This window comes from Ochotona princeps, chromosome 31 (assembly GCF_030435755.1).
Source record: "Ochotona princeps isolate mOchPri1 chromosome 31, mOchPri1.hap1, whole genome shotgun sequence".
Taxonomy (NCBI): Eukaryota; Metazoa; Chordata; class Mammalia; order Lagomorpha; family Ochotonidae; genus Ochotona; species Ochotona princeps.
Window position 1 is genome coordinate 11,216,050 of NC_080862.1, and position 71,580 is coordinate 11,287,629.

At 45.6% G+C, this 71,580-nt stretch overlaps 1 protein-coding gene across 4 annotated transcripts; it reads right to left on the bottom strand.

Annotated features, from left to right (window-relative positions):
• Positions 1–16,798: 16,798 nt before the first annotated feature.
• Positions 16,799–51,981, bottom strand: VLDLR (very low density lipoprotein receptor). Of its 4 annotated transcripts, none has more exons than XM_004591829.4 (19): positions 51,364–51,981; positions 36,104–36,223; positions 31,145–31,267; positions 29,693–29,815; positions 27,558–27,929; positions 27,348–27,470; positions 27,148–27,270; positions 26,633–26,752; positions 26,401–26,526; positions 25,792–25,963; positions 24,996–25,214; positions 23,945–24,063; positions 22,947–23,086; positions 22,475–22,616; positions 21,250–21,396; positions 20,280–20,363; positions 19,828–19,908; positions 18,847–19,016; positions 16,799–17,461 (listed from the first exon to the last, which is right to left on the bottom strand). In XM_004591829.4, exons 1-19 carry the CDS (start codon positions 51,443–51,445, stop codon positions 17,426–17,428), a joined length of 2,622 nt encoding a protein of 873 aa, XP_004591886.2. In that variant the 5' UTR covers positions 51,446–51,981; the 3' UTR covers positions 16,799–17,425. The 4 variants fall into 4 exon arrangements, with proteins under 4 accessions (XP_004591886.2, XP_058513345.1, XP_004591887.2 ...); XM_058657362.1 differs by lacking the exon at positions 51,364–51,981 and adding an exon at positions 36,305–36,434; XM_004591830.4 differs by lacking the exon at positions 20,280–20,363 and having other exon boundaries at positions 51,364–51,561.
• Between the last annotated feature and the right edge of the window lie 19,599 nt (positions 51,982–71,580).

Genomic DNA, 71,580 nt, shown 5'->3' on the forward strand with positions numbered 1-71,580 from the left:
GCGGGCTCCAGCACCTTCCTCCCACACGGGAGACCTGGGTGGGGTTCTAGGTTCCTGGCTTTAAACTGGGTCAGTCCTGGCTGTGGTAGGTGTTTGGCAGAGTTCTGTCTGCTAGTTCGTCTTGATCTAGGCCTTTCAAATGAATAAAAATAAGATCAAGAATTTTAAATTTTCTTCCGTTACCCTGCTCACTATTCCATTTTCTTGTGTACTTGTATTTCAGAATTATATTAATAATGAGTATTTATTTTTTTATCATAATTTAAACCTTATTCCCAAGTGGGTCTCATGCATTCCTATTATTTTTCTAGTACCAATGCTCTTTATTTCTTTGGAAACAATAATCAATTTTGCGTTTGCTTAGAAAATTCTTCTAAGACTTTGCAAATGTGAACATATGTGTATTTTGCATCTGGTTAGTAGCTTGAGTAAAATATTGCAGATTTAACTAGTCTTCATAATATGATGCCATTACTGCATCTTTTTTTTCCCCTAACATCTGGTGCTGCTAAGAAGCTTAGTGATATTTTGTGATCCAGTGTGTTAATTGTGTTCAGTGTGTCTTTGTGGAAAATGGATGATCACTATCTTGGGTTTTCTGTTGTGCTGCGGTGATGTGCCTTGGGGTGTGTGTACGTATTGTTTTTGGATAGCTAGTGAGCCCTTTCAGGCAAAAAAAAAAAAGGACAAAAACAAAAAAACTCCTCTTTCTCTTCTGGTAAATTCTCATTTCTTTGAGGAGCTTTGTTTCCTGTTCTCTGAACTCTTGCTGAAACTCTGTAAACGTTGGCCATTTGGATTACTCTTCTAGTTGTCACACACTTGGTTTCCTTTGTCTTTTGTTCTATTTTCAGAAAAATGTTTTTTCACTTTTATCTTTCAATTCTTTTATTAGGCTTTTATTTTTTTTGTTATAGTACTTTTCACTTCCAAGAATTTTGCTTGTTCTCTGTTGCTTTTTAATAGTCTCCTGTTCTCGTGTTATATAGGCAATACCTTATATCTTAAAACTATGAATTATGCACACCTCCTTCTGTCACCTCTGTCGACATGACTTCTTCTGAAATTCCTTTTCTGCTTGTTTACTTTGCTTTTCATGTTGGAAGACTTTTTAAAAACAGTTATTTATTTTATTGGAAAGTGAGATTTATAGAGAGAAGGAGAGACAGAGAGAAAGATCTTCCATCTGCTGGTTCACTCCCCAAGTAGCCACAATGGCTGAAGCTGAGCCAGTACGAAGCAAGGAGCCAGGAGCTTCTTTCAGGTCTCCCCATGTGGGTTCAGGGTTCCAACGCTCTGGGTCGTCCTCTGCTGCTTCCCTAGGACACAAGCAGGGAGCTTGATGTGAAGTGAAACAGCTAGGATCCACACCAGTGCCCCCATGGGATCTTGGCACATGCAAGGAGCGGACTTGAGCCACTAGACTACTACACAGGCTCACATATTGAAAGACTTTTTAAAATGTTGCCTAAATTTTTGACTGTTCATGCTTCAAGGGAATGGTCTAAAATGCTGATGCAAACTCCATGCTTGAGCAGGCTTGTTGACTGCTGTACATGATTTTAGTTTAGCGTTTGACCCTTACTGGAATTCCAAGCATGGTAGCTATAGATTCTTTCCCTTGGTCTTATGGAACTCTTTCACGTCCTGGAGTATGGATGTGTATTTGTCAATGGAGTGGAAGCATTCTACAGGTAACAGGAGTGGAGCCATGGACCTGGACAATATTGGCCCCCGGTTTGTTTCTCCAGTTTTTGTCCAAAGACCTTCTGATTCATTTAGCATATATATTGAAAGATTTATATCAGGACTAGGAAGAGAGTAATCTGGGATTTAGGAAAATTTTCAGATTTTTTTGGTGTGTTGTGTGAATGGGAGGAAGAAGAAATATTCCTCAAAGTGGCGAGTTGGGGAAGATTGGAGCCAGAATCAATGCTTATTGTAGGGCAAGGTTAAGGAGATAATGATACAAGTATATTATGATATATTATATAGCCTATAAAATAATAATTTAGATAGTACGTATTTGATAAGAAAATCACAAGGCTATGTGACAATTAAAGGCTATAAAATATGTGTAATGCTATCATATTACACCTTTTATTAAAACCAATCTAACAACTTTCTAACTGTAAAATTTGCATTGCGCATTTCTTTCCGGTTGTATGACAGGTATGTTAATAAGATAAATTAGGAACAGAATTCTTTGAACACAAGACTAAACATTTATCTTTTCAAAAAAAGTTTTCCCAACTATGCAGTTAAATGGAAATAATTTTCCAGATGTTTTGGCTTTGTTATTTTCTGCTTTGAAAATTGGAGGCTTTTGCCATGACTTTGGCCAAATTTGCAAGTGACATATAGGAAGTTATCCAGGACCCTGCAGCAGCTGTCTCTGGGATGAACTGGGGAAACACAAGAGCTGTGGGGCTGGAAGGCAGAGCAGGAGCAGTGGATGGGAACAAACTGCAGACGTCTTTGAAAGGAGCACATGTTTTATTGAGATTCTCAAGAGGAGAATTTCTAGAGTATTTTATCATTAAATGTGAAAGTGACTATTGATTAAAGAGTGTGACATATGTTTCTATAAAGGAGTATCCTGGTAAGATTGGGTCTCAATTAAAGCTGCCTATTAAATTTTACACGATGCCTTTTGGATTTTTTTTTAAATCTGAGATTACTCTTAACTTGATGCATAGATACGCCATATTAGATTCTTTAATACTGTATCTTTGTAGTGTAGCAATGTTGATAATTATGCCTTGGTTATGGTGGATTATTCTTTTTGCTTTATCTTTGAATTTTATATGCTAGGATTTGAAGGGGGGGATATTTTCATTTGCAGCTATAAGTGACCATGATTGGTAGCAATGTGTATATGTGTGATCATGTATCAAAGCACACAAGTTATCATTGTCAGGTGTGGAACGTGAGATCTTAGCTAAAGGCAGAAGATAAAAATTCCTAGGTGTATAAAAAGTAATAGACAATGCACAGTTATAATCAGATATTTAAGTAACTCCCTCAATAACTGATAGAACAAAAAAGACCCAAAATCTGGAAGAATATAGAAAATTCTTAGAGTATATTCAACCACTTTCACCTAATTGGTAGTTTGGAACACTTCATTCAGCAACATATGCTTTTCAAGTTGCAGATGGGGCACTGTTCAAGATGGACTGCATTCTTATGTCTGCGTCTTCAGATCTTTTCTCGATTTATCTCTAAAATTTTTTCAATGAGATGGAGGGATTGCTCAATTGAAAAATTTCTACATTTTGCTATAGTTTATAGAAAGACCGTTGATATTTATATAAATACTGCCAAATATACTTGTTACTCATAGGATTTTTTTTTTTTTTCGGATAATGTTTTCATAGAAAGGTTTACTTCTTTCTTTCCAGTCTAGATATTTTAGATTTCCTCTTTCTTGTCTCACTATACTGGTCAGAATCCCGACATAGAAATGACTTCAGGAAGTATTCTTACCTGATTCTTGCTGATCTTAATGGAAAAGCATATCATCGAGTACTGTGAAGGGTGCTGTTAGCTATAAATGTTGTCAGTGTGGTCCTGGTGTCACATCCATGTCCGTCATTTGGAATGAGTTGAGAAAGATTCTATCCTCTTCAATTTTCTGGAAGAGATTGGGTAGAAATGTATTTCTTCCCCTCCTGAATGTTTGGGTTTGTCAGCCAAGCGTTTTTGGAGGGCCCCTAATTCCAGGCCCAAGGCCTTCGACTTTGCTCAGAAGCTGCCACAGTCAAAAAGTTCGCTTTGCAGCGTGTGTCTGGAAGATGAAGGTGGTGGCTGTGGAGGACGTATGAGGGCAGCAGGGACCGACACGGCACCACTGAGGAGCACATTGAGAAGTCAGTTCCCATGTTCCAGCAGATACTAACTTGAGTTAAGCATTTCACAGGCTTGGGGCGTTCCTTACCCAGAAGATAAAGTGACCCCTTTGATGGAAACTGAGTAGTCTGGGAGCATTATTTCCCTGTACAGAGAGGCCTCTGAGGGAGCTGTGAGTTTATCCTTAAGAAAGTTAGCACCTGTTATCTGGGGTTTCTTAGCCTAATGACTCTATTCTGGCCTGACACTTATTTTATCAAGTGGCACAGTTGCTCTGCAGCGTTTTTATGTGACTGGATTTTGTCTGTCTCTCTTCTTTTTAATTTTTATTTTTCACAGTACAGCTCCATAGGCTCAGGGATTTCCCCTGTCTTGCCTCCCCATTCTCTTTCATGCCCTCCCAGCACCCCCGTTTCCCCTATGTTATTACAATAGTGTAGTCCTTCACCAACAGTCACATGTTCTTCATAGATTTAGAGTAGTAACAGAAGCACTAACCTGAGGGCAGTGTTCCTAACACAACTCTCTGAAGTTGCCGCCACCCCACAACATGGGAGATCTGTCATTTTGAACAAGCACAACCTCTTGTTCTGGGCAGGAGAGCCAACATAGTCCATTCGCTACTGTTTATTATTGCTGAAGAATAATAGTGCAATTTGATCCATTTGATTGCAATGGCTGTTAACAGTGAGTTTCACTTTGTTGCATCAGCTCTGGGGACATGGTAGGTCAATGCCAACCCCAAAGTTTAACAACCCAAACTGTGAAAGTAATGAGATATGTATTTGTTTCAAGACTTACAACCCTTTCCCAGATCATGAAGCTATTGCCCAAAACATCTCTTTATATATCCTTGTGTACTGTGACTCAATGCTAATGTCTTCGTGAAACATGCATATCTTGCCCATGTAATGAGGTGTTGTTGGGAGGGAAGCCCGGTCAACATCAGCAGTAGATTTAACAGATTAGGGAATGGCTGGCACTTGGATTTGGTGTGAATGACTTGACATCATCAGTGTGGGTGGTGTTATTTTAAACACAGAACATCCTGTGCAGCAATTTTTCATTGTAAACCGAAAAGTCTGTGATGTCAGACTTGAATAAAATTTCTTTCTGGGAAATGAATCTTCAAAATGTACACGTGGCAAATGTCTTCCATTCAAAGAACCCTGAGCAACAACAAAAAAAGCTCATATCGGGCTAGCACACATCTGTTATCCCATCTGGCCTTCTTAACAGCTCTGTGAAGCGACAAAGTTGAATTTTATCACTGGCTTATTATATAGATGACGAGGGGGAGGCTGGGAGGAGGGCGAGAATTTACTAGGATGATAACTGTGGCTCCAAGGCTTTGGCCACTACGGCACACTGCCTCTTCAGAGGAAAAGTCCAGATGGGAGTGATGAAGTCATCACTGGTTTGCAGACCAAAAATACACAAACCTGGGGTTTGACATGAGGCAAACTGGTACTATTAACCCTGTTGTACTTCCCAATGTTACAGCTCCACAGGAAAGGACTGTTGTATTTTGCTTTTGAGTAAAATATTAATTCCTTAAATGGCATTGCCGAGAACTTAACAGAAGGATCTTAGCCAAAAAGAAACAGTAAAAAAATGTGAACTTATTTAAATGAATAAATCAGATTTTTTTTTTTTACCTGAGATAAAACATCTTTAGACGTTGTGTGTGACGCTGGTAGACACAGGGTTCCAAGTCCAGGCACTTCTTAGTACCTGTGATGGCTTGGTTCCAGGGCTCCCTGTAGATACCCAAATCTGCCTGGGCACAAGTTGCTTATGTAAAGTGGCATAGTATTTGCACATGACCAACCTCTGAACACTGCTTGTATAATTTAAGTCATCTCTAGGTTGCATGGTGAGCATACCCAACCGAACAATCCAAGACAGGAAATGTTCCAGAACTGCGGACTTTGTTAGCACTAACATATACTGCAGATGGAAAATTTTATACCATGCAACTGTTACATGCACAAAATTACCAAAAAAAATATTGGGTAAAGTGAACTTCAGATTATGTGCTTTAGGCTTCAGGTTTATGAAACATAAATAAGTTTCGTGTTTGGAGTTGGGCTCAACCCCAGAGATAGCTCATTGTGTACAAGTAAATATTCAAAACAATAAATTCTGAAATCTGAAAAACTGATTCCATGTCACTCTAAGGGATACTCGAGCTATATTAATGATATCTAACATGATATAAACCTATGTAAGTAAATAGCTGTTATGTGGTATTGTTCAGGGAATCATTGCAAGGGAAAAACAAAGTCTGTGTGTATTCCAAGCTGCTGCACGCAACAAAGTAATTAATGAGCCATTGGTGGAGGCCTTAGATGCAGACTCTCTGGATGTGGAGGGCTAACTATGATTTTCTTGGAAGGTTCTTTGGTCTCATCCCACTTGTCAGAGGGGCGCATTTCTTAAGGAATTATTGCTCCGATGAATGCAAAAACAATCCCTCCTGTATTTCTCAGGGTAGCCCATTTCAGTGTCACTGTCACCAAGACTCTCAGAGATCCACCTGTCTGCCACGTTCCTTGGGGGGAACTTCTATGAGTTGGATGCTGCTTGTCCTAAGAAGTTCAGGAGCTGGAGGCTTGGTTCCCGGTGCGGTGGCTTGGGAGTGTGAACCTGAACACGAATGAATGAGCTCATGGCTGCTGTCTTAGGGTGAGTTTTCTCAAGAGTGAATTCTTAATTCTCTAGGATGGTGTTCATGTGTGGCTGGGGCTTTCCTGCAGTGCAGCCTCTGATGAAACAGGGTTGTCCCCAACTCCTGGTAATGGGATTATTTCCTTTTACGCTGACAGGTGAGGGGAGGCTCCAGAAGCTGCCTGTAGCATGTGCCCGGGCCAACTCTGAGGGGTCCGGAAATTCTGAAGTGAAAGCAGTATCTGAGGTTGTTCCATGTGTGCTCGCTGCGTCCACGGCCAGTTTTGCTACTCCAGAAGCACAAGTGTGTCCCCACAGATGTAGGACTTGCTGCAGTGCTCTGTATGCCATATCTGCACGGGGCTCCCCGCACTGAAATCCACAGCAGGACCTCTGTCTTGTGTGAGAAGCAAGAACATCATTAGGATAGGCAAATAACATCTCAGGGCGGACTGTCTAGAGATATCACTCAACTTAAAGGCTTCATTGCTGGCATACTCACCTGGGATATGGTTAGCTTAAGCATCAGTATCCGAACATTTCAGAAATGTCTAGCCTTGTGCTCTGCATTAGAAGAACAAAGACACTGCTGGTTTGTATTTGACTCAGCCTGGAAGTTAAACACATAACAAGGATAATATCAGTATACCAAATACTGTGTTAGAAAATGATACGCTAGGTAGAAGCAGGACATAAGAGAACAGAGAAGGCTTCTAGAAGGAGGTGATGCTTGAGCCTAGGCTTAGGAGAGAACTGAGAAGCAGGTGAAGGGAGACAACAGTGGGACTTGGAGTAAAACGAAGAGCGTAAGGTACAGCACAGCACCGTGCAACAAACAGTGGTATGAGGAAGAAGGCTCAGTCAACTCTCGCTTATAACCAAAGCAGCTGTCTGGGCTTCAGGACTACTGGACAGAGGAGGACTAATGATCAGGGTGGTGTTGAGCCTGGCCTAAGGTCTTTGTTCTCCATCAAAGATAAGGATACGGCACAGTCATATTTGTACCCTGGAAAGATAATTCCGTGGTTTGAAATTTTCCAGGCCCCAACAGGCCATTGCCACAAGTTGTGTACACTGGCTGGCAGCAGGCTGGGTGTTTGTCATTGAAAAGTCCTGTGATCTGGCCCAATGGAGTGACTTGGGACATCTGGAGTCAGCCCTTCTGGGTTCAGATATTAGGGACTCATACTTATGTTCTTACATCCTGTCAAAGTCATGTCCCAGCCCGAGAATTCTAACCCCCAGGAGCTTCTGCTCTCAGACCTTGAGACCTTGCAGTGATCAAGTGGGATCAGAGAAGGGGTTTCTCTTTCAGTCCCTTTTCTGTGCAGCCGGGTCTACCTACCCTTGGCTCCTGTCAAGGGTTTTCATTCAAGGTGGTTAGTGTGTGCCACAGGCTCCATTGAAAGCCAGTTGAAAGGTTGAAAGGACTTACAGCACAAGAGATGTAAACCATCCGGAGTTGCATAGTAAGGATTCCTGTCACCTGTCACTGTGAGTCCCAAACTCGCATGCACGTCCCACAGCTCTGCTGTCTCTCACTCCTTTCGCCAAAACTTGCCCCCACCCTGACTTGATGCTCCTGCTCAGATGCATACCCATTCTGCCATTGGTAGTCCCTTTCCCAACATGGCTGAGGCCCTTCTTAACCACGTCCCCAAGTTTTCCCCTACATTCATAGAAATACAGAAATTTCATACCGCTACCCTGCAGCAAGACAAATGACTAGTTGTGATTCGTAATAGTATTTTCCACCCTAGGTTTCCTGGGTTTTTCTAAGAAATCCATGCAGACTAGTATATTGCTATTTGGTGAAGTAGAGCTACTAATTGCCACCCTCTAAGCCTGCAGGAATCTTAACCTGTGTCGGGATGGTGACGAGGAATCATGCCGTGCCAGGAGCAGAGCACCTGCTGTGGGGCAAGGGACATGCTTGAGAGTGGCACACAGTCCCTCTGTTCTGTGTAGTTCTTGCTGGAGCTTATCGAATGCCGAGATAGGCGAGGTTGGCTCTCTTTCCTGAATGCAAGCAGGCGCTGGCACAGGCATGTCGGGCCCATATGTTGTGTGTTCTTACTGCAGTTCAGGTCTCTGGCATAACATGTCTGCAGATCAGGATCTCACCTTACTTCTTAACCCATTAAAAAAATCCTCTCCTCTGGTTTTGGGTCTGAAGAGGCTCCTTATTTTTCAAAACAGCATCCTTACCCTGGTTTCTGTATGAAAGGTTCATAAACCGTTGCTGAATTTACACATTTGCTCTCAGAAGAACTTGAGGTATCGTCTGCTAAAAGGGTAGCTTTCCCGGGGAGCTTTAAGCAGCTATTTTTCGCTTCCTGCACTGGGACCTGTCACCTTCTGTATCACACAAGTCTCAGACTGGGTGACCTTGGGTTCTTGGAATTCAGAAATACCAACATTTTAAAATTCTTTAGGGGAAGTCGTTTTGCCTGTGGTCCAATGCCTTTAGGGAGAGTAGGTGGGTAACAGGGAAATAGAAAGCATTTGGACAGAAAATTCTAGATCCCTTCTAAAACTTTCGCATTATGGAACCAAAATGGCTATCTACAGAAACTGTGGCTCCAGAGAGCATTATGAGAGAACTGTGATAGGAATCAGGAGCCACAGGGCCTGGTCTGATGTGCTTCCGTAGGGACACCCACCCTCCAGGAGGAAGGGGAGGCTGGCAAAGGTCTGTCTTATTAGGCCCTGGAATTGATGCTTTGCTGCATGGATAGTGATCTGCCTATTGTCCCTTCCCGGTATGGGGAACAGCCGAACCAATTCCCTGCAGCTGGAGGACACAGCCAGCAAAGCATCCTGCCGATTCTCCTGGCCAACGGCATCTTTGGTACATTGCCTTCTCCACAGACACAGCCTGTGCACCTACCCTCTCGTGGGATGTGCTGGGTATGGACTGGAGTTTCTTCCAGCCGCATCAGCTCAGTCCAGGCCACAGCCTCTCACCTGCATAGCTCACATCATTTCCTAATTGATCCCCTGTTTTCCATCCTTGCCTCCTCGTAGTTGGTTCAAAATAAAATAGCCAATGTGTGTGTGTGTGTGTGTGTGTGTGTGTGTGTGTGTTAAGATTTATTTATTCATTCCCTGAGTGGCTTCAGTAGTCAAGGCTGAGCCAAGCCAAAAAAAGGAGCCAGGAGCTTCATCGAGGTGTCCCCCATGGGTGGTAGACACCCATGCACTTGCGCCATCTTCCATTGCTTTTTCTAGGGCTTTAGCAGCATTGGAAGTGGAGCAGCCAATATACAAACTGGCCCCCACATGGGATCCCAGTGTTGCCTGCTTCATGACAATGCTGGCTCATAACATGAAACTTTTAAAACTGAACATCACTGCGTTTCTTCAAGTTCTGTAACACTGTCTCACCCAGTTCAACTCCCAGCTCTAGCCATAGCGTCGGATGAGGATGTTACTTAGATAAGGATGTTACTCTCTTCCCTGTGCCAGCCCCCTCACCCTGACCCCAGTCTGCTTTTGCCACTTCCAGCTGCAGGGCCTTCTTGCTTTACTTAAATGGATTGGGCTTGTTATTATGCTGTGTTATATTTTCTTGCTTGAATCATCCCTAGGTTTCTCTGGGTCCTGTGCTAGAGGACCACTTTGCCCACTGTATCTACAGTAGCACACCATCACAGCCTCGTCCTCCACTGTTCTGTTGTCCCTCAGAACCGCTACCATTGCCTGACATAGTAGTCTGGGGAGGAACTGACTCCGAACTAGAGGCAGTCAGCCCTGGCCCCTCCTCCTGGAACCAGAACAGTGACTGGAGCTGAGCCAATGCACGAGGCAGTGCAGATGGGATGCGTGCTTGTCCGGGTGGGGACTGCTTACGCAGCGTGTGTTCTGTGCGACCTTCATCAGGGACTCTAAAAGCTCAGGGAAATTCTATGTCTTCTCAAATTTGTGTTCTGTGTAGGACATGCCAATGGTAAAACCATGTATAAGCTTGGGGAAAAGTCTTAAGGCTCAAGGAGGAATGCCATTGCTATCTAGTTATCCCAAACCATTGTTCATCATCTAGAAGGCCTTTCTAGGAAAACCACACAAGGCAGATCAGGCCAACAAGGAAGATTTGCTTTCAGCTTTGAAGAACCCATCTTGAGCCAGTTGTCACATGTAAGTGGGTGTGTTTTATAAAACATAAACAACGGCTAAGAGATAGAAACATGCCCCTTGCCTCCTGAGTTAGGGAAAGTGGCAGTAGGTGGGTCTTCAGACCTGCAATGTGCCATTCTCCAACACTTCCTAGAGGCTGTGCCAGTGATATTCGCCGATAACCATAAATGCAGCGAGCTTGTGATGTTTGTCCTCTTGAGAGGTACATAGTCTAACCTGTCTTCCCCTACTGATGAAAAAGACCTCCTTGGGTAATTGGTGACCTGAAGCCAATCACCTGTACTATTTAATCAGTGGAAGGTCACTTGCGTGAGGCTTTCTACAAAACCAATGGGCTGCAGGACAATTAATCTCCTTGATGGTTTGGACTTTAAAAGCTTACCAAAGGCTAACGTTTTTCAAGGGCAGACTTAACAAGGAATACTTGCAAATGGGATTTTTTTTTTTTAAATACCAGGCCCTAGATCAAACTCAAATCCCCAAATGAACAAAGGTAAAGGACTTTACCAATTAGTTCTGGCGCTGCTGTGAAGCAACCGCTGTTATTTGAGTGGAACACTTTATATTCATATTTATTTTCATTTTACTTGAGTGGCAGAGAGACAGAAGGAGAGAGACACCTTCTCATTTGCTGGTTCACCATCCCAAGTGTGCCCCACAGCTAGGGCTTGGCTAGGCTGAAGCCAGGAACTCAGGATTCTGTCTAAATCTGCCACGGGGAGCGGCCAGGACCTGAGTCCTTGAACCAGCCCCTGCTGCTCCCAGGTGCACATTAGTAGAAAGCTGGAGTGGAAGCCGAGGAGCCCTCAAGGATACTGTGCTGTGCCATCCACCTGCCCTCGGAAGCACTTTGCATTGGTGGCCTCCCTCCCTCAGGGAAACAGAGTGACTGTTGCGGTTTTCCAAGGAGGGGTGGAGGATTAGCAACTGCATGTCTTCCCTGTGGCCACAACTGGGTAAGCAGAACACCCAGGTCTATCTGTCAGAAAATCCAGAGAGCTCAGGCTCCGAAACCAAACTCAGCATCCCACTCCTTAAGGACTCGCCGCTGAGCTTTGGAGAGATGACTTTTAAAAATCTTTCCAAGTTTCCTTCGTACTGCTGGAATCATTCTTAATGTCTGTCATCCAGCAAAATCCAAATCATTAGGGACAACTGTTCACAAGTTTCAGGTGAACTACTCCTAGAACTCACCAAGTTCTAAGACTCAGCCTTAGTAGGAGATGGGTTTCAACACAGACATTTGATGTGCCGATGAGGGGAAAGTGTCACGCAGGTTTGCCTCAGCTGTTAAGGCATAACCTGCTTTGTCTACCTATCTGTGGCATCCAGCTTTTCGTATAGGTACAGGGCAGTAGATGGACATGGACTTAATAGCAGCTTTCTGTTGGACCCGAACAACCTGGATTCGAAGCCCTTACCCTTTCTCCAAGAAGGAGTGCCTGGGTCTTCCATGATTCAGATGGAAGATTTTACAACAGGGCTCTGGAAGAAAAGGCTCACACACACTATCTCAAAAATAAACTTTTATTTGAGAGACATGTACAATTCGTTAATACAGGGAAACATCTTTATGTGCAGGTCAGCAGGGCCGATTGCATTCCCACGCATGCCTTCCAGGTCCGGAGCTCTGAGCCTGACTCCTTGGGGATAGGCACCCGTGTCCCAGGTACTTTTGTGCTCTTTAATCACTTTTTTTTTTTTAAATCAAGTAGCATTTAGAAATAGCAAGATCATTTTCCGAAAGCTAATCTGTTCGTTCCAAAAATGGTTTCCCCCTCAGGTATGCATGAAAACTGGCAGACAACCCAGGGCTTGGGCTAGGTGCTGCAATGTCTAAGTTCTAATCCCAGAGTCACACATCCTGACCCAGGACACAAAGCCTTACTCTTCCGGTTCTGTCGGGCATGTCTCTCCCTCAAGGAGGCTTACGGCTTGTTCCCCCACCCCTCCCCAAGATCTTATACGGAATGCAGAATGGTGTTACCTGTCTGTAAATTCCTTGGAGCAATCTCTTTTTGCAACCCAACATCTCACTATGATTCCAAGGAAAGCTGGACCACTTAGCATCTCGTAACTATGACACATAAGTGAGTGATTCTGTGCTGCCCAGATGCTGTGGTGCCAGCTTCAGATACACTTCCACACCTTGCTCTGTTGGGAGGGGCGTCTTCTAGACTGCAGAAACTGCTGAGGCAGCACACCGTGGTCAACAGGGACTCAGGGGACACTCGTGCCTCCTCTTCTGAGACAGGAGGGCAGCACAGGCATAGGATTTGGACTCACCCATTGTTGGGTGAGTTTTCACATCTACAAAATGGAGATCCTACTTATCTATGAGGGTCACTGTCAAGGTCAGCCTAAAGACTTTAGAGAATGTATGTTGCACACTGTTCAACATGTGGTAAGGAGACCTGAAGTGCTTGCCAGTACACACTCCACAGCTTCCTAAATGCCTGTTTCAGTATGATACACAGTGAAGGCAAAAGCTGGGTCTGATACCTTCCACTCTATTTCTAGAATTCCAACCCTACAGTCCTTAAGCCTTCTTAGCTATCCAGTATGATGTCTAATCACTGCAGGAATTTCAGTCTTGGATCTCATCAGATAGGAAGAGTGGAGGACACTTGAAAGGATCTAATGCACTTTACCCCTCCCACAAGGAGTGAGGGACCGGGAATGCTCATGGGTGATGTCACTTGCTGTTCTTACATCACTTTCTGTTCCTGAGCCATTCTAGGGTGGCAGTGATGTCTGCCCTAAGCATGCTGCAGGCCAGCCAGGACACTGAGCTCCTTGAGTGTACCTCATTGCACCCTTACATCGTCACGGTGAGAACCTGTCCCTGGCATGGCTGGCTGTTAACTGCCTGTTCCTTCTGCACAGATCCACCTTGCATTCTCCTTGACATTCCCCCTGGAGCTCACAAAGGCAGCAAACCGTTCTGCAGAGCTGCAGAGCCCAACTCGCCCGCCCTCAGCCTATCTTGCTCTTGCCTTGATGTCCATGGATGGAACCGTCAGGATGTGTTCCCACTGAGCTCCTGCCTCTCAGGGGAGCCGGGTTCCAAAATACTACCCAGACCCAGGAGACACTGTACAGAAGTGGGCCACTCCTTTCATCAGTGGGTTAGTAGCTTGTTCACTGACCTCTGCATTTCACATCTGGGCCTTTATGCTAATTTGTATTCGGTATGCAAATCTGATATGAGTAAGGCTCCTACCCATGAAGTTATTTGACCTGGAAACTTCCATGCTGAATTGGAGAAAAATCCAAAAGCTGGCCTTATCTCACAGTATTGTGGGAACAAGGGTCCCTGAAGGCTTTTCTGTTTTTAAGTATTCCTGAGCTCCCACGGTCCAGAGAGAGAAACAGGAGAAAAAAAAGCGCCCTTCTCCCCCAAGCATCAAGGCTGAGACTTGAAGGGCTCGAGCGCAGGATCGACATTAGCAGCTTGGATTGTCGGTCCTTGGACCCAGGTTAGCAGCTGCCTCTGTGCTTTCCACAGGCTTCAGCACGGTGAAAAGGCAAAAGCATAGCACAGTTCGCGCTCAAAGGTGTTACACTAAATAAAATCTCAGCAGGTAATAATCCTGGGGGAGAGAACTCCAGTTAGAATCCTTTGATTAGAGGACCACCCCGCCAGAATCTAGCGCGTGAAGTTCAAAGGCAGACCTCAGGTCGGTCTCCAATTTGCCAGAGCTGGGAGCTGAGCAGTCTGTCTTTCAGATACACTTTGGTTTCACTCTGAGGTCCTGCCTTCTCATTTTGACTGGGCCTCTCTAATTGACAAGACTCTGAGGAACAGAGGCAGGTGCCAAACTTAACAGTCTCTCTCCTTTCTGTTTGGTCCTATGTTGATCAGTACCCAAAGGTTTCACAATGATGCAGATCTTTAGACCAGCCCTAAGAATGTAGGGAGCCGATTGAACAACTGGGACTCTCTCTCTCTCTCTCTCTTTATACACACACACACACGTGTGTGTGTGTGTCATGCAGAGAGCTTGCAAAGCCCATTTAAAAATGGGCACCACAGGTACTGGGCTGCATTTCTTGACCAGAGATTCCAAATTTGTTTATTCTTACATCATCAGTCCTCTTGCAGCAATTCCTAGAGCCCCTGCAGAATCCACATCTAGTCACTGTGTGTGACAGGCTCATTAAACTTCAACTATCCCCCCACACACTGCACTTTGCCTCTTAATTTTCTCGTTCTATGTTAAACTCTTGGGACACAGCAAACTTATTCCAACACGTTTCACTGAGCATTCTTTAAGCTCTTGTTGGGATAAAGAAGTCCAGGGCTATCATCCTTTGGGAACTATTGTGCTGTGAACCGATGAGCAGTCTAGCTGTCTAAGCCTTCTGGTCTCAATCAAATCACCTAGTTAGGTTGTTGCTCCAAGGAGTCTGTGCCTCTTAAAGGTAGGCACTATCCCTTCCACCTTGGCTTCTTACTAGGGAAAACAAGATTCAAAAAAGAGATGCTGTGGACTGTTTCAGGATTGCAGAGTAGTACCCAGAACCTGGAAGAACACCCAAGGGATTGGAATCTGACACACAATGAAGGCAAATATTGCTTTATTTGTAGGAACTATAACCAGAGGCCAGATAGTTGAAGAGTGCTGTATGATCCTTGGAATGGTAGAAAACATAGTGCATTTAAGCTTCCCAAAGGGACTCTGGCATCATGCCAAGTCAAAACAAAGCACCTGTCCTCTGTACTACAGCAGGGCAACAAATGCCCTGCAGAGTTTGAATGTGGCCAATGCTAACTCATTTAGCACATAAGCATTTCAGGCTCTTGCTGATGGCAGACCTCACCAAGTGTGTATCCCCATGTTCAGGATGGTGACTCTTTGTTAGCATAAGAACAGGTGCCAGAAGACACAGTGCTGTCTTGATGATTACAGCCTTTTGCTTCTGTATAAGCAACCCAAGCTCATCCTTTCTCTTTGACCCCTCTGTCCTAAATCCCAAGGAGTCATCCCATAGATAAGGTAACACAACCAACTTGCTCTTCATTTAGGATTATTGGTCCCCTTCCCTTAGTCAGAAGGAAGGTGTTCACTGCCTTACATGCCCTATGCAAATGAAGCGAGTCATCTACCAATCTGCTTAAGGACTCCCGATATCACTTTATTTGCTTTCTGTTGCATCAGTCCCAAGGGGATCACCAGCATTCTGCAGGACCTTCCCCACCTGACTTTGGATGTAGAGAATCATCCAGGCCCTGAGTCCTTTTATCTTCTCTTCTTTTCGGGCATCCAGAGACTTTCCAGGAAGAATTGGCCAACCAGATAGAAAACTCATTCAATACCCCCCCACACACACACAACACTTTTCTTTCTCTGTTCTTTACACTAAAAGTCCAGAAATTGTCTATAGAATGAATCCATCATACGCTTCAGGCAAAAAAAACTGGAGTAATTCCAATCATATATCTTCCACCCAGTCGCATTAGAACAGTGTTTTGTTTTGGTTTGTTTGCTTGTTTGTTTTTTAATCTTGGTTTATCACCTGAAAATACAGATTTCCTGGGCGCCACCCCCAGTTTATGACACAGGTATGGAATGGGGCCCAGGAACTTGCATTTTCTATTAAAGTTTCAGGGGATGCAGGTGCAACTGCGGTTCCTTGGAGTACGCTGAAAACCACTGCCTTCAATCATCCAAAAGTGCTGCCATATATTCTCCTTCCTAGCCTTCTTCCTGATAAAACAGTCTAAATGTCTGTAAGAAACCCTTTTTTCCATGCCTCACAAGGCACTTGTCCTTGACCTGTATATAATGACAGAATATGGAAAACACAGACTCAAGTTGGAAGTAGAATTTACAGAAATCATAATATGTGTCTACATTAGGAAGCATGAGCATGAGAAAAAGAATTCTGTATGTAGGAGGAATTCTGGATATAGACTAAACCAAACTATTGCAAAGTAAGACCCTGGAATTCATAACAATCAGATGTTGAATGGTACCTCATTCTTTTGCTAGTGCTTGCTTGTAAGAGAAACTTTTCCAATATCAGATTTATGCAATGTCACGAAGTGACAGCTCAAACACTGAGTCTGAACACCTGTGGGACTTTTCAGGCCATTCAGAGGACTTCATCCTAGAGGAATAGGCACAAACCATGGTTAAGCTGCTTGGTTTAATTTTTTTTTTTAGCACTTGAAAAAAAAATGTACAGTAGTTTGAACACTCAGTCTTTGCAAACCTCCCTTGAGGTCAAAGAGTTCATTTGTACGTACAAAATTAGTTTACAAATTTTTTTTTGGCAATATCATCTTAGTAACCCGTTTTATCCTATTGCCATTGTCCCAACCATTGAAAAAAGTTTACAATAATTTACATAGAAATAGTTTCAAAGTGCTTAAGAATAGTGATTGTTCTCTGGGGGGAGTATTTACAGGTGGCCTATACACTGTATGTACAGGTGGTGTACACTATAACACAGTTTCATTGCTGGAATATGGCTTTCTAGGGAAAGTGCATATTTGGCCAGAGGTGGCAATACTGTCTTAGAAATTCATAGATTACAGATGTGTGGTAACCATATTCAAAGCTGAAGTCGAATGCAGGCAAGAACATTTACAGAAGTAATACAAAAACGGTCAAGTACACAAGCTTGATCCACGCAATGATATCTTGGCGTTCTTCCAGATGGGAGGAAGAAAACAGACTTCAGCTGCTGGCTTGGTTACCGTTCCGAAGTCGGGGGTATGACTGGGTTAGACCTCAGAGGTCAAGCCTTGTGTCAGAGGTCAAGCTAGGTCATCGTCTGTGCTTACGACTGATATCTGTGAAAAAGAGAAAGAAGGAAGGAGTTTTAGTGACGCTCACTAGTGGTGGCCCTGGTCTCTGCAGTGAACTTTGCTTTTGAGTTGGTCATTCAAAGACCCAAAATGCTCAGAAGGGGTGTCAGATACAAGAGTTGTATCTTTTAGGCACTTAAACTGCAATCAATCATAGAGGTGAAACATCTCTAGTGCAAAAAATCTGAAATCCCAGATAGGGAAACTTTGGGAGCATGGTGCTGGAAAGTAGGACATCTCCCATTTGACTCCACGGGATGGCTCACCATCCAAGTACACCAACAAGATTAGGCGAGATCATCCCCAGGCTGTGGGTCTAAGGTCTATAGAAAAGAGAAGTGAATTTCATGGTAGACCTAGGTCCTATATCTCAGGTCCAACTTGTGTTGACGTTAGTAGAAAAAAAAAAAAAACTGGTATGCCCAATTCTGACTAATCTGCCTAGTGATCATGTCTTGGACAAAGACAGGAAAACAGGTTGGTACACAAAACTAATGTCCCAGGTTTCAGAGAGCATTTGAGAGATGAGGGCTTAGCCCTTGTCTGGTTCAGTTCGTTTCCTAGTGAAGACCAAATAGTGATGTGATCCTTCCCTGGAAAGCACTTAGTGGTTCTGGCTGAGTAAACCTTAACACATTGCATTAAGTACAACTCCCCTATATATGATATGCTAATTCAATTAAAATTGAATTAGGCTACCAAAGGCAACAGATTTGACAATTCAAAAGCGAGTTTCTTGCTTCATGTTGAAATTAATGTGTCGTTTCAATAGCTAAAACATATGTCCAATAATATAGTAAGGCTCATGATCTTTTATTTATTTATTAAGATGTATCTACTTGAAAGAGTGAAAATGGATTCATGGAAGAGAGAGAGAAATGGAGAGATATTCCATCTGCTGGCTCATTCCCCAAATGGCCTCAATAGCCAGGGCTGGGGCAGGCCCAAGCCAGGTTCCAGGAATTCTATCCAGGTCCCTCACATGGAATCCAAACACTTAGGCTATTGTCTGCTGCTTTCCCAGGTTCATTAACACGTTGCAGGACCAGAAGCCAGGTGGCTGGAGCTCAAATGAGTTTTCCCATTACGTGATGCTGGTGTTCCAGGCAGCAGCTTAACCCACTGTACCCCAGCACGCCAGTCTTAACTTGACCTAATTGTCCATCTGTGTCGATACATGCTTATCCATGAACTGACCTGTGTTCTAACAGGCTACACTGTCGACAATTGAGGTAGTGGATAAAGCATGTGGTAATTGCAAGATCCTATGGGCTCTTTCAGGCTCCGCCAGCCACAGCTCGAGTGAGTGGTCTCCCATCTTCCTGGTCCCACTTCATACCAAAGTGTGCAAAAAGAGAAAGGGGCCTTACTGCTGGGTACGTGTGTCCAACCGAAGCACTGTGTCTACCGATGTCTATGGAGAGGTCCTCTTCCGTGGTCTTCAAGTACACAGGATTGTCAAAGTTCATGCTCTTCATGTTTTTGTGTTGCCAGTTCCGCCACATCAGGTAGCCACCCACGGCAGCCATCACCAAGAGCACTGAAGGAAAGTGAGAGGGGACCATGTGAGGTCTAGTCTCAGAGCATCCAGAGAAGCACACTGTTCAGGAAGCCGCGATAGCTGACATCAGTGTTTCCTGTTTCTAGGACATTGCATAACTGGAAGTTGGGGTATAACCGGGGCGGCAGGTTGAACTATGGTCAGCTGCATGGTGATGTTATTTTATGCATGGTGCTGAGCTACATATTGACCTAGGCAAGTATAGAGTCCTGGGTCCCACTCCGTGGCTGAATGTGAGAGTGAGTTAGCTCCTGGTGGTGTAGCGTTAAGTAACTCCAATTGCGCAGGCTAAAATAATAGCCTTAGAAGTCCTTCCTCCTGAGTTGGAGATTTGGTGGTAGAGACCCACTATTTGAGCCATTGCCCACTGTCATGTGCGCCAGGAGGTTTAGCAGGAAGAGGGATCAGAAGCAGAGCCAAGACTTGAACTAGGCACTCCGACACGGGCATGCAAGCATCCCAAGCACTGCATCCAACACCCACCTAGCATCACCTTAAAGGGAAATGGTACAAGACTCTGGCTAAAGAGACTTATGATGAAAGGGGCTAAGCCAGGAGGACGGTCCTCCAGTAGAAAGCCAAAGGCACCACTCACATCACTAGTAAACATTATTCCCACTAGGTCATGAGCACTGAAGACAAAGCTGTGCCACATGGAGGTTGGAATGAACATGATTGTTACAAGTGCTAGTCAGTCCAGGGGATTATAGGAGGGAAGCCTTGGAGGAATCAGAAATCCATCTAGTGTCTGAGAAGCTGACCAGGTGCAGCGGGAAGGGGATCTACTCACAGAGAGGCAGGATGGCCCAGGCAGCCGAAGTCCCCTTGGGAGGCACACTGACCTCTGATACTGCTGTGGTCACATTGATCTCTGCAGAGGGCACATAAGGAATCACTTTCAGGTGATCTGATTTCAGACATACTAATCTGATCCATCCTTGTAGAACCTCGCAGCTATGAACCCAGTCTCCATGTTCAGCGTCTATTAAAATTGAATACCAGGCTAGAAGCACTTGAATCACATACTAGAATAATGACTTGCTAACAGTTGTCTAACAGAAACCTTGATAAGTCAGGTCGGGCTTAACAATGCAGGTTCTGAGTCTTTGGAGTATAAATGTAGGTTACCAGGTTGAGGGGCAGGACTTAGAGTTAAAGGCTGCATTAATGCTTTAAGCTATAGATGCAAACAGAGTGTGGCTGTTAGTTGAGATTAACAGTTTGCAGTACTGAACCCAATACCTCCAGGAACTAGTCCACTAGTTGGTGACATTTCTGTAGTGTTGGAATCTTTTGTCTCACTGTAAGTCACAGTAGTTGCAGTACCTGAATTATAAAAACCAAGAACCTGGTTAATGCCAAGGTTCCTGAGTGGTTAACTCTTCAGTACAGACACACCATGCAAAAAGGTTATTATTACCCCAGGGGAAATCGACAAACCACAGCTGGACTAAGTTACATGGTGGGTGTATCAACATTGAGGGAACCATCAGTCTCATGCCCAAACAAAACCCTCCAGAAATACATCAAGTTTGGGACAGAACAGTCAGCATGTGGAGTCTGGAAATTCAAAAAGATGCACGGCCATGTGTGGTGATCCTTCTGAACAATACCCCCAGGCTTCTGGGAGTTGTCAGAAATTATCTCAAGATAGTCTAGCTTACCAGGCGTACCAGACTGTCTTGTAACTACCTGATCTGTCAGCTGAGCTAGTGGCTCAGAATCTAGCTAATGAAAACGTTATATGAATTTCTTGGTCACAAAACAAGCAGGTCTATCTTGCCACTGAATCGAAAGCTAAGAAAAGAACATTAAAATAAGGTAGTGCCATCTACTGAGACCATGAAGTTTGCTGTCACTATGTTCTTCCTTAAGCATGTCAATCTCTGGAGGAAAATGCTAGAAATCTTTGCTTCATTACCTGAACACTGGGCACCTCATTGCTCCAATGAGACTAAACTGGTACACATTTGTATGACGGATACTGACACTATCAACTTATCCAACATTGAGAGTTCTTCTGTTGTAGTTGACGTGAACAGATGACATGCAATGGTAACAAGAATGTTCTCAAATGTATTCTTAAACAGAACTATATGCTCAAAATGTGTTCTTAGATCAGAATCTTACACATCCCACCTAGTCCTTCTAGCTAGTGTCTTACATTGCCTACTGTCTACCTTGCTTGTGCTTGAAATGTAAACGTCCTTACTTCGGCATTCTCGGCCATTGTCCTCTAGATGGTAGCCATCGGGACAGGAGCAGGTGTACTTTGGAGAGTGTTCATTAATCTGTGGCGCTGGCAGGCACAGGTATTCACACCCTCCGTTCTCCATGTCTTCTTCACACCAGTTTTTCCCTAGTCAGACAAAAAAAAAAAAAGGCCCTTTAGTTATCCAGTGCCACTCTAGATAAAACCTCACTTCAGATGTTGCAAACCTTCATCCTTCCTTGCACTTTCTAAGGAATCCAGACTTGTCTACTCTGCCATACCTTAACTAAGATGGTTACTAATAAAGAGCAGGTAGCAAGTGCTCAGGACCCCAAGTTGAAGTACATTACTTAGATGTGGAGGTGGACTGATTTAGGACAATGCATATGTGCAGGGGAGGTGAGACTGTCTCATTCCTGTTCGAGAGAGAGACAAAGTTCTCCTGACTTTGTCTCAGCTTGCTTCTAGACAATGGAATGGGATTTCAGTTATGGAGAAGCCTAAAGGGTTGACTTAGGCCAGTCATTTTAGCTTGAGATAGTGTGACAAGATAGCTTCAAGAATCTGCACAATCCTAAATAGGTTGTGTGTCTCGGGGAGAAGGTGAACCTAATGAGTGAATGGGGTCTCACACTAACATTCATATGTTAAAGTCCTAACATCCAGGGGACACAGGTAATCAAGTTGAAACGAGGCCACCAGGATGTTCCCCAATCCAACAGGAGTTGTGTCTGTTCAAGCAGACAGCTGAACCCAAGTGTGTTTGAAGGGAAGGCGGGGTCTACTCAAGACACAACCATGTACTAACAAGGAGGCCTGAGACAAATCCCAGCCTCAGAGGGAGCCAGCCCTCTACCCAACACCTTGGCTGCCAGAAACACAGTCTGTAGAGACACTTCGCTCCTGCAACTCTTAACAAACAATTAATAAGGAAAACTTGTGACACCCAAACTCATGAGGAGTCTGAACAAGAAGGGACGAAGGCCAAGGGGAAAATGAAAGCTATAGCACTGTGGGCTGGGAGGAAGATAGGCTCTGAAGCTGTGAATCCATTTCAGGGACGACATCAGAAATGGAAGCTACCAACCCCCAAGTGTGATGTGGCTGAGGTAGGCCACAGGAGGCAGAAGCGCCATGGTGCAGTTGGGTTGCTGGCAGCCAGCAGATTCCGTGTCATGCTCTGCCCCGGGAGTGGTCATTTAAGAACCTTCCTTCTGCATGTTACCTGATGGTTGCACGAGTTCATGATAGACGATGATGTCTTGGGCATCGTTAAGGTTGTTGACTAGAGTGGCCAGTTCTGATCCGGTGAATTTATTAGCTCCATACACTGCCTCATTTTCCCCATCTATCCAGTAGACACGATCCTAAAACAGAACCATGCCCCTAAATTAGTTTGTCCTTTCAGAGTAAGCCATGATCTCAGATCATTGCTGTTAACTGACCATTAGTGGACCATGCGTATTGGGTGCTGATCTGGGACATAAGACATAAAACCAAAAGAGGAACAAGTCTTGGTTTCTTAGGTACTTCGAGGAATTATAATCTAGTTTCTACCAAGTTGTGTATGTAAATAGTCTTTAACATCATATTCCCTTTTCCTTCCATCCCTTCCCCACACCTGCTCTTTCTCTTCAAAATGTGTAACACTTTGTCAAGGTCAAAGGTATATACTAGAGGTGAAACACACATCTTACCTCAAAAATGGTCAGTGCCAGAGGATGGGCTAGGAACTCCAGGGACTTGAGTACTATCCTACGATCTTGGCCATTTAAATCCACACTGGACAGCATATGCAACTTGGAATCCAGCCAGTAGAGGCGGCTTTTTATGAGGTCTAGGTAGGAAAAAGAACAGACACTGTGTGAGAAGCTGTTACAACTCTGGCTTCTGTTCACAATACCTGCCGTTGCCTGTACCTGCAATGTCATGATACACTGACATAACAGAATGATGGACTGACAGTAATAATAACAGAATGATGTTGCTGAAGTACTAGGCTACTGTCATGATACGGGGGGAAAGGGTGAGAGTGAGAACGACATGGAAGGTGGAGTGGCAAGTCCCTGAGCCTAAGGAAATCCAAAAGTTTACATTCCTGTTTATGACTCCCAACCCAGCACAGGTTGTCAAAAGAGCCAGGATAGCGTGAGGAGGGGTACCAGAAATCTGGGAAGTGGTCTTCAGGGTGTAAACTCATATTTGCTTTGGGGAGGTGTCTAATGGTATCTCAGGTTCTCAAACAGGCTGTTTATTGTTTTCCCCCCAATAAATCAGAAGAAAAGTGGCAGAGGAAATGGGAAGGCACCTGGGCCTGGGGTATTCTGTATGTCAACCCCCCCCCCCAAACTCACTAGATTTGGACACATATTAAAGCCATGTAGCCAACAAGCCAGGAATGATGGCACATGTAACCTGTTAAATCTACTGTCGCAACTGAGCTATTCACTACCTCTCAGCCACAGGGCTGCTTCCAAAAGTTTATGGAAAATGCACAGCATGAAAAAAAAATGCAAAGATTTTAATTTTCTTTGCAGCAAAGTACTTAGGTCTTCATACCATGTCTCGATCAACTTTTGGAAGTACCCTCATAGAAGGAACCAGAAAAATCATCTGTTGCAGTCCAGAATTTTATCATGAAGATAAATAAGATGAATACAGAGGGACTGGTGGCAGGGAAGGAAGCACTACGTACCTAGTGTAATACCATTGGGCCACTGGATGTCCACTGTCACCAGTAGGCGTCTGTCAAATCCATTCATTCCTGCTTTCTCGATTTTAGCTGGTTCACCCCAGTCTGACCAGTAGACAAAGCTGAGAGGAAGCACAACAGACAGAAATAAGCCTCAGTGGTTTAGAAGGACTCAAGTTGTGGCTTTCCAGAAAAGCTCCAAGAAGGAGCAAAGAAAGCTCTAGACACTGTATCTCTGGGCATGAATCAGTAACATTGAAGGACCTAAGTTAGGTTCCGGATAGATACAATGTAATAATCTAAAGCCCACTCTTGACAACATGCACCCCGGGCACTCTGACACATACGTTTCAGCCCAAAGTCATAAGGCATCATGTTTGTTTCTCATTTTTTAAAAGGCCAGTTGTTTCCAATGTGTGATAGATGAATTTTTCACAGTAGAGGCTGCCTTCCTGTTCTCTAACGAGGCTTCATGGGGGATAAATATGATGACTGCAGCCTTAATCAACTTCCTTGGCTGCCTTTCCTCGTTACTTAGTGGCTGTTTAGGGACACCCCTTAGTGAAATGTTTCTAGAAGTGTTGACTGATGTCAACTGGACTTCCAGACAATACGCATGTTTAAAATTAAATCATCGAGGCTATGCAGTTTTCAGAATTCCCACACTTCATGCTGATATTCAGGTTTGATTGTGCAGGGTTCACCCAGCAAGACATTTGCGCCCCCCCCCCCAAAAAAAAAGCTAAAGTAAAACAATAAAAACCCTCACTTGCATAGAAGCTGGGTGAGACATAACTTTTAATGCACATCAAACCAGAACTGTTTCATTAATGTCAGCCAGCAGTCAGGCATATGGGAGTCGGGCCCTATCATATAAATGAGGACATCCTGGGGTCATTCAACTGTGGCATCATTGCCACTGTCCACCAGGTGACCCTCTGCTTTAGGGACTGAAAAGTCCTGAGATTTCAGAAATAATTTGGGTTGAAGAAAAATCCTTACTGTACACAGATAACATCAAAAGGCTAAGTGACAGAAAACAAAAAGTACAAACCCAGACAACGGGTCCACAGCTATGGAGGCAGGCTCTCGCAAGTCCGAGTTAAACAGGAACTTCCTCTTGGCTCCGTCTAAGGTGGCTACTGAAATAGTCTTAGAAGCCGCATCAGTCCAGTAGATGGTCTTGTACACCCAATCAACAGCAATGGCTGCAGGATTATAGATATTGTCGATCATTTTAACATGTCTACCAACCTTGTCATCAATTGAGGCACTGAAACAGAATAGGTCACAGAAAATTTAAGAGTTTGTCATCACTCCAGCCATGAGAAGGGCTACTTTGCTTGCAAAATGGTCAATGGTTTTGTTCAGAAAGCGCTAGCCAAACACCATAGCTCATCATACTTCCTTTTTTAAACAATGCTGCTTAATGATTCTTAATGAGTGATATTCTAAGTTATCTAGTTGCTGATGAACACTCTGTGTGCAGGCACAACAAAATCCTAAGAGAAGCAATTTGTTTTGGGAAGATCACTTCTGATTTTCTATAGTTCCTATTAAGGAAAGGCATTTCCTTCCCATTTCCATTTGTCACAGCCGCGGACAGTCCTTCATCGCTTACAGAGAAATGGGGGAACATGTGAGGAATTCGGATCTGTTAAGGAGTGACAGCAGCAGCCATATTTACTTTTCTAATTAGAAAGCAATGGTCATTGAAAGTGGAAGGATCTTATTAGACTTGCATAACCCCAGCGACTTAGAGGCTAGCTTGGTGCTACAGCTCAGACCTTCCCCCAGGCCAAGTGACCAAAGGCTTATGCCAAGACACCAAGAATGGGACTGCCCGTTACCTGAAGATGGCCTTTTGACTGACGTCAGCCCAGAAGAGTTTCTGCGCAGCAATGTCAGCATCGAGCGCCACGGTGTTTCGCAGCTGCTCCACAAGCTGGATGTATTCCTTTCTCTCTAAGCCGATCTTGCGGATGTCCCTTCTGTTCGTGAAAATCAGACTTGGCTCTTTGCCTGTAAGACAAGGGGGTCAGGTGTGCTTGGACGTCCTGTGAAGATGGCAAAGTCCTTCCAAGTCACTTCCTCCCAACAGAGGAGGAGCACTTCCCAGAGAAAGATAACCACCGGCCACTCTCAGGGAGGTTGAAGTGACACTGTCCATCCACTGGGCACTTGATGAGCAAGTCGTGTGATTTAAATTGCACTCAAACTTGGAAACAGGAAGTAGGAAAATCTCCTAAGTATTCACAATATCGAGTGCAAAGGAAATGAGAAAAGCCCGTGTCTTGGGGAGCATCACGTGGACCAAGACACCGTGGGTTCAGTAGCACTGCTCTCACATTCCACTTAGTTTCCTATAGAGGATGACTATGGATGGTCAGTGGCTTTTTTATGAGCACTTACTCCTAAAGGTTCCCGAGTAACAGCAGTCCAAGTCCAAGTCGATTTACCTACTGCCTTGCACACGCCAGTAGCGAGATCCATCTGATAGCCACGACTGCATTCACACTTGTAACCGCCCTTTAAGTTGATACAGATTTGACTGCAGATTCCCGGGTTTTGGCATTCATCAATATCTAGGAGGGACATTAGGATTAGTCTTGCTGTTCTTACACTCTACTAGATCCTGAATGCCCTTGCCCGGCACCATCCCCAGGGCCAGGTTCTCCCCTTTCCACTCACCTCCACAGGTTTTCCTGTCAATTAGTTCAAACCCAGCAGCACAGTCACATTCATAGCCAATAACGAGATCTTTGCAGATATGGGAACATCCCCCATTGTTGACCAAGCACTCGTTGACATCTGGAATACAAATGCAGTGAGGTCATGTGATAAGGCGTTCCCAGTTGACAGCCTGTCTTACATTTTAAACCTATGCTACCTGGGTCAATGGATCCAGCTAACCCATGGTCCTTCGAAGAGATATGCATCTCAAGATTGGGGACAAAAAGAAACTCAATCTTTTTGGCAAATGAATAGTTTGTGAAGCAGTCTTTATCCAAGTTACTCTGTGGTTGAGTAGTCACCTATAAAGAGGGTCAAAAATGGAACTCCCTAGGCTTCTAAATCATACAGTCGCACTCTTAAGCCTCCTGACTGTATCTCAGTTCACCAAAAGTTTGACTGGGTATCACACAGGATGCCCACGTGAGGTGTGCCATGTCTCATTACTTGTGCTCAGGCAACCCTTCACTTACGGCATTCTTTCAGGGGCTCATCACTCCAGTCCCTGCAGTCTTGCTCCTGGTTACACACTTTGTTGATATCTATGCACTCCCCACTTCTGCACTTGAATTTTCCAGGGCCCAGGCACTGGTTGACTACGAAGACAAGTAAAGAATGTGAGTGGCTCTGGCCAGACCTTCCACATCCCCCAACAACGAGAAGAACCCCTCACCATTTTTGCAGTTGACTTCATCCGAACCATCAACACAGTCTCGAATCCCGTTACACTGCCTGCTGCCATGGATACAGCTCCCATCTTCACATTCAAACTGGTCGGGTCGGCAGGTTCGAGAGGCTACAAAGGGAGGGAACACTGTGGCATGAAGCCAGCAAGACTGTCTCCAGTCGAACGTGGTGCCACATGGACAACAAAGCTACTTACGGCAGTTGATCTCATCACTGCCATCTTTGCAATCGGGGTCACCATCACATCTCCACTTCTTGTGGATGCACTCGCCAGAGCCACACTGGATCTCACTGGCTGGGCACTTGGCGTGCATCACAGGCTGGCGGCCACACTGCTCAAGGGATTCGTCTGACTGGTCTGAGCAGTCCGCGTCATCATCGCACACCCAGCTGATGGGAATGCACGAGGAGGTACTGCATTGGAATTCATGAATGCCACAGGTGGGTGGGGCACAGTCCAGTTCGTCACTGCCGTCACTGCAGTCATCCTGGCCATTGCACACAAAGTTCCTGGAGATGCAGCGGCCACTGGAACAAGTGAACTCATCAGAGCTGCACGTCACGTTGCCTAGCAGAGAGGACAACTCAGTGACAATCCATCAGATTCGTTCCTTACAAAACTCTTACCCCCAGACCCAGTCTACTAATTCCTTGATCATTAAATCTTATCTTTCTAGTTTAACTTAAAAACTCAAATAGAAGAACCAGTTCTTGGAATATCAGGAAACAACCCTACCATGTTAAAAAAAAAGAAATGCAAGCACACTGTGAATAAGTTAGAGACAGAAATATAGGACTAAGAAAATAGCTGAAGAATGACGTGAGAACCATGATCAACTGATAAAGGTCTAGTGATCGATAACTTGAAACAGAAATGAGGGAGTTCATCTTAGAAGGCAGAGACTGACATTGTCCTGGTCATCAGCAACCTGCCGGTCAGGTCAGATCGTCTCAACAGCTGATACTACTGTGCTTTAGACACACCGGTGACAACATAAGAGGACACTTCAAAAAGTATATGGGACTGGAAATGAGAGGCACTGAGTTGCTGTGGTGTGGATTCTCTGCGAAATCCCATGACTAGGTTTTTCATAATACACGTTGTCCGTGTACTTACTGAAAACCCCTTCCGAAACAAGCAGCAAGACACCATCACCAAAATGGAAGGAAGTCACCTGCCACAAGACATGAGTCCCTTCTTTTTGGTTCTTTAACTGAGGAACAGAAATAACGAACCTTCAATATTTGCCTTTTTTTTTAAAAAAAGTCGCTTCTAGGCCTCGTATCACAATCCAGTAACCAGGTATGCTTGATAATGATAGTTATACTAGCCGATTTGTTCTTTCAGTAACATATTATGGTCACAGTGTGATGGCAATTAGGATGTAGACTACGACTCTCTTGGGAAGCAAGACTAGATTTACAAGGGAAACGCTTGGCAGCTCAAGGGCTTACCAGTGCATTAAACGCCACTCTGGGCCTGAACACTGAAACTCATTAGACTAGGTGCAGTGATATTGACCTCAAAGGAGGTGACTCTCTCTGTCCAAGATCGGTATTTTACCCACTGAGCCCCTGGGCTCCCTTGTATCCTGTTGTATTAGGAGCCCCATGGCCCTGCGGAGTCAGAGGCTCTATAAAAAAAAAAAAAAAAAAAGATTGGTAATTCCAAAGAGCATTGAAAGCCATCTTTGTTCAACCTAGAGAATTTCTATTTTTTTTCCCCCCAGGACTTCCCTTTGATATGCCACGTCTCATGGCAGATTCTCCAAAAGGAGCAACATGAAACAATAGGACAGGAACTGTGGACAGTAGACAAAAGCTTAGGTAGGCTTCTCCCAGGAAGTAGTTCTGAGCAACATGTACCAATTGTACTTTTGGAAAGGTTACCAGAGAATCCAAGAGGTTTGTATGCTGCTCAAGTAATTTACTGCAATGAACCAATCTAGTTGACACTTGTTTATCACCTCTTAGTTGTACTGAGCCAATGGAGGAAGACCCATGAAGTATTGTCCTAACAGAGCTTTAAGTCCACTCTAATTGCTTCTTCCCTGAGCTCATTCTAAATATCAATTCCTTGCCTTGATGGACTTACCTTCTTATTTTTTATTTGCCTACAAGAGACACTCAGCAATGGCCCATCACCACATGAGCATCTGTCAGAGTATTTGAGCGGTTATGAGGACCAGCCATTGAGCAGATATTGAAGTCACTGAAAAGCGAGTCAGTGGCGAATCTGTTGTCTTTACGTGTTAAGTCCGCTCTCCCCTGCCCACCTTGCTGGGAGGAAAAGGGTCTTTGGGAAATGCCATTCAACACTGATCTTCTTACCACAGTTTTCTTCATCTTCTCCACTGTCACAATCACTTTCACCATCACATCTCCAGGACACTGGGATGCACTGGGTAGAACGGGCGCCACAGCTGATTTCATTTATGCGGCATGTTCTCATATCTGTTGATGATATACAGTCTCAAAAGAGCCTCAAAACAGGTGACTTCCTGTGCTGTCTGGAAGTGGTAACACCTGTCACTCAGTGTGACCTGGCAGATGGATGAGACCTGCCTTGCTGGTCCTGGCCAAGGGAGATCCCTCTCCAGCTCCATTCTTTAGGAACCTTGCCAACCCATGCCACCTGGCAGGGCACCCAAGAGTCCTGACCATGTCACTCCTCAAGGTTCCATGGTGCGCTCAGTTCTGGCCTTTGTTTTACTTGGCACTCTGAAGTTTGTTGGCTGACCTGCTCCAAGACCATTATCTGATGGTTACAGTAAATGGTCATGTGCAGACATTATCACCTAATCCCAAATTCTATAAAGGCCAGGTGATGTAACACGTATGAAATCTTCCATTGCCTGGATTCTTATTAGCCTCCCTCCTAATATCCTCCTATTTTCATCTTGCAGAGCAGGGACATACCCTTATTCTCAACTTCACCAGATCATTCTCCACTGAAACCCGGGGCCACATCTTTTATAAAATCTGCCTTGAATTCACAGGCCTTTAATTCACCTGACTTCCCTGTTCTGACAGCAGCTGCCCTCATTGCTTGCCTAGAAAACTGAAAGCAACATCCTATGGCCTTTCCTGCTTTGTTTTCATTTATCATATTCTGTATCAGACTTTGTTCATGGTAGCCCTCCTCTTTAACCACCTCAACAAGCATCTCCTGCCTCATAAAGGTTCTGAAGACTTTACATTAGCATGAAAATGACCTCAGTTTATAGGATCCCAAACCATCATCCTCAATGCTCTCATGGATTTTTTTGCTATACATCAGCCTAGGGACAGAGACATATTCATGTGTATTCCTGTTGTTTTAGTAATTGGAGGTTACATGTGTGTTAAACCCACCAAATCATACTGTTACTAGCCATCTTACTGATTCAGTAACAGATTTTTAATAAAATGGGAAGCATTTCTGCTGGCCCTCAGGGAACCCTCCCAATCTGACTGAGCTTCCAGGACCAGTGTTCCATCTGCTCAGAGTCATTATTATCCAACATTTGGAATCTGTGCACCTAGTCAAGGAGTTCTTAATCAGATCTGCTGGCTTCATTCTTAAATAGCCAATGTTGAAGCTGCCCAAGAGAATGTGAGTCTTGTTAGACCAGGGAGAACATTCTTTGAAAGAGACTGTTCAACTGTTCATAACTTGTCTGACCTTGGAGTCAGTGGGCCTCAAAGAAAAAACAACACCGAGGAGTAAATTAAGCAACGCTCAGAGCAATGAGACACAGAACGGCTCAGAAAGGTTGAATTCCAAAAGCAAGTCACACTCACGGCACTGCTCCGGGCTTTCGTCAGAGCCGTCTTCACAGTCAGGGTCTCCATCACACTGCCATCGGTTGGGAATGCACTGGCCATTGTTGCACACGAAGTCAGACTCGGCGCACGTCTTCTTCACTACAGAGGTTGAGTTACAGGATTAAACTGGAAGCCTAGAGCCCTACCTTCACATCCGAGCTAAAGCCACATTTTGACATGTTGTCTTGTAAAATAAAGCTGAGTTGATTATTATCCAACTGCAAAAACCCAGAACAATTTGCAGGTTTTGTTGTTGTTGCTGCTGTTCTAGGGGGAGGAAACACACTTGAGAAAAGTGGAAGATATTGAAATCAAGGCAAAAGAAACGTGGCCCGTTATTTCACATCCTAGGGATATGCCTGACAATCAACTTCTAATGCGGAGTTGAAGCAACACTTGAATTTTCTTTCTGAATTTCTTCCTTGTTCAAGGACTTTCCAAGTGTTATGCTCCACTTTCCTCAGACCAGGTGATTTATAAAGGAAAGAAGCCTAGTTTGGTTCACAATGATGGAGGCTGGAATGTTCAAGAACATGGTGCCAGCATCTATGGAGCTTCTGATGAGGGCTCTATGCTGTGCCATGCCACAGTGGTAAAATAGAATGGCAGGCAGTTGCATACAAAAGGGCTAAAACCATCTGCTCTTTTCGTAACTGATCCAATCACACACACACACAGACGCGCACACACACACACACACACATAGCCTTGTTTCTAAAGAATCTCATCCCTTCTAGAATTCCTCATTGTCTCTCAGCCCTACTATATGGGGAGTCACATTTCAACAGGAGCTTCATAGGGGATACACCATGTTGCAACCACAGTTAAAATTGTAGCACATACAAGTTAAGCACCAAATGTCCCAGCCCCTGGTGAGGACACAGTATCCTGTTTGTTAGGAACTACATGCCTGTTCCCACTCCAAATTCGCATGTGGAAGTTGTAGTCCTAGTTGTAATGAGATTTGGAGAGATCACGAAGTCATGATGATAGAACCTTTTTACGAATGGGATTAGAGTTTGTGTGCCTGTTTTCTGTCCTCCTACATTTGAGGCAAGCTATAAAGCAGAAAGAGAAGCAATCACCAGGCATCAGATCTTCTAGCATCTCAATCTTGAACTCTGCAGCCTCTAGAACTATGACAAAGTTTTGGGGCTTAATGTATCTGGTTTTTGTTGTTGTTGTTGTTGTTGTTAACGAAATGGAAAGGGACCAAAATTCTGTGCTCAGGGCAACTGAAAACGCCCATTTATCGCACATAGAGGCCAAGCTCCTGTACGGAGGAGAGCTATCCCTGGTGTGTACACTAAGACACAGGAACTCATGCAGTAGGAAGTGGAGGGGACTTGGAGGCAAGTGTACTGAGGTAGGCATCTTTCTAACTCAAAGCAAGTGTACAGTTAACAGCATGTCCAGATGCACACAGAGGACATGATGGTCAGCTCTTCAAGGCCAGCACTGGATGTTAACTGCCTCATCAGAGGATGGAAAGCAGAATGGGTTGGATAATCTGGTCAAGCTTTGCACCATGTTTCTGCTTCTGTGGATACACCAAAGTGGACTTTATCAATCAGTCAATTTTGGAAAGATGTTCTAAACCCTGGAACTGCGAAGCTGACAATGTCTCAGGGCTAATCAAAGCCACTCAAGTAACATCCTCGGAGTGCTGTTCCCCATATCAGAATCTGTAGGACGTCATCAAAGGACCATCTCCCATCCCCAGGAACTGATGCTGTTTGATAGCAAGCAGCAGTCCTCTCCCCTTCCTCTCCATGGACATAGGAGTTAAAAATAAACCCCAAATACTGAAACATATGTCCTACCCAGCTTTCTCTATATCCTCCTCTCCCCACCCTAATCTGAGATTCACATGGACATGGCATTTCTCTGAACGATGTAAATAATAATAAAAGAAATTAAAAGATTTCAAGGCAACATGACACATTTTAGTTCTTCCCGGCAAAGGGTAGGCTAATATCAGTGAGCTCTAGAAGATGTTAAAAGTTGCCAGTGCTAGCATCTGACAACAACTGCTAGCATTAAAGCAGCCCAAGGAAAGGTGTTACTTCTGCTACTAGTTCTCCCTGGGGCAGGGCTTTCCCCTATAAAGATGGTTATAATACAACGAAAGATGCTGTCTAAATGGAGACAGTGGCTGTGGGGAGACACTGTTCAGTGCATCAGGAAGATAAGCACAGACTAAGACTGTCTAAAGCAATCCAGGAAAACATATCAAGAGTAAGAGGAGTCTTCTTGAAGTAGCCACATAGTCTTCCTTCCCTATGTGCCCGTACTCCCCACCTCAATCACCTCTGATATTCTTCTGCAACAAACGCTGTGTGAGGGAAAATTGCTTGAAAGTTTACAATCGGCAGAAAATTTGAAAAGGACTGTTGCTAGTTAGGGATTTAACCCGGGAAGAACTCTCCGGTGTAACTTTATATACTGAAGAGAGGAGAGACTCTGATTGTAGTGAAATTTTTCAGAACTCAGGATGACATTGGCAAGCTTTGCTGATTCAGAAAGCATTCTGCATTTCCCTGAGTTGTGTAGTCAAGGAAACAAGAAAGGCCTCGAGAGTTCTCAGATGCACACCTGTTTCTAAAATCCCCCAAAACATTCAAGCCCCAGTGTTAGCAGATTAAGTGTTAAAGATCATGTCCTCCCAAGAGTGGAGGGAGAGGCCAGAGAGTCTGTAAGGTTAGTTGCTTTAATTCAAATTTGATCTTCACAAGTTGCAAAAGGGCGAGTATGGGAATGGCTATGAGAGAGACCGCCTGCTTTTTCCAAAGCAGAAAATGTCGAGGATAGGAAAGAATGGTTGTAAAACATGTGAGCAAAGGACAATTGGGGACAGACAACTGCTCTAGAGTTCATCTGGCTCTAATTTATGCATAAACTGGGAGGGTAAAGAAACGCTATTTCAGCTGCACCTAGAGATCATAAAAAAAATGTGGATGGAGCACAGAGGAAGAGAATTATCAGTGGCGTACTGAAGACATCGAAGTTACTGGTTAAACAACTCCACCTGTTAGAAAACAATGAGTTATTGGGAGCAATGGAAGCCATGTAGTTTATAAAATCTAAGCCAAGTTGACTCAGTGTGCCGGTTGACATGCTCCCAAGAAGCCTAGAGAAAATTGTAATCTCACTGACTTCGAAAGTTTTCAATAATTGCATAGCTCTTCTGTTTCTGAAGGGCACACCTCCAAATAGCTCGCAGAGCCACCCAGAGTGAAGCTCTCACATCTCTTCCCAGGATGCAGAAACCAGAGCAGAAGTGTTCTTCCAAACTTCATGGCTAACATGTATCTTGGAAAATGATGCATGAATTTGTAACTCTCTTACATCATATTAAACGTGTCTTTTAATTCCTACGAACATTCCAACGCAGCCTTAAATACCTGATTTTTCCTACTTGACTGATTTAAGTTTTTGTGCACCCAACTCCTCTCTTTCAAACTCCTCTATAGCATGTGACCAGTCCAGGGTATTTTTGCAGAGATTGTTTCAGAAGAAGCCAGCAGTGACCACCAGGATGACCCAGGATGTCTTCTACCGACTTGACTGGATGATAAAAGATTATCACAACATAAAGAGAATTATTGCTTTGTAGGAAAAAGAAATGCATTTTGCCCACTGCACAGTTCAGAATACAGGAAAAACTCCCACTTACACCGATTTAAGAGTTAACATGAATGAGGACCTTCTAGTGAAATATTCAGAGAACTGGATCACCTAGGTAACCCAGAAATAGCAGGGAACTCAATGTCTGCTGTGGTAGATTAAACTCTACTTTGTGTTAAAAATGAAATGACGCAAAAGTGTTGCACATGGAAACTATTCTTGGTCCTTAGGCTGCAAATAAGTTTCTTGCACAGGAACGTGGAATGGGTTTTTTTAGAGGAGTCCCATCTGCATATTGGCATGGAAACCAACACGATGGTCTTGCTTAGAGACATTAAGCATCGAACCGTATGTGCCACGATGTTTGCCCTGTGACATTTCAGTAACTATGCATGAAGAAGTCAGTAAGGGCATGACAAGATGGCTGGTGTGGAACCCACATTTCGTTTCTACGTGGCTCCCACACTTTTGGTTGTACAGTGAATATCTGCATTTAAAAACTTTCAAAAAGTCCATGACAATATTAGCATCACTACTGATGCACCGCATTGTGGCAGGATTTCTGCAACAAAGGACAATAAGGTTGTGATGTAAACATCAGCATGCATTCAAGACACCTGAATGTGACCTTGACATGAGATTGTAGGGACTGCAGACACAGGCATTTCTCAGTGTTCTTAGATACTGGTCAATGGCTATGAGGTTGGATTCTCATTCTCTTGGGAAGAGAGTGCCTTCCGCCTTGTCTAATGCTTTTGAGTGAGCAATTTACTCTAGGCAGAGAATTATAACAGGAATCCTTATCTGACTTTAATCTGTGCTGGCTAGTAGTTTCCATGCCAGGGGTAGATTAACCCCTCAGAAACTTTAGGGGACTTTGTAGCGGGACTTTGTAGGGGACTTTCATTTCTGGGTTCAGAGCCATTTGAGAATTAAAAAGAAAAAAAAAATCACTTCTAAGTGGTCTTCTGTCTGCTTCTATTTTTAGTCTTCCCCTTCCTTTCCGCCAGCTTCCTACACCCCACGTTTGCCTGACCTACAATAAACCAGGTCCTGTCATTTGAAAGGAACTTCACTTTATCTCCAGCATTCCACACTCGAGATGATAACCTTGTATCACGTCTATTCAATGACATCCCTCAAGACCAGGAAGTATAGATTCTTTGATCTCGCAGCATTTCTTAAGGAGTGGACTTTGTTTGCCAAATCTCAGAGCGTTTGCAGAAACCAAGATAACATCATCGAATTTCAACACAACATATGAGTCCAAGTCAGGTGGCAGGTGAGATTCGCACGCTCTCTACTCACCACAGTTCTTTTCATCGCTACCATCAGCACAGTCTTCATCCCCGTCACATTTCCACAGCTGGGTAATACAGCGGCCATTGGTACACTGGAATTGGGATGGTTCGCACTTGGTTTTTCTCCCTAGAATCAGGAAGGCACGCTTAGCAAAGTGAGGACCAAAGGATGACGCATTTGAGAGGCAACTCTCCCGAGACCACCCACCTACAGCGAGGAGTACAGAAGAGGGAGTACAGACTGGGCAGGCTGGATGGGTCTCAGGACAATGACTGACTGTCACTGAGTTCATGGCTGGACACATGCTACATCTAGGCACTAGATTTCCCATCCTCTCTTGCAATGAGGCATGACCAAGAGACTTAAGTTCTGGTCTATGGTACGTGAACAGAAAAATGGCACTGTGCAAGTTCTAGGACATAGAGTTGCATGATGGGATGTGTAGTCATGGTGGGCTGCACTCGTGACAGTGCTGCTGTGAGATCATAAAGGAGCCAAAAACCTAATGCCCAGTGAATGCACAGCTGAGGGAGAGGTCGTAGCAAAGGAAACTGGATGGGAATTAGAAAAAAGAAGCAACAACTGCAAAGAGAACAAATTGAGAAGGGGCTAGCCAAAATTTCTGCAGATTTCAACAAGTTCCTTAAAAAGTTGCAAAACGTGGACCTCAGACCCCAGATCTTTCCTTCTTAAAGAGGAAGGCTCATATTGTATTTTCTGCATCTAAGTAAATCTATGGAAACAGAAACAGTCACCATGGACATGGTTGTGCAAAGCACCTCGCTTCCTCCACAAGAAGGCCTTGACATCACAGGTGACAGCGCCAAGACCTTCTCTTGGGCTAAGACATGAGGTGGAAGACAGGGACTTCAAGGATCTTGACTGTGTGTGTGTGTGTCTGAGTTTTTAAAACAAAGTTCTAGAAAGGAACAGTAATGTAGAAATATAAAGTGACTGATAGGCTGCAGATTCAAAATTATTTTTGGGTAGCTTTAGCATGTTTTTGGTGTTTCAAGTGATGTTGTTACTCAAGGGTTTGAAAAAGTAAGAAATTATGAAGTAAGTTTTAGTAAGTGTAGGTTCATTTATACAAATGCTTTTAAAAAATTAAGGGATCTTAACTGTGTGGTGTATGAAGTCTACTGCAGCATTCACTTATTACATTCATATATATGAATATATACAGTACATATAAAAACTGTCACACTCATATATTCATATATATATATATATGAACACACACACATACAGCATATATAAATACTGTGGCATTCACTTCCTGCTGACACACCCAGGGCAACTTCCAGTCTCCCTTTGTGAGAAATGCCCTTTTCAAGTGTATCTTATTTTATGTTTTGTATTGCATTTTTACTCTACTTTTTATGCCTAGGTATGTTTACAAACACCATTGTTTTACAGTGGCCTACTGGGTTGAGCATAGAAGCTGTATAAGTTGGTAGCCTAGTAACAGTGGGCTGTACCCTGTAGCCAAGGTGTGGAATAAGTTATACCATCTAAGTTCGTATTAAGTATGCTCTGTGATATTCACACAATGGCAAATGCACCGTATGACTCAATTCTCAGAACCATATCCTCCATGAGTGAGCACTTCCATGACCGTACCCTTCCTTTGATCTTGTCTGGTTCCTCAAATCAGGTGGCTGAATGAAGTGATTTCAGGACAGTAGAGCCAAGACAGAATGAACCCAGAATACCCTTTGTCCAAAGGGGCATCATGTCTGCCAAAGGAACTCGGTTCTCATTTGTTTAAGCCATCTGTGTTGCAACAGTTACACAGCCAGTCCTTTCGTGGATTTCTCATCCACATCCACACTCTTATTCATGAATACTGTTCCCAGTATGAGCAAGATAAAAAAGATGAAGAGGCTAATTAAGGTTGAAATCCATGGTTCCACAGCTTACAAAGCGAGGTCGAAGTGGAAAGAGCAACGTCTACCATATAATCCCAAGTAAAATGAAAACCATCAACTAAGTATAGTCAAGAGGGAAAGGGGGGCCATTTTTAATTTCACGGTAGACATACAGACCTGGTTTTCTCACTCTGTGTTTGGATATTTAAGTTCTACAACGGCATGGACTAAGACTTGTTAAATAGGACACTGAGTTTCTTTCCTGGCACAGGACCCAGCCACTGTGCAGGTGTTTCTTATCATTCACAGCAATGTCCAAAAGGAGGGTGCGATTTGTGTGTGTGTGTGTGTGTGTGCGCGCGCGAGATGAGACAAATGATGCAGGTGCAGTGGCTTACAGCACACATAAACACACATTCTGAAACAAACCAGTGAAATCCTATAGCTGGGGCTGATGACTCAGAGGAGGTTTGTGAGCAGCAAGTCCTGCGATTTCCTGCCACCTTTCAGCTTCTGCAGCTGTGGCCTGCTGGCCTCAGAAGGAATCATACAGGGACTAGCACAGACTGGAACCCTTGTGCTGTGTGCACAATACTCTAGCTGGTCCCACTCGTATCAGCGCCTCCCTGCTGTCTGGAAGTATTCTGTGCTTTGTGAATAATTGTCAGGGAGAGTCTGGTTTGCCCTGAATCCTGGTCACCATCCACATGTGGCCACCTCCTGTTGAAAAAACACTCGTCTCCCATTCCCTTCCCAAGTGACTGGCCAACCTAGGACCCAGCTACAAAGCAGTATGACTTAACCACATTTCCTGTCTCCATTCCTCAGTACGTATTCAGTCTACACATCTCTTCCTGGATGTGAGATACTAGGAATTTGGGACAGAGAACCTGAAGAGTGTAGTGGCAGCTCTTAGGCAGCGCCACTTGCTTCTCTTTATGCAAGAGGACTTCAAAAGTTTTGTCGAAAATGGAATTTTAAAATACATATTTTTTTTTTTCAAAGGGAACATTTGAAATCTGTGCTTACCGAGGATCTGCAAAAAGTTGGTACGGGGGTTGATGCCATGGTGCAGCAGGCTAACGCTTGGCCTGCAGTGCTTACAAACCCTGCGTGCATGGGTTGTTCCATGTGAATCCTGGCTGTTCCACATCTGATCGGGCTCCCTGCTACCGGCCTGGGAAAGCAGTGGAGGACGGACCACGTGCTTTGGCACCTGCACCCATGTGAAAGACCTGGAAACAGTTCCCGGCTTCAGGCTGGCCCAACTCCAGCCATTGTGGCCATCTGGGGAGTTGATGAACCAGCAGATGGAAGATTCTCATTCTCTCCCCCACCCTCCCTCCCTCCATCCTCCTCTCTCTCTCTCTGTCCTTCTCTTTAACTCTGTCTTTCCAATGAAAAATTTAAAAGGGTTTTAAACCTTGTATTGTGTTCAACTAAGCTAATTTTCAAATGAATGCGCACATTAGAAAGACAGGAAAAAGTATTCTTGTCTGTTGATTTACCCTCCAAATGCCTGCCGTGGCCAGGAACTCAACTGAGGTCAGCCACATGGGTGGAAGGAACTCAATGCCTTGAGCCACCACCACTGTTCCAAGCATCAGTATCAACAGGAAGCTGGAGCAGCAATTTCCCCGCAGCGGCTTAACCAGTATGCTAAAGTGCCCTGTCTCCTAACTTTCTGAAGTCCTTTTGTACTACTGAACCCAGTAGGAGGGACCTGCTTTTTCTTCCGCTCTCCTGGACTGCCACTGTCTTCTCAACCTGCAAGTATTTTGACTATTGTTAATGCTGGGGAGCATGTTTCCTGGGGATGCTTATTGAGTTCAATTTCCTCATCACTGTGGAGGACCACTGGTGTAATCTGACAACATAAGTATAAATATGCCAGGAAAGAATAGTGGGGCTGCAGTTGGGATATGCTAGACAGGTAACTAGAGAGTTGGATTGTTCTACTTACCAAAGATGACAATACAATGAGATTAAAAACACATTCCTGGGCCTGGCACAATGGTTTAGTTGGCTAATCTTCCCCCTTGCATGCATCAGGATAACATATGGGTGCTGGTTTGTGTCCAGTTGCTCTGTTCCCATCGAGCCTACTCCTTATGGCCTGAGAAAGTAGCAGAGAATGATTCAAGTGCTTGGGACCCTGCACCCACGTGGCAGACCCAGAAGAAGCTCCTGTCTCCTGGCTGTCCCACTTCCCATCCAGCTCCCTGCTTGTGGCCTGAGAAAGCAGTAGAACATGGCCCAAAGCCTTGGGACACTAAATTCGCATGGGAAACCCGGAGGAGGCTCCTGGCTCCTGGCTTCAGATTGGCTCAGCTCTGGCCATTGTGATCACTTGGGGAGTGACCCAGTGGATGGAAGATCATTCTGTCTGTCCTTCTCTCTACAAATCTTACTTTGCAATAAAAATAATAAATCTTTTTTTAAAAAAAAAATAGAAACACTATCCTATGCGCACAGTCAAAAACCTAATAGTATTATCACACTTAGACAGCGACTTGAAACTACCTGAAAGAACTCCTTCAACTGGAAACTTTTTGTTTGTTTGTTCATTAGTTTTGACAGATAAAAGAGGCAGAGATAGACAGCTCCCATCCTCTGGCTTATTGCCCAGAGGCATGCAACACCTGCTGGCATTGGAGTGGGCTGGGCTGAGGCTGGCAAGCTAGAATTCAGCCTAGGTCTCTTATGAAGTGGCTGGGAACCGAGTATTGGAGTCACTGCCTGCCATTTCCCAGGGTTTGCATTTGCAGAAAGCTGCAGCAGGAGCCTAGATTCAAACCCAAGGACTGCAACATGGGTTGCAGGTGTCTTGGGCGTCCTCGCTGACATTGTAATTGCTAGGCATACCTCTCCCCGCCTAACAATTAAGGAAAAAAAAATGAACTTGGACATACAGATTTTAGAGACACCATAGCTTGCCTGGGATTTAAAATGCCAATATCATAGCCTTTTTCCTTATTATTTAGTTATTTTTTATTGGAAAAGCAGATTCGCAAAGAGAAGGAGAGACAGATCTTCCATCCACTGGTTTGTTCTTCAAATGACCACAACAGCCAGCACTGAGCCAATCTGAAGCCAGCAGCCAGGAGCCTTCTCTGAGTTTTCTACAGGGGAGGCAGGGTCCCAAGGCTGTGGGCCATCTTCTACTGCTTTCCCAGGCCACAGGCAGGGAGCTGGATGGGAAGTGGCAGGACACAGACCAGGGCCCCTGTGCGATTGCAGCACTTTGCAAGGGGAGGATTAGCCAGTTAGCCAGTTGGGTCATTGCACCAGGCCCCCAACATGATATACTAAGGCTGGGAGTCTACAGTGACCTTCCACAGCGTCTCCACGGTGTTAGCTCCAGCATGCAAGCTAGCATTAACAACTGCAGCAACTCTGCTGCCAGCGTGTATAATGAGCAGGCTGGTGACGGGTGTGAGCATTTTCTGACTTCTCTCCCCACTAGCCTGAGACACCAAGGAAGTTCATTTTCTACCTTGTCTCACCCCTGCAGGTGTCCATTTCCTCCTGACTTTGACTTGATGGGCATAATGTTGTTTAAGCTTCAGTCGAAACACACTAGTTTAGTTTTGTTTTTTTTCGCATTCCACTGGCATCAGGAATACAATGTCCTACCGCCACGCTACAATACCACTCCTAGTTTAACAGAAAATGACTAGGGAGGGGTTGAAAGCTCTGCGTCTTAGTGTCCGAAGCGTTTTGAGAGATGGCTGCTAGGCAGGAAGTGCTCCCTAGTTCTGCTTCATTTTCCTGATTTCAACGCTCTGGGTTTTTCTCTCCCAGGTTCCCAAATAGTCTCCCTTTGCACTGCTAGTACTCCACTGGGAACCACAGAATTTAAAGCACCAAATGCGTTAAGGAGCTTTGCGTTTCCAATGCTTTGGGGATTACAGGATTGTGAACTCGTAGTCTATTTCTATCCACGAATGTGAAGTCTCAAGTTCAGTATCACAGTTTCATAAAAGGGCCAGACAGAATATGAAATCATCCTCACCCTAGGTTCTCACTTTTAGGCCAACGCCAATGATGCCTCAAAACCTAGAAGCACTAGGCACTCCCTATTCCAGGGTCTGCTCTGAAAAGTAAAAGAGCTGGAGCAAAATGCAACAGTTCCTCAAAACCACGGAGTATCACAGGAAATGCCTCATCATAACTGGGTGATAGAGGCAGGGAGAGAGGCCAGGATATCTGGGGTCCTGGGAGGCGGGTGGGTATCCCACTTCCGTTTGGAAGAAGTTGACTTTATTTTGAAGACTGAAATATCACATACTGGTATGAAATTGGCTCTTTGACCTCGAGAAATTAAATGTCTAGATTTCCCTCTAGCTTTAATGCTTGGAGGTATCCAAACATTAGCCCAGGGAAGTTTCTGTACCTTCTCAAGGCTACTTAAAATTGTAGTAAAGGGATTCCCCAAAGAACGGAAGTTTTGCTCACTTGAACTGTCACTGACAGGGATGAAGTCAGACTGTGCCAACTGTTCCCAGAGCCTTGCTTGCCTAAATAGTTGCCGCTGCTACCCACACACACTGGCTCCAAGAAACTCAGGTTTTTAAATAGCTGTAGAGGCCAGCCTGCTGTGATCTAACTGTCCCTGCAAGGGTTAACAGGGAAGCACAACATGGAAGCTTCAGTGAAGAAAACCTGTAAAATCCTCTGAGCCCAAGGCTTCTCATCACAAACTTGTCTGCGTGGCATCCTGGCAGAAGTGCTGCAATGTATCATGATACAAAATATCTGAGTATCAGACCCAGCATGTACTTCCACTTGGAGAGGGAGGGAAGGGGAGTGCGCGTGCTGCTACACGGCTGTGGCAACCAGGCCCAGGCCTTCCTTCTCTCCTGACTTGAGTCTAAGGGTGTCACCATCTGCTGCAGTACCTTCAGTTCATCTGTGTTGGCACTCCTGGGACCACTTCTTTTCAGTCTTCTGTTTGCTCCTTTGATGCCAATCCTTCTATTCATAGGCTAAAATGTCTTTCAGGACAAGGAAGATTTCTGAGTCAGCCAAGACATTTTCCCATGGGGAAGTGGGTTTATGGAAGCAAAAGGCCACGGGGAGTGGCCAAGGAAGAGGTTCCAAGTTGCCAAGAGCAAAGGCTGGGCTCTGATCTCAACATGCACTTCTGAAGCCTTGGGAGGCCATTAGGGAGCGACTTGACATCATTTAGACACCTGGTCTAATGATGCAATTCACTGAAACAAGAGAATTTTGTAGTTCAACCGAGTTCAATGATCAGGTGTTCATTTTAGATCCTACTGGTCTTGCAGAAATCAACTCAACTCCGATGGACAAACCCATGAATGCTTTTTGCTGTTAGCCAAGGCTCTGCTCTAAGACTTCAAATCTCTGAACTCATTTAACTCCCAGGGCTACACTCTGCATTACGACTTCACTTCTAGAGCCTCGCAAACCTGCTTGAAGGGAAGTACAGTGCCCAAGATGACCATGCAGAGCTGAAACTTGAACCCAGGCACTCTGGCCCCGGCTGCTATGCCACCCTTCGACTCAGGACGAGGTGCTTCTAGAATATTCTATGACTTGACATTTAGCAAGCAGAGTTCCCTTAAATCAATGCAGAATGCTTGCGTTTCACCTCCCAAGACAATGCTCTCCTAATACAACCTATGTGTTAGAATGCAGCTCTCCCTGGTTTCTGCACGCTAGCTCTTAAGCATTGCTTCTGACACTTTACAGAGCAGATCTTTTTCTCGAAGAACTAGAGGCTGGTTCTCTGTCTAGGACATGCTGGTCAAGTCAGAGCAAAGGCTTTAAAGTTGGTGGTTTTCAAGTTGTCCTGTACATCAGAATTTACTGGAATGTTTAACACCCACAACAGCCTCACCCCCAGATCCTGATGCAGTAGGCAGATGGTGGGCCCTAGCTTGCTGCTCTAACAGGTTACTGGTGACACTGTTGGTTTCAGACTACATGCATACTTCATAGAAAATGGAACTTAAAGGGACTTTCATTTTGGTGCAAAAAAAATCATAAAAATGATATGTTTTTTTCTTCCTGGAACTGATAGCACATTTTGACAACTGTGTACTCTGAGAACTGTCACTTTAAAAGCTATAGATTCTACTCCTAATGGAAGCAACCATTTTTCTTTTTTTCTTTTTTTTTAATTTATTTTTTTTATTAGAAAGGCAGACCTATAGGAGGAGAGACAGAAGGATCTTCCATCCCCTGGCTCCCTTCCCCAAAGGCTACAATAGCCTAAGCTGAGCCAATCTGAAGCCAGGAGTTTCCTCAGGGTCTCACTCATGGGTGCAGGGTCCCAACAAGAGCCATCCTCTGCTGCTTTCTCAGACCACAAGCAGGGAACTGGATTGGAAATGTAGCAGCTGGGACACAAACTGGCACCTGTATGGGATGTCAGTGTTGGCAGGTGGAAGATCAGCCTGTTGAGCCACCGTGTCAGCCCCCATAACTATTTTGTTTTCAATGTTATAATATTGTATACACAGCTAACCCCTAAAAGCCCTCATGCCCATCACCGGAAGGACAGAGGAGATAAATGACAGTATTTTACAACAGACACAATGGATGACAATCCCTCCAAAGCTCTTGAGCCCTTCCTGTCAGTTAAAATTATTTGGATGCCTTAACAGAAATATTTGATAAAGACATTGTTTTTTCATTTTGTAAAAGAGATTTATGTATTTTTATTGGGAAGCAGATGTACAGAGAGAAAGAAAGAAGGATTTCCCTCTTTCTCAAACTAACCAACCAACCAAAGGGAAGAATGATGCCTTTTATATATACTTATTTTTATTGGAAAGGCAGATGTACAGAGAGGAGGACAGACAGAAAGATCTTCCATCTGCTCTTTCCCTCCCCAAATGGCTGCAATGGCTAGAGCTGAGCTGATCTGAAACCAGGAGCCAGGAACTTCTTCTGGGTCTCCCACATGGATACAGGGGCCCAAGCAATTGGGCCATCCTCCACTGCTTTCCCAGGCCATAAGCAGGGAGGTAGGTGGGAAGTGGAGCAGCCTGGACACACTGGTGTCCATATGGGTTCCTCGCACTTGTAGGCTGAAGATCAGCCAGTTCATCCATCATGCTAGCCCCAAGAAGGTCTTCTCCTCTGACATTTGTCCATCAAGTTCTTGGCCATGCTCAAGCCTTCTCTCTCACTTGATTTAAGTTTCTGTCTTCTGCTGCTTTACTTCCAGGCTGCTACATATCTCTTTACAAACCAAGATGGTGACTTAAGCGACCTCAAATGGCCCAAACTGCCAAGGACAGGATCATTTCCTAGCTCCCCACCATCTCTAGGATTGAGTTGAGTTTCTCCAGACTTTTTCCTGCTGGTTTTCCCATTTCCTTAAACTATCCCAGCTGCACTAACAGCTCTGTTGGGGCTGCACTTGCTTCTCCCTGCTTTCATCTAGCCTCATGGCTCCTGGGTGTTTTTGCCACACATCTTCCTGTTCACTTAGTCCATGTCAACAGACTCAGAGGGCCCAATGCTAGCCCTTCCTGAGTTTCTTGATAGAACAGGTGTGGCCTGGCTGTGTTATCATGGTGCCCTTTGCCTGTGCCATTGCAGTTATGTGCCAAGACGTGAGTGCCCAGTTGCTTCCACCTTTATTCACGCAGATCCCCTCGGGATGGGCCTGATATTTTTCTTTGTAATTGAGTACCAAGGATTCTCCAGGTATTCTTTAGCACTCTTAGATGTCTTGGTTGATTTATTAGTCCACTAAGAAAGCTGGCCTGTTGTCAAAATAAAGCCTTCACAGATTTTCTGAACTTGAGCCCAAGAGTAACCAACTGTTTGACTCCTTAGAATGGTTCAAGATTCTGGGTTACAAGGCCCCTGTTCTCCATGCCTCAGGGAGTATTTTCACACCATCAAAAACAGTGCCCTTGGACCTACACACATCTGTCAGAACAAGGTGTCAGGGTGGGCGTGTGGGCCCCGGTTTTCATGTGGGGAGTGCGATTCCGACACACAGGTGAGGTCAGCAGTGGCTAAATGATGAGGCTGTAAGTGTGATGTGTCAGACCTAGCGTTGACTCCTGACATTTAAATGGTTTTTTTTGGTAGCGCTGGCCGCAGTCCATGGGTGCTGGAGTCATACTACCTTTGCAAGATCAGCTGCAGTCTGTGGGGGAGTTTCTGACTTTGTCACAGTACCGTCTACGTTTCTGGAGATTGGAGGAGAAAGTCAAAAGTCTGTAAGTCAGCAGGTATGTGGGGCCACTAGCACTTTTCCTCTTTTGTCTGCATCTTTTATGAATAAGCCTTAAAACAGAGTCTCCTACCACCAATTTCGAGCATCCATCCCAGACTGCCTACGGGAAAGGCGCACCTCTGGGATCACAGTGCTTGTTTCCTATGCCCGGGACCCTATGTCATATGCTATGAGCCCAGTAGATGGCTATCAGGTGATTTCAAGCAGGCGTACCCCAAAGATTGGTATCCATCTGCAACCTGCTTAGGGAGCCTCACAGTCAGTTTGTAACTCAGAAATCGGGAAAGCTTTCTTAAGAAAACTGAAAATGAGGGGCAGCGGTTGTGGACCAATGGGTTAAACCCGCGACTTGGGTTGCCTACTTCCTGTATCGAGTTACAACTACTTACTCCTCTTCTGATCCAGCTCCCTGCTAATGTGCCCGAGGAACAGCAGATGCTGGTTTGAGTGTTTGAGTCCCTGCCACCCACATGGCAGACCTGGATGTAGTTCCTGGCTCTTGGCTTCAATTTGGCATAGTCCTAGGGGCTTTTACTTGAGCGAACAGCAGGTAAAACATTTCTCTGTCTCTTCTCTCCCTCTCTCCCTCCTCTCTCTCTCTCTCTCTCTCTCTTTCTGCCTATCAAACACATCATTCAAAAAAAAAAAAAAAAACCCTAAAACAAGAGGCCGTTTATAAAGTAGAAGTTCCATTTACAGTATTTGAGGAAAATACTAAGTTGCGTCCTGTGCAGTGAACGGCCAGTCTTGTCTACCGCCAAGGCGTGACCATAGCTCCTGCTTGGCAAACATGACATCTCTCCCTTCCAACAGCGGGTCTAGAGATCTAGGAGAGTGTCTCAGAAGGTTCATAGAAAAATAGAATTTAAAAATAGCTGCATTTTCAAGCAAAAAAAAAATTTTGAAAATCCATGCATAGTTTTTTTTTTTTATGTCATACATTTCCCATGAATGTTTACAAGGTCACTACTGACCCAGACTACAACCCACCAGTGTCAACTCACAGTGGCAGGAAGATCAGCCAACCTAGCCAGTGACCCCCATCTCAGAGGTTCTTTCTCCAACATTCCTGCTAAGCACAGGTGTGCTCCCAACTCAGCCCATACAACACCTCTGATCCCACGTAGGTGGAGCTTGTCTAAGTAGCCATCACAACACTTTGAGTAGAATCTGTACCCCCACCCACTCAACACCGAGCAGGCCTTCTCTTCCTGACTTTGGAAGATCTAAGGATAGAGGAGGACCAAGATTTTCAGTGAAAAGGGCACAGAGCAGGATCCTTCTGGAACTCAACAGTGTGTGTTTGTGCATTCCAGAAATGCTATTAGTGAGTGCTCAGATTTCCTAGTTGGAAACTCCTCAGCTGAGGGGACAGGTGTCCCTGGACCACATTTACTTCTACCCAGTTGTTCTGTCTCACCCAGAATCCCAGCAGAAGGTATCTTTAGACTGATTGTTCACAAAAGTAGTGTGTTGCACCATTACCTAAGTACTCTCTTGAGAGTCATTTAAACTCCAACAGGACCCATGAAGTAATTTTGCAACTATCAGCTCACTACATACGTGGAGGGCACTGGGAGTGTTCTACCAGGAGAAGCTCTCAGAGGGCAGGTGTGTGTATGATGGGCGCTGGCACCGTTCTCATCATAGCCCCTTGGCACTTTGACTATCTTGTCAGCTCTTCTAAGTGAGGCTACTGCAAGCAAGATCAGAATCCAAAGAGAAAAGAATCAGAACTTAGAGTGGGTGGTTGCCTCATCTTCATCACTGTTCCCTCTGATGAAAAGAGTAACTGGCCTAGATAAGTAATATGAATCTGGGGAGAACAAACCATGCTGCTTAGCTGTTCCCTTGTTCTATTGTAGCACTTCCTAGTTAGTCTCAGCAGAAGAGGCTTGTGGCTACTTTCTGTCTCTTAGAATTTTAGTAAAATCACTCACAAGAAGTCAAGGTTAGGGTCAGTCCATTTCGTAAAAGGCAGAGATACTTCTGTTAGGTCTCGCTTCTTCGGGGGAGGGAGGATGCTGCCTTGGTCAACAGCACTCAGTATTTCCAATGTGAAGTTTGTGATACAAAAAAACAATATTTAACATATAGCAGCTCTATTGAACTGAGCCCTGCTGGTCCTGATTCTGGTCCTCTGAGCCATAAAACCAAAGAAGCAGAATGACCCAGGTCAGGGACTGCAGGTCAATGCCACAGCAAGAGGGCAAGAGGTCAGTTCATAAAACAAAAGCTTCTAGAGATGTCGGGAAAATGCCATTGCCCCCGAGGACTCGGCTGGTGACCCCTGTTAAGCACCTGCTCAGCCGGGCTGACTTGAGGATGGCATTCATCCTCATCCTCCCTCCTCTTGGCCCAATCTCTAAAGGCCAGGAATATTTTCCCACCTAGCTTCTCAGGTTCTGCCTCCACGTCTAGCAGTACTGCCACGACACCAGCCCCACGCCCAGTCACATCCAAACAGCATCCACAAAACCTTGCTTCTTCTAGACCGTGACCTTGAAGAATGGGTGATACTCCAGCTCTTTGTCTTGATTATAAAGCTTGGAAGAAACTATCTTAGACCACCTCCCCTGCCTCCATCCCGCCGCGCCCCCCCCCCGCCCCGGACTTTGCAACTGGGTATGCAAACTGCTCCAGCCAGTCCTGTTCTTCAGCAGCCTTAGTGCACACCTGCCCTGTCACAGAGCATTTTGGACCAGCGCCATCAGTGTGATGGTGTAGAGAAAGCATAGGAGTGAAAGACCAAGGCAGAAACATCAGTCCCGAGCAGACTGTAAACTTAACACAGGGACCAAGGGGTTGGCATTGTGGTGTAGCTGGTAAAGCCACCGTTGGCAACTAATCCCATAGGGGTGTTAGTTCATGTCTCAGCTGCTCCACTCCTTATACACGTCCCTGTTAATGTGCCTGGGAAGGGCAGCAAAAGAATGGCTCAGGTTCCCGGGCCCCTGCCACCCACATGCGGTGTGGACCTGGAGGAAGTTCCTGGTTGTGGCTGGCCCAGCTTTGCCTATTGTGACCAGCTGGGGCAGATGGAAAACCTCTCCATTTCTCTCTAATAGTGACTTTCAAATAAATGCGCGTATACACACACTCACACACACACACACACACACACACACACACTGGAATGCCTTCAGGCCACTCTCTGCCTCCAGCAACTCTGAATTCCCTCCAGTTGGGAAAAATCTGCCGGCAACACTTTGAAGGAGTTAGGTTTGCACAGGTGTCTGTTTGCCAGTGTTCAGGGCACGTCCCATAGTTGTCACGTGACTAGGGGAAGTACAAGGGATCCTCCCCTGCCCCACACAAGGTGCACAGAGAACTGGGACTAACTCACTTCAACGGCGAGGTGCATTCCTGGCATTCTGTTGGGTGCAGTTAGCCTGGAAGGGAGTGTGGCTACATGTAGCGCAAGGGAAATCATCTCCCACCTGCCCAGGTAACCATCCACAGTTCCTGCCTCACCCGAGTTGTTTTGAAATGTCAGGGGGAAAAAAAATGCAGTGCAAGTCATGGCACTATGTAATAAGTTAGCATCACTCACTCATTAATGATTAATGCTAACCTCTGCAAGGTCTCCTTAACAGGTCTCTGCTAGGCTCTGGGCTGGGCTGCACACCGATTTCATCTTTTTCCTCCTCTGAGACTATTTTCAGAGTCCCCAGCAGGCATTTGAGTGCCCTGGCCACCACAGCCGGTCGGAGCCTGTGGGAGCTTTACTTTGCCTTACACATAACATTTCACAGGCTGCTAAATTACAAGTTCAAGAGCCATGTGATCAAGTTCGGCGCGACCAACCAATCGCAGTAGGCAGGAGAGCCCGTCCCAGCTTAACACGCCCTCACTGGACAGGACACTGGGGGCACATAGCCCCAAGGAGTGCCCTGGGGGAGTCTCCCTGACCACTCGCTGGAAAGTTCTCTCGCCCTCTGGACACGTGACTGCCGGCCACTGGACCTCCCCAGAGGCGGGTGCCCCCTCCCTCCCTCCCGGGCCCTTCGGAGCTGTCCCATCTCCCCTAGCGCTGCGAGGTTCCCAGCTCCTGGGTGTCACGTCTTTGGGTCACTGCCTAACTTCTTTGGTAGGGCTCCCAGTGGCCGGCCCAAAAGAGTTGTAAGGCCTCCAAGTGGAAGAGCTCCCCCAGGCCCCGTTTGGGGTGGCCCAGGGGACCCAGGATCCCGACACTGGTCACACTACCCTGGTCCCACAAGCAGCAGCCACACACCAGCTCTGGCGCTACTCTTTGATCTATTGTTGGAAAAGGAGGTTAACCGCCACCACTAGATTCACATTCCAGTCCTCCGGAGGAAGCGTCACTGGGGGGGAAGGCGGCTCTGCAAACTAACCTGATGAAGTCTACGTTCTCCCCCCTCCCCCTGGCCCCCTAACGCCGCTGGAGAGGCTTCCAAACACAGCCCTGGTGGGGGAGAAGTCCCCAGCCCCGGGAGGGAGGTTGTGATTGAAGCCACACACTCCTCCACCCTGCTCGGACGGGCCTGGGGCCTCGGGGTGTCCCAGTCCCTACGCGCACAGGCTGTGCACTTCTCGCGGTTCAGCAGAGCCTCTCCCGGCTGCCGCCCACCGAACGTGCGCCTGCTCACGGCCACAGAAGGCCTCCCGGCTCCATCCGGCACCTGGCACCCTGCGCCCCTCCAGGTACCCCTCTCCTTCCTCCACCTGCGCTCCCAGGCAGTTGAAGTCCCAGGGGCGCGCCCCCCGGCCGCCACGTGCCTCTCCAGCAAGCCCTCCGCCTCCTTCCTAACACTCCGCCTTGGCAGGGCAAGGCAGAACCATTGTTCAGTGGCTCCGAAGCTCCTGTTCCCCAGCCCTTGTCAAGGGGGTGCGGGGTGGAAAAAAAAAGAAGATGCCAAACTATGGCCTTAGGGGTGACAGCGCAGGCAGAAGAGAATACTGCAGGTGACGCTTCGGGACGCCCCAAACCCGCCTGTTCCCTCCCTGCCGCCCAAACCGGCCCCCTAGCCGCTGACAGCTCGGAGGCGCCTCCGCTGTGCAGAGCGAAAGAAGAGGCAAGAAGCGCCGACGAGAGAGGGGTGGGCCAATGGAGCCGGGTACCCCTCCCTGGTCCCCCCATACCCTCCCCCTAGGCGCTGCACCCCCGGCAGGGCCAGGCCTCCTGCGGAGGGGGTGTCCCCACTCACCCGTGGCGGTGGCGCCGCTCTCCTGGAGCGCCCAGCACAGCGCGAGCAGCAGCCAGAGCACCCGGCGCGCGGACGTGCCCATGGTGCCCGCCAGGATGGTGGTGCCGCCGCTCGCTCGCTCCGCACAACAAGTTACCAGCCTTTCGGAGAGGAGGCAGGCGTGGGGGCGGGGAGGGGCAGGGGAGGAAGGGGAAGGAGTTAGCAGGGGAGAGGGCGCAGGGCAGAAGAGGGCAGACCTCCTCTACAACTTGCACGATTCGCCTGCCCACCAGACAGCCCAGTCACCCACCCACCCACCCACCCACCTCCCCGGGCTGCTGCGGCGGCAGTGCACGCCGAGCCTGCGGGCAGCAAATAATGCAGGCCCTGCAGAGGAGGGGAGGGCAAGGGAGGGAAGGAGAGGGGGAGGGGGAGGGGTGGGGAGGCGAGAGCAAAGGAGCTGGCTGGAAAGCGAGGAGCCGGCGGTGCAGCACCCACAAGGGTGGCGGCTGGAGCGCTGGGTGAGCCGCAGGGAGGGGACGGGAGGGGGAGTGGTCAGCGCGGGGCGGGGGCCCGCGGTGGCTCCGGCCCTCCCTCTCCTCGACGCGCTCCTCTTACACACGCCCGGGGCAGCCGGTGCCTGCGTCCAGGGTGTGCGAGGGTGCGCTTGCTTGCTTCCTTGCGTGCGTGCCTGAGTGGCCGTGGCCGTGGCCGCCGCCTCCGGGACTGCTCCCGCGGCCCGGCTGCTCGGCGCGTCCGACTGGGGCTCACTGGGGGCCCGGGGCGGCCGCTGGTTGGTTCGTGCGCCGCCCTCGCCTCCAATCCCTGGTGCCTGGCCTAATTTCCTGATCTAGGGAACCTGCCGCCGCCGCGGCAGCAGCTGTGCGCTCCCTACAGTCGTTACCGTACGCTCCAGGCAGCCGCCAACAGTCCAGGCAGCCAGGCGGTGGCTAGCACTTAGCGCTGATGCAACTATTGCCGCCTGCGGGGCTTTGCAGCTCTGGGGCCTTGGGCATCTTCCCCATTGCTCTAGCGCCCGGGAGGGGAGGATGGGGTGGGGGGGAAGGAAAAAGAGAGAGAGAGAGAGAGACGCTCTTGCTCTGGGAGGCTAGCATGGAGCACCTTCCTGGGGCCTCCTTCCTCTACCAAAAGTGATGAAGTGGGTTGACAGCGGGGTTCCAGAGGCCTGCCTGGATTGCACGCGGAGATGCTAACCATGCAGTGTATCTTTAAGTGAGAGAATAGCAAAAGAGCCGGAGAGCGGGCGAGGGAGCAGTTGTGGTTTGTCCTCTAGAATAGAACAGGACTGAAATAACCCAGTCTGGGACGGGGGGGGGGGGGGGGGATTGCTAAGCAGGGCTCTGCATTCTCTCATCAACGATTATAGTTAATTGCTAATTGCACAAAATGATAGTTGGCGGGCCTGTAATTAAAAGCTTAACCTCTTCTTGCTTGGAGGAGGGACCCCCGTGGGTTGATTCTTCTGGGTATACTTGGTAACACCCAGTGAAGAGGCTTTAGAAAAGCAGCAGAGGCAAGACTTGGCTGAGCAAGGCGCGATTCTTTCTGGTCCCTGGCAGGACCTGAGCCTATCATTTGCTTTGGGTATCCCTGAGATTTCTTCCACACTCTCCCCCACCCCACCTGCTGTGATCCGTTAAGCTTGCAAAGAGAGTGGGAAGGCCACCCAAGCCATCTTAATTTCTTGCATAAAAGGGATTTGTATGTATGTATATGAAACTGCTTTAGTTTTTGAGCGACTCCAGCTTGGCAAGTTTCAGGAAGATCTTCCTGTGTCTCCGCGCTCTGTGCCATCTGAGAAGGGATGGACTTTGGCTAGCCCTGTGCTCTGCTTGGGCTTCTGTCATGGCCAGCTATCAGATGGGAGCCTCACAGGAACTTACTGAACGCAGGAGACTGAGAAGGGAGGAAATTTCAAGTCAGGGTAGCTTGGCTGGGGGGACGGAGAATAAATAAGAAGTTACCTTCCTCTCTGCATGGCTCGACTCTGGTACCATGGCCCCTTTGAAGGCTGGTTTGTCCACTCCTGTGCTTACATGGCTCGTAGAAGCTCTGGCACCACATACATATGGCATGGAAAGCTGAATGAAAATGTTTTATGCCACTTTCCTAGTAAAGATGCATGTAGGTGTTGTTTTGGCTCTCACGCACTGAAGTGCACGGGGGAAGGTCCCGGAAAAGGCCTGTGGAGCACTTGTCTGTGACCTGAAGGTACTTAGGAGTTTCCCTGAGTTACTTCGAATTCATTTTACTTCACCTAGCCGGATTGGAAAACTTGGTCCTCTTGGCACGGCGTGGGTTAGAAGGCTAAGTTCATTTGTCCACGTGGGGAACAGAAGTTACAGGGTGCTGCTTCCATTCTGGAGTGTTCCATTGCTGTCCGGGACCCTTTTGTTTGGTCTGTGCTAAGAAACCCCTCCTGCTGGCTAGACAATGAGGCAAGTTTTGCGACTGCCTAAATCCTTTGAGACACCTGACTCTGGCAATGCTTGTCAGCAGCAAACAGCAGAGTGGGCCCGTCACCCCAGTCTAGCCTGTCCTGTGTGTAGGACCCTCAAATAAGAATTGTTTCTCAGTTTTCCAATGTTACAACAAAATGAATGGGGAGACAGAAGGACGTGCAACAGAAGACGTGCAAATGAATGATGCACACAGAGTCTAAACACAATTATCATCTGGCCCTTTACAGGCAGAACTGGCCAACCATTCACACAGGAGGAGTGACAACTACTTTTTTTTAAAATAAGGATTTAGTCACTTTAGAGTTGGAGCTAGAGAGACAGAGAGAGACATAAGGCTCTTCCATCTGCTGGTGCATTCCCCACATGGCCGCAAACGCCACAGCTGGGTCACTCTGAACCTAGGAGCCTCAAGTTTCTTCTAAGTATCCCATGTGGGTGCAGCAGACAAAGGATTTGGTCCGTCTTCCCCTGCTTTCTCAAGCTGTTAGCAGAGAGCTGGATCAGAAGTGGAGCAGCCAGGACATGAACCGGTGCCCCTACGGGATACCAGGCACTACACCATTTCCTCAGAACTCAATTTTTGTTGTCTTCAGCTGCTTAGATTTGGTTACCTTACAGTGTTCAAGCATGACGCCTAAGGATATATTGGGTAGAAAATGAAGGAGTCCCAGGGTGAGCGAAGGGGACAGATGCAAAGGAATACCGGGTATGTTTTAGCATCGTCGTTGCTGCTGTAACAAAGCACCTCGAGGCTGGGTGTTTTATAAAGAAAAGAAGTTTATAGAGCTTATAGCTTCGGAGACCGAATGTTTAAGGTTAGTGGACCCATCTGTTTGACCTGCGTGTAGTAGAGAAACTGACAGGAAACTAACCAGGTGCAGAAGGCAGGAAAAAATGACGAAGCGAGAAAGAGTGAGATTGAAGGGCCAGATTTACCTCTTTGGTTGGATGCCCAGAGAACTGCAGTAATCCCTTCTTTCCTAACCTCCTTCCACCACACTCCATCCCTTAGGTTCTCCTCACACCTCCACATGGCGGGGGGGAGGTCACGCGTCCTCCGTGGTGAGGACTTTAGCCACTATGCTACTGCTCCAGGCCCCGCTAGTTACTTCTTGGCATGAGTCCTGAGTCAAACATTATAACAGGGAATGACTTCTTCCCTGCAGGTTGTCATTGCAAAGTAGCTTCGCTCCCGTTGAATATGTGTATGTTCCTTTGTCCAGCATCTCTGAAGGGCTTGGCTCAGGAATCCCTAAGCAATGCTGCAGCTGATGTCTTGATGAAGGCCCATGGGCTAACAGATATGGACCTCAGAAATAAATCTTCAGATTGCTTGGCTGCCGTAGCAACGCACGGACATTACCTTAGTCTAGCAGTTAGAAATCCAGCCCTCTCTGGATGCCAGCGGTGGGACAAGAAGGTGCAAACACAGCTTTTACTTTCCATTAGAACCTCCTGGAGAACTTCCTTGTTGAAATTAGTGCTCCAGTAGGTCTGGGGTAGTCAGTGAGAATTTTGTTCTTTTGCACACATAGAATTGAATATAGGACATTAATAGTATAGATCAAGTGGCTAAATGGTTTTCCATTAAATAAATCATTAAAAAAAAGATGATCTATAGAGGAAGAAATGATATGGGATGCCTACTGTAGAGAAATGCAAGTTTCTTTCTTTTCTGAAGTAATAATTTATTTGTAGCATGGGATATGGGGACACACAAAGAAAGAGAGGGGAATCTATTTGCTGATTCAGTCTGCAAAGGGCTGCAACAGCCAGGACTGGACCAAGCTGGGCAAGGAACCCTGATTCCTGGTTTTATGTGGGTGTTCCACATGGGTGGCAGGTGCTTGGGCCATCTTCTGCTGCCTTACCCAGGCCATCAGCGAGGAATTGGACCTGAAGTAGAGTAGCTGGGATACGAACAAGGACCCATATGGGATGCCAGCAGCAAAGGCAGCGTTTTTGTTAGCCAGACTACAATGCCAGCCTCAGAATTACTGATTTCTAACTGATGAAAATCTAAATGTGAAAAAAACCCAACACATTTCTTTGACAAGTGCTCATGTTTGATACCTTTGAGACCTCTGAAAATGGAAAAGGTTATTGGACAAGAGAGAAAGTATCAACCTAGAGGTAAGGGATGATAAATCTGATTGTGACTGAAGCACATCAACCCAAAACAAAACAAACTAATGATGACAGAGACCTCTCGGTCATAAAGCATCATGGTGGCCGTGAAGGCAGCCTGGAGACGGAGTGAAAACAGACATCTCATATAACTCCCCCCAAATTAATATTTTCTATGAAATGTATGAGTGTGTGCAGGGAAATAAGTGGGAAAAAAATGTGATCCTAATAAGTTCCCAGGGGATTCTGATGCCTCCAATCAGAGACACACTGAGAAGCATGCTTCCAAACCCATCAGCATAGCTTCTGTCCCCAGCCACTCACTGCATAGCCAATTGCCAGTAGCTTCCAATAGATTGTACAGTACACAACGTAAGATCCATTGTGAAGTCATCAGTCTCCTTTCTTTGAAACCAAGTGCCAAGGTTAGTTTGCTTTTCCGTTCAGAATTGAGAGGCTGGGCCATATAAATTTCTGGGAACTATGATCATGAATTCAAGTGTTTCTGGTCCTATGTGTGACCATCCTTGTGTAACATAAATGTGCTTCACACAAGTGTTTGGAATGTAGTGCTGACAGCGTGTCAAGTACTGTTAGAACAGGGGTTACTAGAATAGTGGGGCTTTTGTGGCCTCCTCCGCCGAGCTGACTAGGCAAGACTGCCTTGTGAAGACGTTAGCCTTGTAATCGATATATTGTGGTGATCACAGCAGGTGCAATTTTGTTGTAAGAATTCCATCAAAAATTATTCAGAGGCAGAGAGAGGAGGGAGAAAGAGAGAGAGACCTCCATGATGCGGAACTCACTTCTTGTCCCTCTGGTGTTCCCATGTGGTTTCAGGGACCCTACTACCTAAGCCATGACCTGGGCACTCAGAAGATTTGCATTAACAAGAGGCAGAACTCCAGCCTCAAATCCGGGCATCTGGGTACTGCAGAGTTAAGCACCTTGAGTGGTGACAGTGATGCCAGTTTTGAACTTGTAGGAGTTTTCTAGAAGTGTATAATTGATGCATGCACATCTAGAATTTTCTTACTTACGGTGTGATTTCTTATGACAGCACAGCCTGAACTCCATAAATGTTTGAGTGGATGACAATGTTTCTTCTGCACAGGCTGTTTGGGGGAGAGTTTTTGTCCAAACAGTTCTCTTTTGTTTCACGAACAGTCTTAGGAGGATTTCTAGGGCTGCTGGTTTTGACCTTCGTTGGAGAGTGAGAAAGAGAGTCTGGCTTTTGTGCCTGATTCTACTGGGGTGGGGTGGCATTGTGCCATTGAGAAAGATAGGCGGGCAGCCCAGGAACTTCCTGAAAACTAGCTGTGAAAGTGTGAGTTTATTTTGATGCAAACTACTTGTGAAATCTATGCACAGCCTTTTGCTGTTTTGAAAAATATTTGTTTATTTGAAACATCATCCCGCTGGATTTTGGAGATCTCCTCTTCTTTATATATTTCTGTTCCCAAAGCAATGCGTATGCCATGAGAGGTCATTGGCACTGGGGTCAAACATATATATTTAGAACTGGGTGACTTGAGTCTGTCCAGGGTCAGGAGGGGGTTTGCTGTGTGAATATGTGACGCCGTGTAGGAGGATGGTTCCGAGCGTGAGTGCTGGAGCTGGGCATCCTGGGATTGAACACTGGATCTGACGCTTTATTGTCAAGTCTTCAACAAATTATTTAGCCTCTCTATGCCTTGGGGTTTTTTTTTCCCCACCTAAAAATTGGGAGTGTGGTGATGGTGATGATGACGATGAGGAGGAGAAGCACACGGACAGGCCTGGGAATTGAGCTTGTGGAAGCGATGGTTCTCGATTCTGACTGCAAGGAGGTTTTAAATATCCCGAGAGAGCTTGTGAATCTGTCCACACTGGAGCTGCACTCTTGATCATTTCAGGAATGAAGGGAGGGAAGCCAGGGCGTGGTGTGTTTTGAGGCTACCCAGGTGAGTCCCTGTGCATTCTGATGATGGGCCGTTTACTTGGTATTCATCTGGAGACTGTGGCCCAGAGTGTTTGAGTGAGGCTTCACTCTCAGAGATTCAGGAATGCGATGGTGATTGCTGCAGAACAGGCAAAAGCAGGTCTGCTTCCTATGTTCCAGAATAGTCCCTGGGGCCTCTGTGCATACTACTCCTGGCTCTGATGCTCAGCTCAATTTGTCAGCTGTAAGAGAGCCAGGGATCCTGGGAGGTCAGAAACTGGGCACTAGTTAGACTGGTAGGAACCCGGCTGGAGTCCATCTGTCAGGCGATGAATTTGAATATCACCACTCTCCCGATACCATGGGACCAGTAGCATGCCAGGTGGCTGGAGGACAACAGCCCCATAACAGGGGGGAGGAGGGGCTGCTGTTGGGAAGCGAGTTGTTAGGGTTTTGTTTGCTTTTTCTGTGAAGCCAGCTCAGACTCAGTAAGTGGTAACGCACAGTCCTTTCTTCTTAGGAAGTTTCTCTTGGCTTTGCTGCCAACAGGAAGCACGCTGTTTCTCAGAGCGCTAGAGCATTCATTTATCGAGTGCCCACTTGATTATGAGGAATGACAGAGTTTGCTATCAAAGAGAGCGAAGACCACTTAATGATTCCTAGAGTCAGAAGTCTGGAATAAATGGGTAGAAAGATGAAAGAGTTAAGGGGTTTCTATTGCAATTGGAGTAATTCATTTAGCAGGCCAGCACTTCCCCTGAAATGTTAAAGTAGGCCTCAAGTGACTTGTAACCTCACAGGAAAGTGTATTTGTGTACCTAAAGGAATTGTGATCTGAGCTGGTAGGATGATGACAAGGCCCAGGGCTGTGGGTTGTTGCTGCTGAGCCAAGGAGGAACAGATCAAAGACCTGGTGGAAACTGGAATTTTATTTGGGGATCTTAAAATTTCTCCCATCGTTGGAGACAACGTTGAACTTTTTCAGAAAGTATGTCTCTTACAGCAAAATTTCTGGAACTTTTTTTTTTGTTGTTTTTTGAGTGGGCATTCCATACAGACAAGGGAAGTAAAAAGAGTTACCCTTGGGGGGAAGTTTCCTTGTGGAGTTGAAGAATTCCTGGTTATTCACCCAACTTGGAGCATAGTTGATGATTCATGACCCAAGTCAGAGCTCCTTCATATGACCCAAATCAGAGCTCCTTCCTGAATTGACTTGGATTGGCCTTGGGAAGAATAGAATGAGAGGCCATTTGGAACCTCAGGTCCGAAGGCCTCACTGTGCACGGTGCATGGATTTCGGGATTGAGATGGAAAGCTTGGGAAATGAGATCTACCTGAGGATTCTACTTGTACTTCATTTTCTTCACCAGAGTGCCCCTACTGTCACTGGCATCTTTCTTCACAAGCAAGGCGCACTGTTCTGCTGCTGTGATAAGTGAGAATCTGGAAGGCACAAGTTGTGACTTAATCCTTGCAGAGCCTCTTGTAATTTATGGAATGAAATTGGCATATGGAAGAAATATCTTTCCAGCAGGTTCTCTTAATGCAGTCCAGAAAGATACTTCCCGGGGACTAATAGACTACAAGAAAGATGGCTCGTTACCTGTCTGTGCTCTTTCGTTTGCCATAGACCTTGAAAAACGCAAAGAGGAAAGGGAGAGGTGGTTGGCTGGCATTTTAAAAAAGTGTTTAAAATGTCCGGTGGAAAAGCCATCATGGTCACGAGCTATCTTTCTTTTCCCTGTGTAGTGACTGAAAGAGCTTATCTCCTGACATAAGGAGCGATTAAAAAAAAACCCATTTATTTATTTTTATTGCAAAGTCAGATATACAGAGAAGAGGAGAGACAGAGAGGAAGATCTTCTGTCCGATGATTCACTCCCCAAGTGGCCACAACAGCCGGAGCTGTGCCAGTCCAAAGCCAGGAGCCAGGAGCCAGGAGCCTCGAGCCTCCTCCTGGTCTCTCACACGGGTGCAGGGTCCCAAGGCTTTGGGCTGTCCTCGACTGCTTTCCCAGGCTACAAGCAGGGAGCTGGATGGGAAGTGGAGCTGCCGGGATTAGAACCAGCACCCATATGGGATCCTGGCGCTCTCAAGGCGAGGACGTTTAGCCGCTAGGCCACTGCATTGGGTCCATAGGAGTGATTTTTTAAGTGGGAAACACAGATGAGAGCAATGTATTCCTTTAGGTGAGGAAATTGTCCTGAATTGACACATTGTGTTTCTTCCCAGTAAGTTCAAAGTGCTCTGTACACAGGCTGTCATTACTCGCTGGGTGGAGACGTGGACTGAGTTTCCGGAGGGTGATTTCTTTGCAGCCATTTGGAGGAGCTCAAACCCAGCACAGTGTCCTCATGGAGTTGATGCAACATCCCCCGAACATCTGTGTCCTAAACCACACGCACTAGGAATGGCCATTGATATGTAGATATTAGATTGATATATATTTTTATATATAAACACATATTTGATATATAGTATATATATTAGAGATTTGCTTAGTTGTATTTGAAAGGCAAAATTGTACAGACAGAGGAGAAACAGAGAGAAGGATTGTTCATCTGCCGGTTCACTCCCAAAAGGCCACGTTGGCCAGAGCTGGACAAAAGTCAGGAGCTTCCTCTGTTTCTTCTGTGTGGATGCGGGGCCCAAGGCATTGAGCCATCCTCTGCTGCTTTCCCAGACCACAAGCAGGGAGCTGGATGGGAAGTGGAGTAGCTGGGACCAGAGCAGGTGCCCATGTGGAGTGCTGGTACTTTCAGGTAGAGGCTTAGCTTGCTGTGCCACCATGCTGGCCCTGGCCGTTACTATTCAATCTGATTAGATGGAGTCACAGGAAGATCTTTTCCTAAAGTCTGACTCATGCTTTAAAGAAACAAGTGAGGGCTTGGCAGCGTGGCCTAGTGGCTAAGGTCCTTGCCTTGATCCCATATGGCCGCTGGTTCTAATCCCGGCAGCTCCACTTCCTCTCTATCTCTCCTCCTCTCAGTATATCTGACTTTGTAATAAAAATAAAAAAATAAATCTTAAAAAAAAAAAAAAAAAGAAACAAGTGATATTTTTTCGCGGTTTCTTACTCTTTTCTTCCAAATGGGCCTTACATCTTTTGTGCTTTTTGGAACAAAGCAAACATGACATGAGGACGATGCAAGAAATCTCATAGTATTTGTGTTATCAGGACTTGGCACTGGAATCACCTCAATTGAAACCTGTTGTCAGTACCCCCTGAACAGGAGTACAAATCTCCCTTCTGAGGACAGCGCTGTGGTGCAGTAGGGAAAGCTGCTGCCTGCATTATCAGCGTCCCATATGGGTGCCGGTTCAAGTCCTGGCTGCTCCACTTACAAACCAGCTCTCTGCTAATGTGCCTGGGAAAACAGCAGAGGATGGCCCAAGTGTGTGGGCTCCTGCCACACATGTGGGAGACCCAAAAAGGCTCCTGGCTTGGGGAAGGCCCATCCCTGGCCACTGTGTCCATCTGAGGAGTGAGCTAGCACCATCTCTCTCTCTCTCTCCTCTTATATGCTTTAAGATCAGTAAGTCTTTTCAAATAGCGTCTTTCTCCTCTGTGGTTGGTTGATTGGTTGGTTGCTGTGCTCTCCCATCCGCTGGCTTCTCCCCAAATGCCTGCATTACCTGGAGCGTGGCTAGGCTGAAGCCAGGGCCCAGGAACTCAGCCTGGACTTCACCCATCTCCACCTGCTGCTTCCCAGGATTCATGTTGGCAGGAAGGTGGAGGCTGGAAGACATCCAGTCCTGATGTGGGGATGCAGGTGTTCCAAGTATCCTTAGCTGCTAACCCAACACATGCTGCTCCCTCTGCTATTTGGATTATGGTCTGTTGCAAAACTTGGTGGTGACAAAAAAAAAAAATCGAATAACTTGAAAGGGAGCGGAAAGAGCAGTAGTTATGATTTGCAGTAACTGTGCTTTCTATTTGTACCTTTGCAAGAAAACGTTTTCTCATTTTTAAGCCCTTTCACCAACTCCTGCTCTGCCTGCTGCTTGGCTCCCTTAAGAAGTCTCAGGCAGGGGCCAGCATTGTGACGCAGAAGGTCAAGCCTCCACCTGTGATTTGGGCATCCCATGAGTGCCACTTAAAGTCCTGGCTGCTGACCCAGTTCCCTCCTAATGCTCCTGGGAGAGCAGCAGAAGATGGCTCAGTGCCTAGACCCCTGCAACCATGTGGGAGCCTAGATGAAGTCACAATGGCTTCAGCTATCGGGTCCAGCAGGGAGCGAACCAACAGATGGACAGTTTTTCCCTCTCTCTGTAATCATGTCTTTCAAACATGTAAGTTAATCTTTAGAGGGATTTTTTTTGAATGAGATCTCAGCAGGCTTGCCCATGGAAGGAGGGTCCTAGGTTATGGAGTAAAGTGGAGTTTTGCCTTGCAGGTGTAATATCATTTCCTGTCATCAGGGTCACTTCAGGAGAGGGTTCACCTGAGAAATTATCAGAAGTATTGCAACAGGGATTATTTGGAAACCAAAGGATGAGGAGGAACTCCTAGGTCAAGTTCTCTTCCTGTTTCCCCTGTGTCCAATATTCACTGACTGGTTGTTCTACTTCTACTGACAAGTCTAACAGTCAGCCATATAGACAAGATGTTTTACTAAAATCTTTTTGTGTGTGTATTTTAAAATTTGTATTTCACACCGTATTATGTTGTGAACGGTATATAATATCATGCTTTGATACATGCATATATGCAATAGGTTTAAACACAACGCCTTAACTTATCTGTCACCAGGGTTATTTAATTATCACTTTTTACGGTGAGACATTGAAATGGAGTCTCTTAGTTATTTTTTTTTAAAGATTTATTTTATTTTTATTACAAAGTCAGATATACTAAGAGGAGGAGAGATAGAGAGGAAGTGGAGCTGCCGGGATTAGAACCAGCGGCCATATGGGATCAAGGTGAGGACCTTAGCCACTAGGCCACGCCGCTGAGCCCAGTCTCTTAGTTATTTTGAAATCTACATTTTTATGACCATCACCCTGTTGTATAAGAGATTTCAAAACCTATTCTTTTCACCTATGGGAAATATTGTTCCCTTTGAGCACAGATTTTCTTCCAGCCTGTATCAGAATCTGAAAAAAAATTTTTTTAGAATTACCAAAGTATCTCTGGTGGGCAACGGTATTGACCATTTGAATTGTGCTCCACTGTAAACATGTTTCCTAATTTTAAACTTGGTGGCGTGCTTACTGAGTTTGCAACCAAAGCAGCAAGTTGGTGGTTAACTGATTGAGGATGGGGTGTTGTTTTTTCTTCCACTCCCAATTTTTCCTTCTTTTATATATATATTTAAGTCTCTTCTTGGCATGTGTGGTGGGAACCAGTGATATAGTTGAATTGAATAGGAGACTGGCGTTTTGTAGCACGCATTTGGAATCACAGGGCCAATACCACCAGCTTTCTTGCTGCATACCTTATCCTTGCCGAGAAGTGTTGAGTGTGTTTCCTCCCAAGGGCTCCTAAGCCCCTCAGCCCAGGCTCTTGAATCCTGCTAGGGTCATGTGTTAACACCAGCCTTTCAGTTGCATCCTTTGGTGTTGTAGGTACACGGTCCCATAGGCAGTCAAACTGGGATCACAAAAGCGCTGCTGTTGCTTTGCCCTGTGCCTTCCTCATGTTCTTTTTAATGTTCTTCTGTTGTGTGGACATCCCTGTCGTGTTTGGGGCCACAACCAAGCAGCCCACACTAGGAGACTCCCAGCTGGCACATATTCAAAAGGGCCCCGGGGTGACTTGGGAGGTGATCCCTGTATCCAGGCTTCCCATGCAGTGCCTTCTGGAATCTGCTGGATTTGTACTGTTGGTTCTCGGAAGGAAATCACACATGTTGAAAGACTGGATGACGTTCTGTGCTCTGTGGCCCATAGCATGAAATTCGCATGGAAGGGGCACTTCATGTTAGAGTCCTGTGTAACGGAGAAGTCGAGAGTTTTGGCCTGGGTCCGAGAGATATCTTGTTTGTCCTTAAGTTGTTTCATGGAAAGAAATGAACAGTTAAATCTCCCCCCCGTGTGTAATTTGAACCCCGGAATGTGATTCTGTGGTCTGTCCATTAACACAGGTTGAGTGTCTCTTATCTGAAATGCTTGGGATCAGAAGTGTTTTTAGGCCTCAAATACTCCCTGAGTTTGGGAATATTTGCATTTACTGAATGTAGGGGACTTGGGACTGAGACCCTGGTCTAAACAAGAGATTTGTATGTTTGGGATAATACACCTTATACGTAGCATGAAGTTATTTTACTTTTAAACAATACTTTTAGTGTACTGCATTCTGACTGTGACCTGTTGCAAGAGTTCTGGTGTAGAATTTGCTGGCACTGACAGAATTTCTGATTTGGATTTTCATATCAAGGACTCCTCCTGGCCTATACAGACAGTATAAGGCAAGTCCTCGTGGTAACTCGTAAATTCGAATGCATTTTCAGTGGGGGTGTCCACATGAGTCCTGTGTGGGCCTCCTGGAAAGGCTCTCCTTGGTGACTGTAAACACTGGTCTCCCAATGCCTCGGGAGTCCTCAGCCACTCTCTGCTTGTAGCTCTCAAGTCTGAATTTGCTCTAAGAGGCACTTGAGACCCCTCCATTGTGGGAGACTGGAGACTGGTGTGACCTCAGGAGTCCAGATTGGCCTTCCGAGGACAGTGGAGTTTGCCCAGAGTTTGCAGAGGGAAAGGGAGAATGGCCCTTGTCAAAGCAGTGAGGGATTTTAGAACTCAAGGAGACTCTATCTCTATGACCGCTCTGACAAAACCAAGCAAAGAGGGCAACTCTGGAAACTTCGGGCTGTTCCCCAGGCTGGGAAGGAAGGGCTAACTAATAATCCAGTAGTATTGGATGGTTTTAATCTAGAGTGTGCAGCCCCTCGATGAAATTTGAAGTGGCCCAGGCTTGTTTCGTTAGCAGCAGACAGCTGTGCAAGTAAAGACTGAGATTTGTGTGTGTATGTTAGGAGGATTACCTTCCTATGTGGGTTACAAAAATGCTAAGTTTTCAGTGAAATGCTGTCCGCTCCCCTGGATAATTTAGAAAAAAAAAAGACTAAATAAATGACAAAAATGGCATTAAGAGAAGCAAATTTATTTATTTAGTTTGAGAAGACTTTGCAACATTTTCCATTTTCACCACTTTAACAAGGTAATAATACCTGTACTGCTATTTGGGTTCAAAACCTGGGGTTTCAGTCCATGTTCTGCTACTTTGAGAAAATTCTCTTATTCCTGAACCTCACTTTTATCGACGGGGAGAAGTCATATTTCCCCTACCTGCCACCTGTTACAGTGCTTCGTCTGGCTCTAGCAAAACAGAGTTTGTACTTGTGTGAGTGTCATCGGTTCTGATGGAGCAGCCAGTGAGCTGCTCCCTGTGACAGTGTGTTAGTATTCGGAGTAGAAAATTATAGAAGAGGAAAAAGAGAGGTGGGTAAAGTTGCCTAAGAATACAGGTGTCCCTCTTAGGAAGGAAGAACCCAAAATCTTGATCACTTTTCTTGTGATTTCAGGTTTTAGAAACCTTCAGAGTGGTCTGGGTGATATAGATAAGAGCGTAAAAATGGCCTTCTGTTCAAATGCTTAGAGGAACAGAAAGACTTGACTTGTGCAGTGGGCACAATGGCACCACATCTTGCCTCATTCACAAAAGTGTTGGATCCTTCCTTGAGCAAATGACTCCAGTGTGTGCATGTAAAGAGATAGCTGATGGGAGGCCAAGGCACGCTTATTTATTTATTTTTTTCTTAAAAAAATATGTGTTTGTTTTAAATATTTGTTTATTTTTTTATTGGAAAGGCAAGGTTACATGGACAGAAGGAGAGACATAGAGAGATATCTCCCATTGGTTGGTTCACTACCCATATGATGCAACAGGCAGACCTGGGCTGGTACAAACCTGGAGACAGATGCTTCTTCCAGGTCTCCCACATGGATGCAGGACCCCAAGGACTTGAACCATCCTCTGCTACTTTCCCAGCACAGTGGCAAGGAGCTGGATCAGAAGTGGAGCAGCTGGGACTAGAACCGGAACCCTTATGGTGTGCTGTCACTGCAGGTTGGGGCTTAACATGCTATGCCATGGCACCAGCCCCAAGTCCAAGTCACTTCTGACACAGCAGACACTCAGCTGAGATAACGCAGAGAAAAGGATCTTTTTATCTGAAGGTCCACACTGTGTAGGTAAATAGATACACTCTATTTGGGAATTGTGTGGTTCACAAAAATTGCATGACTCCTAAGAAGAGAAGCCACTGAGAAATACACATGTCATTTACAAAAAATAATCAAAATAATATCCTGAGCAAAGCATAAAGGAAAACATGAATGAAAATGATTAATAGTAAAACAATATGACCTGGCTCCATCAGAAGGTGATCAAAAGTGGTCAGATATGACACAGTCGGAAGCTCTGTGACCTGTTGTCACTAGAAGTAGGTTAGGCCACTGCTTGCGGTGCCTTGAGTCCTAACTACTCCACTTCTGAGCCAGTTCCCTGCTAATGCAGTGAAGAATGGCCCAAGTAGCTGAGGCTCTGTTACCCCATGGGAGGTTAGGGTAGAATTCCAGGCTCCTGTGTTTGGCCTCATTTGACCCAGGTCACCGGCCATTTGGAGAGTGAACCAGAGGTTCAATGTGCCCTCTCTCTTTCTCCATCCCTTTTAAATGACAAAATAAATCCTTAAAAAAAATTTTGTAAGCTTGATCATTCCACATGCCAAGTGATACAGCAGAGCAAAATTTTCTCTGGTATATCACACATGATATAATGTTAGTGTTATGATTTACTGAAATGGTGAGACATATTTTATAATGTTCCAAATGAAATAAATACTACTCATCCATTGCTTGCACATAGAGATTCTATTTCTGAAATATTCAGTTATATTAGAGCTATAACAAATAGTTTGTGCATATATTAAAACAAAAGGCTGACCTTCGGGGTCATAAGTGTGTGGAAAATTCTTAAAATGTAGTTGAACATCTTTGGATATTTGACTCATGTGGGTTACTTTTGTTATTGTGTAGAAACTCTTGCCTGCTTTACACAAGGTCTGCTATTTTTGGGCTTTACCTACTAAAACCTAGAAGCACACCTCTAATCATTGTGCCGATGAAAATGTGCCGCCATATTCCGCACACATGCTGTCCAGGAGTGTGGCATTACCATGAAGGCCATTGACATGGGTGGAAATGAGCATACCTTCCAGTGACAGAAAATAACACTTGAACTTCATGAGAGACCAGCTTTCTGGTCTAGTTTTGTCTGCTAAATAAGTCATCATCTCTTACGAGATGATGAGATTATGAGAGTTGCGTCTTAGTCCCAGGCCAGGAGCCAACTAGGAGAAAACATTGGCTCATGAGGAAGTTTCTGGGACTTCATAGATCTATTGGTGTGATCAGACCATGGAAAAAGAATTTAAACTTTCTGCTTTTCTGTACAAGAGGGAACCTGTCATACCATATTTCAGAACAAACTCCAGGGAGTTGGACATACTTGAGTGTGCGTCCTGTTTCTGTTCAATCATGGCTGCAGGAAATTGGAAAAATGACTAACATTTTGAGCCCATGCCCTTGCTTGGGGATGGAGCTGGTTTAGCTGTTTTCATCCATTCTTCTAGCTGCAGCAAGAGACCTGCAGTGGCATGGGTAATGAGCAGCGATTTCTGGCTCACTGTTCTGGGGTCCAGCAAGTGCAGGACTAAAGGTGTCAGAATATTGTGGTCATCAGGGGCAGGGCCTGTTCTTCATGCATGTTGCTGTCTGTGAGTCCTCACATGACCCTGGAAGCAAACCAGCTCCACCATGCCTCTTTCAGAAGGGACTAATCTCTCTCTGGAGGACTCTTCTCACACGCCCACATGAACTCCTAAGAGTTCTTGGGAGATGAACACCTGAGTGTCCAGATACAGACTTTGAGCAGAGTCTCTGGTCATGGTGTTGAATGAGATCTTGAGAGCTTTGCATGGTTCCAGGTGCAAGGTGAGAACCTACTCCATTGGCCTATTGTGGCTTAGGCTAACACTTCCAGCTTGTGGAGGCTGACTTTAGTAGAATCGAGCATTGACCATAGCCCAGGCTGCACAGAACAGCCATGTAACAAGGGGCAGCTCCGTGTCAGGAAAAAGGAGTTTTTCTAGGAAGTGACTGAAGGAGAAGCCAGCCAGCTATGGGTCATAAGGCATGAGATGTCTTGTACATGAAGGAAAATACCACTGTGATCTTGACATCCGTGGAGTACTTGTCCTTGCCACTCCATGCTGACCACCAAGGGGGCTGTGAATCACTCAGGCAGTAGGAGCATCGCAGAATAACATTGACACAACAGGACACAGAAACAGCATCTGCCAGAGAGCCACATAAGCTCGTACTGGCTTATCCCCAGCTAAGCAGAGTGAGCAGCCTGTACAAATCTCATTCGTGGAGGGAGCAGGAACGGAAATTCATGGAATGCTTTCTTGTCACTGACTGCTCTTCCAGCAAGTGAACACTCAGGTGTGCTGAATCTAACAAGACAAGTACTCTCATGCCTGCATTCTTTTCCAGAACACTACACAGGCAAAAACTGTTTGATGGGATTTAGCAAAAACATTGAGCTAGCTGACAACTTTGAGATCCAACTTTCTTAGAGAAAACAGCCAGGATACTTAGACAAACTATGTGTGGTTGAAGAAAAAGATTTTTTTAAAACATTCTTTTTATTTTGAGTTTTATGGTACAATTCCATAGGGTCGGGGATTTCCCTACTCCCTCCCCTCATTCCCTCCCTCTGGCTGATTTTCCACATATTATTACAATAGTATAGCCCTTCATAAGCAGTCATAAGTCCATCAGTCCGTTATTTAAATGCGTCTTGACATTGCTGGTACAGACAATGGCAGACAGTCCAGCATCCTATTGTCAAGGTATATCCAACAGTTTCATCGGGAGTGCATCTTTGATTTGGAAGTAGAGATGCATACTGCACTGTATCTTCACATCTGAATATGATAGTTTCTATTATCCCATCACTGTACATTCCCTTAAATCTTTCTGTGGTTTGCTAAAGAAGATTCTGGCTGTAGTCTTTGGTGAAGAGGGAAGTGATGTTCTGATCTTAGGCCTCCCTTCTCCCGTGAGAAGCTTTTCAGATTTGTTTACCTGTTGAATAGTAAACCAAGTTCCTTCCTCTGTCTTCACTCATCAAGGCTTTAAGACCATTAAAAAGAAATTTGGAACCAAAGATAAATGAGGACTAAAGGGGCAGAGGAATAGGTGCAGGCAGGTATAGAGAATGCATACCTCTGGGGTAAGACTTGGCTCCGGGATTTTTTCCTAGTGGGCAAGAGGAAGAGGGACATCTTGCTGGGTTGCATGATGTTCCAACATGAAATTTCACGGGAGATCTCAGGTGTCCCTAGAACAGAAATAGATTGTCTCAGCCACTTAGAGAAAGTATGTGTGGAACACCAATGACCAAGTTCCTGTCCCCGAACTGTATAGGACTTCCCTGACATTCCTCGTTGTTGACCTTGTGCCAAGGTGTGATTCTGTAAAGGAAAAGAAGCAACCTCCAGGCAATCTTCCATTTATTCTCTGTGAAACATTAAGAAATGATGCAGACTTAGAGGATTTCACAGCTCTTGCCAGCAGATGGGAAAGTGCAGAGCCATGGGCTTGAGACAGGTCACTCAGCTGGGCAGAGGTGACAGTCTCTCATGAGTATGAAATGGGAGCTGGAAGGGCAGGCCACACACCTCAGCTTATCCATGGACAGGCGCCTCAAAGGAAATGTGGACAATTTGAAGAGTGAAACATAATTATAACTTTATTACTTAAGAGAGTCCCTATGCATGCTTCTGCTTCCTTCTTTTTTTGTTCTTGTGAGTGATACTAATATGATCCGACAGTGCATGCCTTTTTGACTTAGCTAAGCAGGGTAAAATAAGTTAAAATGATGTATGCTCTTGGATGTGTGGGCTGCTGAGATTTTTATTTGCACCCTAGCTTTAGAGCTCCCTTTACTAAAGTGTGTTGGATACCCCGCTGCCATGAATCAATGATGCCTTGGGAAGGTCTGGGAGAGAGACTGCCTATATGAATTGGGGATCAATAATGCAGAGCAGAGGGGTCATTGGGGGTGGTCAGACGTGACCCCAGTGTGTAGAGGAGTTGAGCAGAAACAAGAAGCTGAGGGGGAAGCCACTGAGTGTGAGGACACAAGCCTGGGGCGGGAGGGAAGGTGGGGTTGACAACCTTAAGGCTGTCTATTGAACATGGCAAAGGAGATTCCATGTTATTTATGCCTGAAGATGGAACAATTACACCTCTCCCATAGGAGCTTCTTTCCAAAAGTTCACAGCAGTGGAATTGAAAGATAACATTTATTTCGATGCAAAAAAAACCTTTTGAAATTGATGCTTACTAGGAATTTCAACATGTTCGTCACAGTGATCTTGAAAAAAAAAAATGCATGGATTGCAAAATAATGTTTTGCACCAAAAAAAAAAAAATCAACTGATGGTTTAATTCCATTTCCAACAAACTTTGTGAAATATACCTTCTTCTTTTTTTAAAAGAAAATTGCTGTCTAAGAGCTGTGCTTTTATAAAAAGAAGTATAAATTGAACATTAAAAGGACCATGATAATGATACAACTGGGCAAGTTTTTAATTTTTTTTTTTAAGCACTCTTCCCAGAACTCATTTTTCTGCCCTGATCAATAGTTTCCTTGTGTGTGTGTGTATATGTGGGGGGTGAAATTAATCTAGTAATCACAGAGGGAGACACTGTTATTTACATTCAAATAAAACCCCATCTACAAACACTTCCTAGTGATTTACTGCTCACTTTGTTTAATTTTGTATTTCTGTCTCCCGGAAGTGAAACATTCCTGAGGCTTGAATACAGCCACAAGCTGGACAAAGGCAATCACCAATGACTTCTAGGATCTGACACTCCCCTTTGGACCTGGTGCAGATTTCTTTGTGAGTTGGTTGGTTCTCCTGCTTTGCAAATGCGTCACTTTGCTACTGTTACCTTCTGAGAAGGGCTGGGCAAGTGTATTTTCTTCAACTGTGACCGTCTTAGGCCTGGCAGACATGGTGCTGAAATTCCACCTTCCACATGGCCAGAAGCATGACTCTGGCCCGAGTAAGGAAGCTCATCTTTTTTTCCTTTTTGTCATTGGTGGCTTATAGAAATCAGATCCACAAGTATGATTATTTTGTTCTCTTCAAGGGAATGTGTCAGGAGATTGTTTCAGACAATCCCTTTGGCATCAAGAGACTAATTCTTTTGTTTTCTAAGGTGTATTTATTTTCATTGAAGAGCCAGATTACAGAGAGAAATATCTTCCATCCACTGGTTCACTTCCCAGGTGGCCCCAACATTCCCAGAGCTGAGCTGAGTTGAAGCCAGGAGCCAGGAGCTTCTCCCAGGTCTCCATTGTGGGTGCAGGGTCCCAAGACTTTCGGCCTTTTTCTACTCCTTTCCCAGGCCCTAAGCAGGGAGCTGGATGGGGAATGGGAGTTAGGCAGGAACCATATGGGTTCCCGGTGCTTAAAAGGGGAGGTTTAGCCAACTGAGCCATTGCGCTGGGCCCTCAAGAGGCCAATTCTTCTGCAGATATTCAGCCAAATGCGACTAGAACTATCCCAACTGTACCTTTTCCAACAAATGAATGTTTGAGTAATGAAATTAGAAAATTGCAAT

Bases quoted from the DNA above. Each gene is read 5' to 3' on its own strand.
- VLDLR (XM_058657362.1), bottom strand. From the start codon at position 36,428: ATGGGAAATCTAGTGCCTAGATGTAGCATGTGTCCAGCCATGAACTCA. The intron at 29,816-31,144 runs GTGAGTGTGACT...TATCATCAACAG, and splicing joins CGAAAGCCCGGAGCAGTGCC to ATATGAGAACATGCCGCATA. The intron at 26,527-26,632 runs GTGAGTGGAAAG...TGTCCCTCCTAG, and splicing joins TGACAGGAAAACCTGTGGAG to ATATTGATGAATGCCAAAAC.